The sequence below is a fragment of the Vidua macroura genome, chromosome Z (assembly GCF_024509145.1).
Source record: "Vidua macroura isolate BioBank_ID:100142 chromosome Z, ASM2450914v1, whole genome shotgun sequence".
NCBI classification, from domain to species: domain Eukaryota; kingdom Metazoa; phylum Chordata; class Aves; order Passeriformes; family Viduidae; genus Vidua; species Vidua macroura.
The window spans coordinates 32,996,815-33,057,762 of NC_071611.1; the positions used below are offsets into that span (position 1 = coordinate 32,996,815).

The 60,948-nt window shown below is 39.6% G+C and overlaps 1 protein-coding gene and 1 long non-coding RNA gene across 2 annotated transcripts; one reads left to right on the forward strand and one right to left on the reverse strand.

Moving 5' to 3' along the window:
- The first annotated feature begins 6,621 nt into the window (after positions 1 to 6,621).
- On the forward strand, positions 6,622 to 54,246 carry ANKRD55 (ankyrin repeat domain 55). Its single transcript, XM_054002563.1, has 11 exons — positions 6,622 to 7,054; positions 14,627 to 14,749; positions 16,552 to 16,682; positions 18,747 to 18,856; positions 22,128 to 22,188; positions 25,780 to 25,908; positions 38,354 to 38,538; positions 40,189 to 40,356; positions 42,193 to 42,857; positions 48,272 to 48,373; positions 53,511 to 54,246. The coding sequence occupies exons 1-11, from the start codon at positions 7,015 to 7,017 to the stop codon at positions 53,762 to 53,764; spliced, it is 1,968 nt and encodes a 655-aa protein (XP_053858538.1). The 5' UTR covers positions 6,622 to 7,014; the 3' UTR covers positions 53,765 to 54,246.
- On the reverse strand, positions 10,847 to 18,882 carry LOC128821467 (uncharacterized). The gene is made up of 3 exons (XR_008441127.1): positions 18,802 to 18,882; positions 12,355 to 12,506; positions 10,847 to 12,011 (listed from the first exon to the last, which is right to left on the reverse strand). It is a non-coding gene; the product is annotated as an uncharacterized LOC128821467 (long non-coding RNA).
- Positions 54,247 to 60,948: the final 6,702 nt, after the last annotated feature.

Sequence of the window (60,948 nt, forward strand, 5' to 3'; positions counted from 1 at the left end):
TTCTGAAAAACAACTGAAGTGGAGCAATTTTGCCAGGAAGGTCTGTACTTGTCTAGCCAATCGTGCCACAGAAAACCTGGCATGCATCACAACACTGTGCTGCCCTCCAGGCCCCGTGGCACAGCATCCTACATGGGTTCTGCATCCCTTTCAGCTGCAGCACCTCCTCTTGTCCACTCTCATGCTCCTGTTCCGGCATCACATCTATAAGTGCAATTCATTCATTACTTCTAGCCAATGTACATGGAAGTTTTTATTACATTTGTAGCAAAAAAGTTCCTCTTTGTAATTATTTTTTCCATGCATATATGTTGTATATAGTGGACAGACACACCAAGCTGAGAAATGTGAGATTGCATGAGTACAATGCTAGGCTTGAGCTAAAAAATCTGGCTTATCTTTGTGTCAGAGCACAAATCAAGGGAGTTTGTGCCTGTCCATCATATGCAGAATAAACACACACAAAGTATTCAAGTGGTCCCAAAGAGCTTTTCATTTCTTTTGCCAGGCCATGCTTTGACCCACTTAGATGGTTGTGTAATCTCTGAAAAGGTCCTCTATAGTTCAAAATTATTTAATATAAAAGCCACTTGTCAGCATTAAATATATTTTCTAAATTTCTGTTACACTGATAACACAGTGAGAAATGAGCAGACTTTACAACAGCACTCTTTCAAACACCTACGGAAGTATTTAAAACTACATCAGTTCTGTACACAAACTTTTTTTCTATTAATAACCAATGAATACTATTATAGTATTATTATTTCCAGTAAACTAAAACAACAGAGCCTGTGCAAGCAGACTGCAGCAAATCAGCACGGTCTCCCAATTTAGTATTTAACTAGTTAAGGCCACCTTGCTCCCACAGCCAGGATATCAAGTGACTGAGCACTGACCCATCATAGCCATTTGGAAGGCCTTTGCTAGTCCCAGAACTGCTAGCCAGGTGTGTGACCCTGCTATGGCCTTCCTAAAGACCTCAATATTCTACTTGACCTTGGCCACTTTTCCTAACCTTTGTACATTCTTCTCTAGGTAGACTGAAAAATCTTGGGACCTCAAGAGTTTCAGGCTGGATTTCAGTCCTACATGACACCACAGGTGCACAATGCCTGCTTGGCCCTCCCAGTACCACCATAATTTCACCGTAACTACAGAAATAATTGTGCAGGTGAAGGGTGTGTCCATAAAGAGGTCTTGTAAGTCTGAGAACTATCACAGCTGCATCAAAGCAATAATAAATGCTGCTGCAATCTGGGGTCCTGATGGGTTGCAAATCTGATGCCCCTTGGGCTGTAGTCATAGTGTGAGTCTTCTAAAGGATCAGGTTGTTTAGCCCAATGTGTTTGGATTTCTCCTGAACCTGCCTTTGCCTGTTGAGCTTCTTAACTTCAACTTCTGACAGTGAGTGCACTACATATACCAGCTTAATGTTTGCGTTTTTGTTTGAGTTTCATCGGCACATGTTTAAATTGCCACTTCTGTTTAAGTACAACAATGCCAAACCACAGACTTGCAAGCTCCATTACTGCTAATGCACTTGTCACCTGAACTAAAGCTCATAATCTTGGGTAAGATATCAATAGGAGTCCCAGGTATGCAGGGAATGCAGGACTAAATCCTTCATGTCATAATTTACAGTTTGCATGTTACAGACACCTTTTTTCTGTTTGTTTCTCATATCTGGGGCTCCAGCATACTTTGGCAGTGAAATGTAAAATATAGCAAATCAAAGACTTTAATGGACACGTACCTTTAATTATCCCAAACACAAGGAAGTAAAAACACGTTAAGCTTTTCATGTATTTTATTAGTGCAAATCTACTATCACAAAGGTTTTCAGCAAGGGTCTCAAAGCTTACCATTCATAGATGATTAGTCATGCTCTATATTGTTCTTTAATATCTGGAATGGGACTTCATTAATTTGCAGGCATTCTTAATGCACTGCATAAGGTCAGAGATTACTGGTTTCCCACAAATGAACTTTTCTTCCTCCATTTAGAAGGATTTAATGGAAAGTAATATAAATGTTTCTACTTAAGAACTGCTCCTGCTGGTTAATGGAGCCAAGTGCTGATCCCAGACCACCACCTTCTGGAACTCTGCAGAATCACAGGACCGCCTTGTAGACTCCTTTCTGCAGGAGTCTGAAAAGGACTAGAGACCAGGGGAGTGGTCAGAGGAAACGTCATTCACTGCACATTTGTCCTGCAGATTGCCAGACAACTGCTGGTGAGTGCCACTCAAACACTCGTTACCTGGCTAGGAGAACTTTTGATCTAACCTGGAACAGACACTTTTTTTTTTCCCCTTATGTTATCTTGTAGAATAAACAATAACAGAATTTCTTAAAATTAAATATAAAAGTGAGGATTTGCACAGAAATTTCTCTTTACCAGTGTAACACCACGAAAGTGTCATGCCCCACCTCCAGCTCCCTGGTGTCACAGACAGGACAGACACAGACCTGTGTACCCAGGACAGATATACCAGACATGTCGTGACTCCCCTGACTCAGCAGGTCTCCACACCTACCCCATCTGCTCCTCCACAGGCGTATCTGGCTCAAGCACTCTGACAGGCTCATCAAACCAGCCTTACACCATGCCACAACCACTGAATGCAGCTTTACACCTGGAATATCATGAGGAAGTTTTTGGAGGGTAACAAGAGAAAGCTAGAAGATGGTGATAAGCTCAGTGAGAGACTCCCCACTACTTCTGAAGCAGGCCAAACAATCAGTCTTAGAAAAAAGATTTAATTTGGTTTACTTAACTCTAATCAGATTATCCTTTGGTTAAACAATACCCATAAACCAGTAACTGTTTAACAGTCCATAGACTTTCAAGAGTATTGGCTCGTTAATAAATTTGTTTCACAGGGTGTTACTGATATCCCAATAAGTCACACTGTAAGAGATGCCCTGATCCCATCAAAGTCAAGGGCAAAAAGTCATATTGACTGAGCAGAGGACATACTTGGCCTTAAAAAACAGGGAGCAAAGTAGAGCAAGTCCTCACTCTGTCTTACATTCCATGTGAGTACCTCTAAGATACAGCTGTGACTTTATTCTCCTTTCTCTAGTTAATGTTTATCTGCTGACATTTCAAGGGAAGTTTTGTTCACTTAGAGCATCCTAGATCAGTTCCCACCAGTGGGCACAGCTGACTCCTTCTGCCTGCTTAGTGGTCTGACTTCTCCACACATCTGAGCTTAGTACTAACCTTCCAGGCAGAAGCAGATGGAGCTCAAAATCATATGATGAGTTAGTATTGTACTTTAAATAGTACATAGCATTGTATTTTAAAAGCTTAACAACCAAATTATTACTAGTCGATTTCCAATAGAAACTGGAAATTAAGATTGATGGTATCCCGCTGTTAATTTTGGCTTCTGTTCCCTGGATTGTATGCTTACCAAGCAATACTGAGGGTGTGAAAATTCAGGCTTGTGACACACCTGTGAAGAAAGCAGGGAAGCACAATTTACGGCTGGAGCTGCTGCCTCTGCAGTGCTGGTTGCTGGCAGAGCGCCTTACAGACGGGGGCACTGCTGCTCCAGGCGCTTTGCAAGGGGAGAGGCTCATCTTTCCTCCAAAGCATTGGCTGTGTCATTTCGTCAAATGGATGCAAAACCCTTGCTCACTTGCCAGTGTCCTCTGCAGGGGCAAGAGAAGAGAAGATCTCCAAGCTGAGTCTCTGCTCGTGATGGCAATGTGGGACAGAGTAGGAGCTGGCAGCAATAAGCACCCATGAGCTCTCAGCCTCTGCACTTTGAGTTTTCAGCCTTGCTCTGCACTGCAGTAAATAACATTTATATAGCACCTGAATATATGTTTCACCCACTATCTGTGGGTGCTTTCACCACAGCTTTTGCATTCACCTAATGAACAACAATCAGAAAGAATTATCTACCCTACATACAGCAAAGTGCTGACGCAAATGTGAGCAAACATGCAAAAAGAATGCCTGTCTTTCTGATACTCTGTCAGTTTTCTGGACCAGTAAAAAGCTTTCCAAAAAACCAAACTACTTCTGACAGAATAAAAAGTCAGAAATACTTTGCTTAAATTAAAGAATAGTGTAAACTAACACTAGCAAAGGTACAATCTTTATCTGCTGCCTATACTAGCCTCTAACTCTTTTGTGGCTTTGTTATCCCTAGCCAGAGCTGTTTTCATAGGCACTGCACACAGGAGGCCATGAGGAATTTTGAGACATTTATTTCTTCTAAAGAAGCAATACAGAAAGTCAGTGACTCAAGCCTCTCAAGTCTCAGCTTTTTTTTGGCAGCATCTGAGCTGTGATATATCTATCATAGTTGAGGAACAGAACTGTGTTCACCTGCTGCTCAGATCTACATGGGGAAAGGTGTTTTGCTAAAACATTGGCCTCACTTCTGATGGATGTAGAGGGGAGAAGACGCCAGCTCTCAAACACACAAGACACCATGGTTATCAGTGCATGACACCATGGCAGCCGTGGACACTAGTCTCAGAGGAGGTTCCTGGCTTTCATGTAGCTGAAGGCAAGCTAAGCCCCAGGCAAATGTACACAGTGCTGTAGGGAATATTATGACATACATGGGACACAGAAGGAATCAGCTGCCAAGTGTTTCTTCCACAAATTCCCTGACTGCATACCTGAGTGTGCCTCATTCCCAGGCTAGTGTGCTGCAAGACTGAGCCAGTAATCCCCAAAGCCACCACCTTCATCTCAGGACCAGATGAAAGGACAGGGACCCAGTAACAGCAAATGGGCAGGTAAAACTATGAGTTTGTCATTTATGAATTAGGTAGAGGAGGGTGGGGGTCCAGCAGCAGTGCCCAGGGTCAGAAATCCTGTGTACACAGAGGACAAAGGGCCTTTTGTCACACGCAGAAAGCAAAGGTCACTTTTGTGGTCTTTCAAGATCACTAGAGGTGACAATTTGCAGGTCAAAATTCCTGACCAGAGACATGTCTCCAGTGCCTCCTCCATGAAATCAGGAGCCATGGCAGCTATTTGAACAGAGTCAGGGTATTAGACTAGCCTAGACTTCACCTGCTGGTGCCACCCCTGGAGCCACCCTCCCACCAAGGAGATGCCAGTTAGGAGCTGACCATCTGCATGAGTAATATTCTGCTCCCACACTGTATAGACAGCACTTGCCATACAGTATAACAGTATCCTCAGTATAACAAGGTTGGCCTGAGACAAGGCAAACCACAAAACAATCAGTAGTAGAGAAAAGAGAAACAGCCTGTCTCTGGATCTTCTGTCCTACCACATGGCTCTTCACAGTTAATCAGATCAGCAGACCACACTGCTACATTCTGGAGAGTTTCAGCTCTGGTGCTTCATTTCAAGCTGTTGAGTCTGTGTTGTTGAGTCTGCTGTTGAGTTGCTTTCTGGACCATGCAATCCTTTCCCAAACACAAAGTCTGAATTTATGTTCAGAAGGAGGTGCTTGGGATGTGAATGAGCTCCAGACACAACTCATACTGTATCCACATGCAGGATATGTCTCTAGGATGTGCTGTAGTCATAGGAATTGGTCAAAACACGAGTGCTGGTAATCTAGTGTTCAAGGTAATTTCCAAGTCAGTACTTTTATTATTATTTCTTTCACAAAAATAATGTAGCAAAAATCAAAGCTCACTAGGGTCCCCTCCCTTAAAGTTCGTGGTCTGAGTTCTCAACTTAGGAAGGCAAAGGCCTGATCAAAAACAAAGTGTGAAGTCAGTTTGGCAGATACTGGGTTTGAAGTTATGGACCCTGGGTATGACATCCCATTACCATGGCTTAATCTAAGCCAGCCCTGTGCAGCCCACAGTGGGATGCAGGAGAGAATTGAAGGAGTAAAAGTGAATTAACTCATGGGTTGAGTTAGAGACAGTTTAATAGGGAAAGCAAAAGCTATATGCACAAGCAAAGCAAATCAGGGGATTTATTCACCACTTTCCATGGGCAGACAGGTGTGTTCAGCCATCCCCAGGACAGCACTGTGTCAGGACACAACTGTGACTTGGAAAGACAAATGCCATCACTCTGAACATGCCCTCCTTCCTCCTCCAGCTTTATATGCTGAGCATTCCACCCTATGGAATGGGACACCCCTGTGCTCATTCGTGGGCAGCTGCCCTGGCTGTGTCCCCTCCCAACTCCTTGTGACCCCTCCCAACCTCCTCACCGGTGGGACACAGAGCAGAAAAGGCCTTGACGCTGTGTGAGCACTGCTCAAGGAGAGCAAAAACATCGCTGTGTTACCAACAGTGTTCCCAGCAAATCCACACCTCATCCCCATAGCACTGCTTTGAAGAAAATGAATTCTACCCCAGCCCAAACCAGCACAGCTGTGCGCTGCGTATGCGCTGCTTTGTGCTGCTGCAGCTAACACTGTCGGCTTCGGCCGCAGCAGTTTGCTGTCAGTTATTGTCCCTCCACTGTCGCTTAACTAACTGTAACTGAGGAGTACCAAACTGAGGCAGGAAGGCCCTGTGAGCTGTGCTCTCTGCGCTGGGGCTCACTCAGGTGGCACCTGCACGCACACGGGACTGGCCGCGCTCAGGCACAGGCGGGGCGGGCAGGGCCGCTGGCCCGTGGTGGGCCGCGGGGCCCGGCGAGGCCCGGCGAGGCCCGGCGGGGCCGGGCGAGCGCCGGGCCCGCCGAGCTCTGCACATGCTCCGTGTGCCAGCCCGGGCCGCTCGCAGTGCCCTCGCTGGGCTGCGAGAGCTGCGGCACCGCCGAGCTGCTCGCAGGCTCTTCCACTCGCTGGAGACATGGCATTTTTCAGAATCTCAGATAGGCTTCCAGGGGCATCTTTTTAAGAGAGTCCATACAGAATGTAATGTTTCCATCAGGCTCTTGCCTTGGCAACAACCTGGAGCCGTAAAGCGAGTTTAATTCTCCGAGAGGAAGACTGGTGACAGCTGTCGTTTCACTGTGTACTGTAATATATGAGATTCTACCCTGAAAACCCTGGAGGTGGCATTTGTCTGGTCTGGTTGTAAATAATGAGATAGATCACAATGGATTTCAGTTCCTCATCCGTGTTTGACCAGCACAAAGGTAAGTCACGTGCTACTAATTTCAAAATCGTCTGGTCCTCCAATGTGCCCCATGCAAATGTACTAAGATTACTTGACAGAATCAATAACATGAATTTTTTTGAAAGATTAGGTTTATTTTGGTTTCATGTAAAGGAATTTCTTCCATCAGTTTTAGGCTGGATGGACATTTCAGTCTATTGCTACAGTGATTTCTAAAAATTAATTTTCAGCAGAATAGCAACAGTGTCTGGCTAGTCTTATGGTTAGCACTGAGAGATTTATATATATATATTTATCTTTATACTGTATATTGGTCTTTTTGTGGTTATAAATATTAAAAACAGTTGCAGTACTAGCAAACAGAGCTGTTTTAAATGGAGTAAAAAATTTAAGAACAGCTGGTTTTCATACGTTTATACTAAAAGGACTGGAAGCTGACAAGTGAAATACTTTTCTTTAGGAAACATATCTGTATAGGTGAGTATTGCCATAATTGCAAGTTTAAGATATCACTAAAATCCCCAACATTAAAATTTTCTACATTGTAAGGTTGCTGTGGAAATACAAATGTCTCTTTCTTGTCTATTTTGAAGTTAGATGTTAAACTTCATGTCTTTATGTGCCAATATAAGCTTTTATGTCTTACTGCTTAATCCACTACAAGTATAGCGACATTCCTTTTATGTTCCCAAAGCAGGACACTGTCATTGGTTGATCATGCCTGTTGCAACAAATTTCTCTTTTAAGTTGGCTTGCCAAACAATATGTGTGCAGTGGCCACAGTTGGCAGCGCAGACCTGCAAAATATCTGAGCTGACATGGCCATGCAGGCCACACAACAAAGGGGCTGACAGTGGAACAAAAATGAAAGCAGGAGGAAGACAAGGCACTGCCCTTTGGGAAGCTAAGTGCTACAGGTTGTACTTCTATGCTTGCCTATACTTTGGTGAACCCAAAGTGAATACAGCCCATATAAAGCGGTGGGTTTATGGCTGCCCTTCAGCCACAGTAGCACTCAAAGCCTGAGCAAGTCTTGGGAGTACTGGTCTACATCAACCCAGCTGGGACCTGCATGTAGTGCGGGATGAGTGGGAAGAAAAACTGAGTGATGAGAGAAAAATCTACTATCAACAAGTATAAAGGAGAAAGGGAAGTGCAGTGGTAAAAGGGGGAGCTGTACTGCAGAAAAAGAGACAGGTATTCCTAAGTCATGCATGAATTACCTAAGGAGCATTTTTCCCAACAGGACAGAGGTGTGGGGCTGACTGAGCTTCTGCAGCTCCAAACAGCCATTCCAACCTCTGCTTCTGCAGCACTATGAGTGTCCTCTTTGCCACATGCCAGCCCAGCAGGGCTCGGAGTGGGGAGGCAGAGGTAAAATCCTGCATGCTCAGAGCCATCGGGATGGCTGCCAGGGAGCCAATGGAAGTGGTGCCAGGAATGAGGCTGGAATATCACCAGGGTTGGGGAAGGCAAAGCCAAGTCTCCACATGACTTAGTGGCCAGAAAGCAGTGCAGGAGATGTCAGACCCAAACCAGTTTATCCAGATAGAAGGGATAGAGTTGGGAGGCAACATCTAGCTATACCTCCCTTTGCTCCTAATCTGTACCCCCTCCAGCTGCCAGGCCACTCTCCACACTGACCCATCCTAATTTCTGTCCAGCATCACCTGCTGCCTGTGTCACTCTCCACCTACATCAACTCCCCTGCCAGAAGGTCCCTTCAGTATACATTCATCACCTCTGCTTCACTGGCGCTGCAGGAATGCTTGCTCATTAGGTGCTTTGTGATTTACTGTGTGCCTTCCCTGCTAGCTGCGTGGGAGGTGGATGGGAAGCAGGAGCACAAAACACACAGTAATGAAATACGGAACTCATTGGTTACTATGCAAAGGACACGCTACTCAAAACTTACAGTGTATAGTGGATTTTGTCTAAAAACCATCTTATTGTGTTGGCACATTATTGATTTAAGCAGGCATAATTGTTTTAGCAAGGACAAGGAAAATGTCTTTCATTGCAGCAATTTAAAACAGTGGAAGAATACAAAGTATCTTTTAAACATGCTAAATTTCTCTCTGTTGATTTGAAAAAATAATGCAGATCTCCACAAAAACTCTTTTTTCTCCATCCCACACATCAGAAGACCCTCTCAACTATAAATAAAAATAAATCCCCAGCATTCCAAGTTTAAAAATCATGCTGTCTCTTTGCAACACGTCTTATGGTACTGCTCAATAATATCTCATAATACTTACAATAGTAACAGGAATGTGAGACTTACAGAAGGCAAACAGCGCCAGAAACCCCTTCCCTCCTAATATTGCTTGCTGCCATTTAAATAAATGAGTGCTGTTCCTGATTTCAAATGTTTACTAAATAAACAGAGAAGCCAGACAAAGGCCTGTACTGGTGCATGCACTGCCAGGCACACACAGGGATTATTGCTTTGTTAAGTGTTCAGTAAAAATGCAGTAGTAGAGAGTAAGTTACACTTTTAAAAAACTGCACCTCTCATTGACCCTTGACACTGACGTGCTGAAAATGAATAAACTACATAGTACTGTATCCTGAAAACAAGGTGTAGGAAATCACATATGGCCTTTGGCTAGTGGTGGGGACAAGAGGGATTATGAGAGAAAGGGTAGTAAATTGCATGCATAAATATTTCTTTTTCACAATGAGCGTGAATTATCCTATTATTCTGTCTTCAGTTTTTAATATCTTGTGGTTTAGCAAGTCCAAAATCAATCATTGTCATGTACATGTATAAGCAGGTACACCAAGCTCTAGCAAATTTATATAGAACTTAAAAATCCAATGCACTAGAAAGCATGCACTTACATACATGTAATGTGTACTCAACAGATCAGCCAAGATCACAAATCACGTAAAACATGCATTCTTCATAGTACATCAGAGGAGAATTAAGGAGGAGAATTAAGGTAATGAGAAGCACAATTTCATCAGTCTGAATCCTGTGATAATTCTCTTTTTATATACCCCTTTTTTTGATCAAAAGTAAACTACTTTGCCTTGAAGAAATTATACATTCTTAAAACACTGCAGCTTGTTTCTTAGATAGATTAGTATTTAATTTTGATTGTTTCTGAGGATTTTAGCACCATCCTGTATGTCATTTAATCTTTTCTTCCAGACCTTTCTACACCACTTTTGTCAGCCTGCAGTTTCTCTCCTGCCTTTCTCTATAAACAAGCACTTAAATGGATATTCTGCCTTTCTGAATCTGACTGACAGCTTCCTTTCACCAGTATCACAGTAATTCTCTAAAATGTAAAATGTATTTGAAATGGGACCGTACTTAGTGGCATTTCTTGAACTGCAACATAGTAATGGAGTAACTCTAACACATTAGAAGGTGAAGAGTCAGACATTTGGTTGTTCACAATCCCTTTCTGCCACATGATGCTTGTGACCCAGCCGCAGCCAAGCCCACAGCAGGGTGAGCTCACAGAGGGGTGGACACAAGCACTCAGTACTTCACTGTTGCCTTCTGCAAAATGCCCACTCTCTGAACCATTCCTCTTCTGCCCAGGAAGATGTCTTCAAAAATAAATGTTCTACTAGCTTTGTACCCATACTTCTCCATTCCTTGACAGGGTAAGCTGAGGAAAATGAAGTGGTTGTGTTGTTCACCTGGAGCCAAGTGCATCCGGCACAAATGACATCCAAGCTATGTAGGCCGCCCTGGACCGTGGTCCTGCAGGGAAGCCCACTGCTGGCCGGTCAGCAGGAGCCCAGATAACGTACTTATACAATCTACTGAAAGACGGGAGGATGCTCAGAGGGCTGCAGTTCACGTAGGTTTATTGAAGGCTCAACAAGGGATGAAGGAAGCAGGATGAGGCAGGAAAAGAGCAAGGAGACAACCTTACATAAGGGAAGCTGACTCTGAGAGCTCCTTCCAGAGGAGGGGTCGGGGATTATAACCGGGAAGGAAAGGCAGGATCAAGGTACAAAGAGACCAGTAGGGAAGAGGCTTGTGGAAGGAGCAGGGGTGAGGTAGTCTTGAACAGAACCAGTGAGGGCAAGGGGGAAGGAGTAGTTTAATGAGGAAACCAATGCGGGAACACAGAACAGTGAACTTTCCAGAGCAAAGGGTGTTACAACCAGTGATAGGCATTAACTGGGGAGGGTGCGACACTTGATGGACATACCATTATTTGCGTGGGGAAGGCGGGAATCCTAGGGCAATATTTTTCCTTACACTACTGTAGTCTCCCAGGGCATTCCTGAATGATCCTCCCCAGGGCCTCCTCCCACAAAGCTGTCCCAGCATTTTCTGCTCTCTGTCATGTGAAGCGTCAGAGGACCATTCATCTGTCTTCCTTCTCAATCCCCATCTACAATCACACAGGTCAAAACATCCTACTTGAAGTTGTGTCACCCTACAGAAATGGAATTCATGTCAGTTATCTTTATTCAGATCCCAACATGAGCACTCATCCATTCCTCCTGGCTCAGGCTCCCAGGCGGGATGATAGCCTGCTCCACCTACCTCTCCTTGCTCTGGCAGATAGGACTTGTGGGTGAGGAAGTGTGAATCTTTGTGGCTTCACACCACCATCCTTTAACAGGAATGGAGCCTGTGTTCTGCAGGAAGAGGCAGGGGCAAAACTTCATTCATTTTTCCATCCATCCATCCATCCATCCATCCATCCATCCATCCATCCATCCATCCATCCACAGTTTTACTTCCCTTCCTTTTACAAAAGGATAATTGCTCTGGGGAAAGCAGACTGAGCCCAGCAGAACCAAAGGGGAAGTGTCTTGGTTTTACCTAGAGGCAAAAGGGCAGAGATGTTCAGAGATCCACGTGAAGGAGTGTACCCTTGTCCTCATCTTCCTGCCATAGCATCCTCCAGGTAAGCAACTATTCTGCTCAGGAGATGGAGATTTCCCTTTTGTGGCTAGATTTCTCTGCTCTGACTCACAGCAGGAATACTTAACAGTACCTACAAGGCAAAAAAAGAGTACAAAATTTACATGTATAATGCATCAAAGGAGGTGAGGGTCCCTTTGATTCACTCTCTGCCTCACTGCATCTAGCATCAACTAGTGCACAGAGAAGTGCCAGCAGCATCTTCTCTGTACCACATCCACACCTGCACAGCTGTACATGAGAGGAGCCATGTCATTGCTCAGGGCTGGCACCCTCTGTGTACCTCCAGAGACTGGAGGACAAAAGGAGCAACACAAGCTATCAACCACTCAGACCTGACCTTGTCATTAACATGTTTTCTGAGTGTACCAGCTGTGAGAGGCATCTTCAGGTCTGACATTATAAGGAAATATTACCAACTGAACCAGTGGTGAAGTCACTTCTTTTTCTTCAAATACTAGTCACTGATGATGACTCTCCAGCAGCAATGACTCCTCATCTCTCTGGATCTCCAGCCCACATGACAAAGCTTCTGAGCCAAATGAACAGTTGCCTCAGCAGCAGACCCCTTAACAGAGTAAGAATAAAGTTAACATTTTTATTCACAAATTTTATGAAGTGTGTAATTTAAAATACTAGTTAGAAAAAAGAAAATAAATTAGATTCTCTTTAGGTGAGGAGAAATGGAGAGGGAATCTGTGGCAAAAACAGATTAAGATCAGCTTAACCCATTCCAGGGTAAGAGCAGCTTGTGTTTCCATGGGAGCTAAATTTTGGAATCCAGAGTACTGATTGCACCCAGTGAGAGAAGGTCATGTGCAGAATTAGGCTAGGCTGTGAAGTCCATGCAGGTTCATCTGAGACAACATCTGATCACAACATAAGTAGTGTGGCTAATACTTTACAACAATATTTATAGATACTTTATCACTCAAAAAATATAATACTAGTGTTTAAAATACCATTTCTACAAATGTATTACGAATAATGTAATATTTGATTATGATAACAGCTTTGTAATAGCTTTTCAACGCTCTTTAAACTATCTCCATTTTTCTGCACAGCTTACATAGTCATGCTGTCTCCAGAAGTTTGACAGTACAGATAAGTCACCAGTCATTTAATCTGTCTTTCCTTTGATCAACTCTCTAATGTGATTTAGGCATTTTCTCCAGCTAACAAGATAGAGGAGTGGCTGGACAAGTGATATGTTTTATAGCTCTGATCCTGTCTTGGTTTAGCCTGGAATAGAGTTAATTTTCTCCTTAGCAGCCAATACAGTGCTGTATTTTGCATTAAGTATGAGACTAATGTTGAAAACACAGTGCTATTTTAGTTGTTCACTGTTAGTGCTCACCCTAAATCCAGGACATTTCAGAGTCCTGTGCTCTGCATTGATCAGGTGCCCCAGAGGCTGGGGGAGCATGGCCAGAAGAGCTGACCCGACCTAAGGGATCTTCCATACACAGACTGACATGGCCAGGATGTGAACTGGGGGGAACTGGCTGGGAGGGGCCAGGAGCTGCTGGGGGACAGGTTGGGCATCGGTCAGCAGATGGCAAACAACTGTACAGTGCATTACTTGCCTTTCTTAGGTTTTATTAATCTCTTTCTCTCCTTTTATTACAGTTATTAGTGATGTTGTTGTTCTGGTGGTGGTGGTGATGATGATGTGTTATTTAAATTATCAAACTGTTCTTACCTTAACCCAAAAACTTTACCATTTTCTGATTCTCCTTCTCACCCCACAGGGGTCAGGGTAGTGACTGAACATTGGGGGCATCTGAGGTTAAACCCCTACAGACCCTCAGCCATTGTGAACAGTACAGCTCAATGCAGCTGTACTTCTTTTTGAGTTAATAGGGATAAGAAACATGAGACTGTTTCTGACCAACAATACATATCTAGAGCATTTTACCATTAATCAGATTTGATTAATCTGCACCCAAAAATCTACTCTTTTGACTCCTAGAGTCAAGAGGTTAATAGTCCACTTGAAGCCAAAGGAGGTGCACACATGTGGAGCATGACATGACAAGTCTGAAAGGAAGTGAAAAGGAAAGAAACAAAGAGAATCTTACTACATTAGAAAGAAGTATCTGAAGAATGTTCCAGAACAGGTCCTGCAAGGCATCTGCTTTTAATAATAACTCACACTGTAGCTGCCAAACTAAACCTCTCCTGGGTTCCAAGCAATAGTCCACTTTTCCTTTTTGCAGGAATTATCAACACAAACCATTGGTGCCAGAAGTTTACTCTCCCTAGAAGAGAATTCCCTTGGACATTGCAGGGAAGTGAAAAGCCTCAGTCTTCTGACTAGTACAAGGATAAGACTGAAATTGAAAACACCTGAGTCGTGATTTCATCCTATCTCATATTATGAGCTTGTTCAGTTATTACATTTTTTCTCAAGTCATGTTATGTTAGTATGATTTCTTACAAGAAGTGGAAACTTTCCAGAATTTTTCTCAAGTCCTTTCAGCATCTATGTTTGAAAGTTTTTGGAAGAAGTTATGATGAAAAGTAATTTTCAGATGACTAACAAAAACCACAGTGCTGTTTAGATACACTTTGTTCCACCCCAAGTTACACAGTCATTTAAGCTCAGTGAGACAAGTGTCATTATTTTGACTGTTTATCATTTGTACTTGCTCTCTGTTTGCTCATGGATGTGCTCCTTGCCTGCAGCTGATGCAGCAGAAGAGATAGACTTGGCTGTGGTTTACCAAGCGGCAGCTAATGGCGATGTGAACACCCTGACTGCAGTGATCCGAGAGGATCCTTCCATCCTGGAGTCTTGTGACAGAGAGGGTAAATGAAGGCTGAGCTTGTTCTCAGGAGATCTGTTGCTTCAGCTTGCAAATTAAACTTTCATTTTTTTTAATTCTGATTTTTGTAAATTGTATTTAGTAGCAGAATATGGGAAATTTGAGTTACTATTTGGAACATCCAATGGAAATGCACAGTTTGGATAATTCCTTCCCCCTGTAATTGTAAGTTATTTCTTTATGATTACAAATAAGCTGTTTTGCTATAATTAGACAGTACTTTACCATTTATTTAGTTTATTGTATTTAGGGGTATGCTGAGAAACTGCTGACATTTCAGGGGAGGAAAAAGAATATTTTTATCAATGCCAAATGACATACATTCTGAACATCTCTAAAACAGGGGTTCTAGTATGTGTACAGTCACAGTTTGAATGGTTTTGTCAAGTAATTTTTTTTTTGCCAAATGATACAATGTGCAATTATCTAAGTGATCTGTTTTATCTGTCAGGCTGTGCTCATTTTGTGTTTAAGTTACTATTTAATGTTATTACAAATTATTGTACATTGGCTGGGTTTTATATTTCCAAAGTGAGTAAGAACCACAGACCTCTGGAAGCTGTTCTCAAGAACAACTTTTTTTGTCAGAAGTATTTTTTTAATTGCAGTTTCTTATAAAGGGTCTATATGAACACTGTCTTTTCTAATCTTTGACAGCTTTTCCCAAGCTACCAATTTTTCATATACTTTAAACCAGGCATTCTAACTGATATCTTTAAAGCATCTACTGGTTAGTAGAGAAAATTTACTCAAGAAAAAATGATCCCTATCTACTCGTTAATGGGAGAAAGACTAGGTATGAATGGTGGGTGGAGTAGGAGGAGATGGACTGGCCAGGAGTACTTCAGCTCTGGAACTAACTTGTCTCCTAGGTTGTCCATGTAACTAAAGAGCAGTGTTCCAGCACAAAACATACTGCTCATATCCTGCACATTTTTCAGGCTCTACATGACCTCAGGTTGAGTAGCACATTTCCTCAGCAATCTCATTGAGTCCAGTAAGAATAATTATTCTTCAACAATAGATGAAGTTTCTAGTAGTCTTATAGTTTCTAATACTCATGTTTATTCCCAGCCTAGGAATTTTAAAATGCTTTGTCAGATTCTGCAGGAAAATCTCTTGCTGTTTTTCAACAGTTAACAGAATGGAAGGAAGAGGAAGCAATTAAATGGTACAATACTTCACAAAGAAATTTGAGTATTAGGTTTAAATGGAAATTTCAGGGTTTTTTTCAAAACAGAAAATTTTTTAAGTTATTCAAAAAGTTCTTATAAAAACAGGAAATAAAATATCCTAGAGCAAATCCAGACTTCAAATTAAGTTGTTCTCTGCATAAAGGGTCAACTCACACTTACATAACCTTTGCAAGGATCAGAGCTTGATTTTGTAAGTCTTATGAATATACAGACATAATGAAGCTGGGGTTTGAGAAAATTAGACAAGCACCATCTGGCTACTAGTCATTCTGAAGGATATCAGCCTCCAAAATGGTGTACAAATCCAAAAGTTCATTTTGGGAACTTATCAACAGAAGAGCACTTTTCCCTCCAGAAGCAGAGTTAATGAGTCAAAGCTTTTGCTAATGTAGTCACGCTCTTTTTAAAATCAGTGGTCAGTGACTGTCATAGAAGTTACTTCCTGACTAAAAAAGGCTGAGTACAGCTATTGGACAGCTGTCAGAGAAAGGATTTGTTAGCTTGCCTGTGTTAACATTAGAAAATAAGAAACTATATCTTATAGACATGACACAACATATGGTAAAATAAATTTGGTTTTCTTCCCCAGGTTGCACACCTCTGATGCATGCTGTGTCAGGACGCCAGGTTGACACAGTGAAGCTTCTGTTGAAGATGGGAGCTAATATTAATACTCAAGATGCTTGTGGACGTACCAGTTTATCTCTGGCAACTTATTTGGTACCAAGACTTGGGGGACAAGGATGGAGTGAAGGGAGTAAATGAGCAGACCAAACAAGATTTCTGCTTATACTACAGGAAGAAAAAAAAAAAAAAGCACAAAACATTTGGTTCTAGACAACAGTGGAATTGGTTTTGAAACTTTACTACAATGCAAAGATGAGCAATGATTATTATAAGAGCATCAGGACTCCTGTCAGACACCCCTGTCAAAGTGGCCTTTCTCTTTTGGCTTATAACATCAGTGCATGATAGGAGGATCTCACAAGAAAATAACTTTTTTTGTATACTGAAAGTGCCCTTTTGTTTTTAATATGAAGATTAAGACTTTGACTTCTCCCCCTTGCATAGCCAGCATTAGATATTTATGCTGTAGTGAGGGCTTTTGTATCTGAAATTCTGGTGATCAGCAGGCATGTGTTCCTGCACACCACATGAACCAGGGTTTTGCTTATTTTCACTGTGGTGCTGGACTTCGGATGGCCAGGTTGAGGACTGAAGTTCTAGGTGCTGCAGGTGCTGGTGCACTTGGTCAGATTATAAACAATCCAGTCCCCTGATCAACCTAGGAAAGGAATTGTACTTTAGAATCTGTCTGAAGCAACAGGATAGTCCTCTTCTCCTTAGTCTTCTACTCCTTGCAGGAGGTAATTCAGGTTTCAGAGAGAAAATGGGGTCCAAGTTAACCAAGCAGACTGCGCTTCCATTATTAATTGGACAGAAAGGAAGAAGGAGTGTGCAGCCATGGCTGCACAGTATGAGTTAAGCTGGATGACTGCCAGCTCATTTAAACAGACACTGTGGCAGCCTAATTAAATGACATCCCTTGCACATAGTTTCTTCCTGAAAATTCAGGACAAAAACAATGTTCCTGCTTAGCTATGCAATTCAGCCAGAAAATAAGTGTAGAAAATAACAAAACAGGCAGTCTCATCCAGTACAAGGAGCATGTCCCACTTAATTGACAACAAACATTTCCTCTGCAAGATATTTTTTAAAAAATCCCATAATAAGTGTCACGCTTCTTTTTTCCTTCCTCTTTTCCCAGAGGGGAAAAATATTCTTTGGAAAAAAAGAAATTACTGGAAAAGAATTAAACCACCAAAGCCTCTAAGTTTCCATTTCTGTTTCTGTGAGGGATATAACAAGAGGTCCAGAAAGAATTCTGCTGTGATGTTTGTCCAGACAAATGAATTCAGGAGAGTTGCATAGTCAAGACTGCATGTGGCATTTGGTGGTCGTGGCATTTGGTGGTCCTATACTTCCACCAAGAGCTCCAACAGGGGTGTTCTGATTCCACCATTCCACACATTTTCCCCAGAAATGCTCATAATGCCAATCCAAAATAGCTCATGTGAGAGGGAATGGTCTTTGTCAATTGTCTGATGAAGTTTTAACAAAACACTTAAACTCATGCTTGATTTTCTTCAGACTTCAGTATATGCTGAAAAATTTATGCAGTCACAACCAGACTGTTTACTTGCTTTTATGTAGAGGTGATCAATAGAAGGTTTTAGTCCAAGAACTGATTCATTCCATCTGTTTTGGTGCTATTTTCAGTCTAATACTGCCACTAGTACAAAATTCTGCAACAACATTTACAAGACCACACTCTGAGGCTTTTTACCATTGATTTGCCATCCTTGCTAAAATCTCACAAACGAAATCAGATTGAGCGCTCATGTTCTTAATCTAGCATGACTGAATTCACGTGCAAGAATATGTGTAGCATCTGCTAGTGATGCAGGAATTAGCAGGTTTTTAATCACTGTTAGTGCTTGCCACAGATACAGGGGGAAAACAAATGAACAAAACAAAAACAAACAAAAAATACAATGTAAATTAAATGCCTCTTCAGAGAAATGAACAACTGAGGTAGTTTGAGACCCAGACTCCAATGGGGAACTACTCTCAGTGCTGAGAAACCTCTACTGAGGAAAAAATTCCAGTTTCTCTGCTGACAGGAATGGCTAACAGTCACACGTGAATGCCAGCACCAACAAGAAACGATCTGGCCTTATACTTTTCACTTTTGTCTTTGATGTGCTCCAATTTCTTTTTTAGGGCTGGCTGGAAGGCTGTGTCAGCCTGCTCAGGAATGGTGCTAAGCAGAACATACCTGACAAGAACGGGAGGTTGCCACTACATGCTGCCACCGCAGAGCCTGATGTGAGGTATGTGCCTGGCTCCCACAGCTTTTGCTGGTTGAATCTTTCAACCCAGGGAGAGCCCACAGCAGGAATAATAGTTGTGACAGCTACACTGGTGACCTGTGTCTTTGTTTAGTGGTTACCGTAAAGGGGGTATAGAGGAGGAAAATCATTGTGCAATACTTGTGTACCAGAGATCAATGGCCGGGTAAACAGAGGAGCCTGTTTTAACATCGCAATAGCTGGAGAAGGGAAAATAACTATAAGAGAGATTGAAACCCTACTTTTCCCCTGCCCGACTACCTTTCTGTCCTACCATATGAAATATTACAAGACTCCTTCTCTGGGCTAGCATGGGAAATGTGAGAAAAGTTTTCCACAAGATCACCTCTCTGAAAATCCCCAACCATAAAGGGGAAGTTAAGGACTGGTGGTCTGGCTCATTTTTAACTACTTTTAGTGAAGGTAGAGTAGAAGCTACAGAGTGTCTTCACAAGAACTCTTAAGAAGGATTCTCTTTTTCTGATTCCAGCCTATGACAATAGCAAGGATTAATAAATTTTGATTTGTATATCTGAATCAATTCAGATAAAATCAATTCAAAAAACTGCCCTGAGTAAATCACGAAGGAATAGAAAGACATTAGAATCAGGTAAAACATTCAGTACATGCAGTATATTCACGTGACTTAATCACTGAGTCCATGATTTTGTTGCTGTAACCATATCAGACCAGGCTAGACATCTGGCCATTTCTGCTGATGTTGTTCTCCAGGCTTTTTGAACAGCTTTATTAATTTTCCACATTATCTTTGCTTTTCATGCATCACTTGGAGAGAGAATTTTCATGCATCACTTGGAGAGAGAATTTTCATGCATCACTTGGAGAGAATAATTTGAGATTTCTGCAGGAAAAAAGTCCCTATCATTAAACAAAGCCAGCACAAGAAAGAAGACAATGTTTGTACAACACCACACATGTTGCTACTTGAAAGGGAACACTAATCTCCTCTACCAGAAGCACGCTGGGTCCCCTGAATGTTTTTCACGTTCTCCAATGACACTTCTTTGCTCTGCAGAGTTTTCCTTTTCCTCTGTCTTCCCACTGGGTTTGCCCCATGCCCAGACACAGGCCTGGAGCACTGAGGAGCGGTTTTTACATCCTGGTCATTGTCAGTCCATTGAATCTTATGTCACTGCCAAAAGAGAATATGCAGTTGTGAAATGCTTTTGTAGCTAAATTTGAAAGCTAGCAGTCCACTGCTACAACCTCACATGCTGGAGGCAGCATGGAAAGAATGAGACAGTTGATGTATTGATTTGATAATTGGTTTATGTGCTCCAGCGCATTCCACAGAGCCTAACAGGCAAGGTGGAAAGAGAATTCATTCCTGAACTGTGTCTTTAAGAGTAGATAGCAGAGAAACCTCAGCTGCTTGGTTGGGTATCTACATATTTAAATGGTAGCACTTATGTTGCCATAATGGCCTAATGGTATAACTGAGTCAAAGTTTATTAATGATAAACATTCTAGTCAAATAATTAGATTTCTTTCACATACAGTGGTGTCATTGATGATATCAGGCTCTGAACCACAGAACCCTATATCAGATACTAAAACTATGTGATAAATGTGTTTTATAAGCATACTATGGTTATCTCACTTTGGTTTTCCTCACTAGTTGATATTTACCAAGACATGTTTTCAGACACTGAATTTCTGAGATTCTGAGTCATTTTGCTAAATAACAGAATCTTTCTTCACTATTGCAAACTTCTACCAAACCAATTACAACAATCATAGTGTCATCCTTTTCAGATTTCCTACAGTATGACTCCATTTAGAAAATGAGGTGTGACACCTCTTTTCTACAATAATTTCTATCCATATGTAAATGGATTTGAAGTCAAAGCAAAATCCCTATGCTGGGGTCTGCCCAATCATCACTCTTTAGGGACTCTACTTTAAAAAAATCCTAAATTTGGACTTTCAACACCTGAGGAAGATGTTACCTATAGATAAGATTTTCACCTGCAGAATTGTCAAAACCATCCCTAAGCAAATATCTTCTTTTGAATAATTTACACAACTAGTTCTTTATTACCAGTAGCGAAGAAGAAATTTGACATGAAATGTTAATCTGATGCATACACCTGAGGACAGTTCAATCCAGAAGATACACTAGAAGTGTATGAAGATAAAAAGGAGCAAAAGATTTTTATTCAGTCTCCTCTGCATGGGAATAAATGCAGGATTTTATATATTTGTTTCTGTGATATCTTTACATTTATCTAATTTCCTTCCTTTGTACTTCATTATTTTTTACTTTCCTTGCTAAACAGTATGTCTTCTTCATGTCCATGTTCTGAAGGTCTTTAGCAAATTCACACCTTCAGATGAGCCACAGGTTTGCACAATGATCCACTGAGGATACATCCTTCTTTTTGCTATGATCCTAAGAACTGTACATTCGTATTATATTAGAATTGTCTTTGCTACAGCATGTGAATGGACGGTGTTTTTCATTTTCATGGTCCAGCCACGTACATGATCCAAACAATTATCATCCTGCTATAAAGCACAACCATCTTGGCTAAACCTATAGTGATTTCAGAACATCTTCACAAGATAGCAAAAGAAAAAGGAGATTTAAAAATATTATTGTACTTGAATAATATTTCATGTAACTACTTTCTTTTTCCCTCCACCAGACAGGAGTGCTTGTAGTCCAGTATTCTATAAAATGTGAACCTATGCATTGCTATGTTTTATGCCATAATAATGGCCCTATTCCAGCAGACATTTTGTATAGCCTTGTAAAATATTGGGATTTATGTGTATAAACATACAGCAAGCATGCATATACACACATATGCACACAAATGTGTGCACTACATCACATTACTCCAAGAGTTAAATAGAGTGTTAAATCCTTACAGAAGCTGGCATCTCTGTTACTTTAGGACATTATAAAATATGTTTGGAGCAAATTTCTAAGCTACCAAAAACTGCACACAGGTACAGTATTGTACATTCTGATTCTAGCCCAGCAGTCAGCATAAGAATTATTCTGAGTAGATCTTCTTTTTTCCAAGCTCTAAACTTCTGTTGTTACCATAAGCCATAAAGTCCTATTTGTTTTGCTCACATGACAAAGCTCAGACCTAAGATTCTGACCTGTGCCCATCACTAATACTGATTTTTCATGAAATTGCACGTTTTGTTTTTAAAAAACTGTTGGTTTTTCAAATTTAGTCAGGAGTTCAGCACACTGATTATATCATTGCTTCCACAGGCTTCTGAGCTTGCTTCTGCAGCAGTCAAATCTTAGTGAAATTAATCACCAGGACAATGAGGTGAGTGACCTTGTGCTACAAGTCACAGTCCCTGGCACTGGAGGCATAGAAGCCGTTCAATTTTACAATAAGGCTAAGTCAAAAACTTCTATAATGCTTGTGCTAAACTCTGCAAAGTATTATCTCATTTTTCCTTCTGTATACTATGCACCTGTATGCCAATAAAGCTTCTCTCTATTGAGCCAGCTATGAGGTACATTGAATCTGTCTCTTAAATCATTTGTCAAGACAAGAATTGCCCTTGATTCTTCTGAAGTTAGACACTGGACCAAGTACTTCACCTTTCCCAATCATAAGTGTTCAAGGCCAGGCTGGATGGAGCTCTGAGCAACCTGGTCTAGTGGAAGGTGTCTCTGTCCATGGCAGGCAGGCTGGGACCAGATAATTTTAAGATCCCTTCCAACCCAAGCCATTCTATGATTCAATGATTCCTTGATCTCACCATTCAACTCCTGTTCTCAGGAGAAGTATCAGAAAGCTGGCATTACACAGAACAGTCATGGAAGCACAAAAATTTGTGCTAATGTCTTCCATGTGGAATTGTGTCCTGCGTGTATATATATTGTACATAAGAAAGAGTTAACTTCCCACATGTTTTTCTCCAAATAGATAAACCAAGATACAAGAGAGATTCTGAGTGTCTTTTCATATGTTTCTTTTCATTTTAACAGTTACTCAAGGATATGTCTCTTTTCCACAGTGTCAGAATGGCTAGAGGGCTGTATATTTTTCCTCTTTCTTACCCACTGAAAGGTTTGCAGAGTCTGCTCACAACACTCTAAACCAGACATATGCATTGTCTTGGTGTAGAACTGTGTTACTAATGAATTGCATGGAATGGTGGACCATTTCAAGCCATAATATTTTGCTGTCATGCACTGCTACATGCAATTTGGAACTTTTAGTCCATCTCACTGTCATTTGGCACTAACAATATATTTGTTCAAGTGTCAGTACTAAGCCCTAAAGAAATGTTTTCTGAAAAATGTGAATCCTCATGAATGATTACAGCTAACAGAGCTGTTCTTTTGGCATAAGTAAAACACTTCAGTTTTCCCATTTGATGCTTGAGAAAATCACCTTGATGAATGCATGAACACAGAGTAAAAATTAATCTGGAGGTTTCATAGCTTCCATAACCATGTCTTTCTCTGGGTTTATTAATGAAGCCTGTGAGATGAAGAAGCATTCCCTATAAAAGCCTTGAATCTGAGTAAAACAAGTGTCACCCTGTATTTCTCACAGCCATTTCTTGAGGTTTGCCCTTTTATGTCCCATACTGCTCCTTATTTTTACGAATGTGCAATTGTTTGTCCGTCTCACATCTAAGATTGTTTTCTGCTGGACCTTCAGCTTTGGCAGTTCTGATACCACTCTCATGTGTGCACTCAAGAACAGCAGTCTGTTTACCTACAGATGCCACGCACAAAGCAGAAATGGTGTGGGCAGCCGTTGCCGGCTACAGAAAGCCCACATGAGTGAGCTGCTGCCACAAACAGCTCAATGCTCTTTGCTCAGCTGGGCACTCCAAAAGGACACATAGAATGTACAAAACATTAGAAAGGAAATGGAGAAGAAAACAGGAAGCTCTGTTTGAATCCTTTGTACAGCCACATGGTTACAAGAGTAAACTGAAAAAAGATACACAAAAAAAGGAACAGAAAAAGGACTACAAAAATGATAACAGTTACAGAGCAGCTTCCTTAGGTGGGCAGGCTAACTAGAGCAAACCACCTATAACAGGACTTTCAGCTTGGCAACTACATCAGAGGGATGATATAAACCTATGGTATCATAAATGGCATGGAAATGAGAAGAGAATTATTATTAATTGGTCTGGGATTCTTGCATATAAAAATATGGGACTTCTACAAAAATTATCGGGCAATAGTTTCAAAGAAAATGAAATAAACACTTTTTTAGAAAGTGCATCATTACCCTTTAGAGGGCTGGATGTCATATGAAGTCTTTAATCTGATTATCAAAATATTAGGTGGCAGTATATTGTCAAGCCTTGTTTCTTATCTTTTTGCACTAAGCATCTGCTCCTGAGTTCTCTGAGTTTTGTCATTGTACTATAGAGATTTTTGAAAACCATCCACAGTTTTATATTCTTACGTTAAAGCTGATTCTGCTGGCTATCACGGTAGAAACAGAGAAAGTTGATTTTTCAATGATTTTTTTTGGCCATAATAACACACTGAAAGAGGATGACAGAAAGACAGCTCACTGGTACACTGTGGTTTCTCCTTCTTTGGTGATTTTCATGCTCTCCAGGACCAGTGACGCATACTCATTTTCCAGCTGGAAATCACTTCACTGACACTTCACAGATAATGTGTGTCCATCAACAGTACTAGATCCCTCATGTCTACTGACATAAATGGCAGAGCTCCCATTAATTTCAGTTGGTGCAGGAGTTCACCCTCAGTTTTGGTTTTACAAAACCTAAACCCCCATGATTAAGCTTTTCAAACCCTAAGTGAAACCCAAACTGCTCTCATTCAACTGCTCTGTTTTGTTATCACCCATACTTAAGCCACATGGGAACTTAAAAGTCTTAGAACATATGTGATGAGTGAGAGAAATTAATGCTAAGGCGTTCAGGCTTTTAGTCAGAAAATCACTGCAAACAGCTTCCACTTTAATGCACTGATAAGCTGTCTGCATCAATATAGCTCATACTTTACCTGGGTTGTTATCAACTGGCTTTATTGGGGTTCTGTTTGAAGTTTTAATTGCTTTTCCACACAACTTTTTATTTTTTTTTTTTTATGCTTTTTATCCTTTCGGAAATCAGGCAAGACCCTTGTAATGCATTTTTTTCTGGTAAGAGAGAAAAAAGCACCTGCCCAAAGGAAAATGTTACCACACCTGAAAAGCACTAGCAATTTGTTAGAAAAATAATAAATTAGTCGATTTATACAGAAAATCTTAATTATTATGGATATAGAGTAAAATATAGGTGAGTGTAACAATGCTGAAGGTACAAATATAGGCCATGAATTCTCTGACCTACTAAGACTGACTGGATGTAGCTAAGATGGAACGAAAATGCAGCTGAATACCTTACCATTTACTTTGTTTTCTCCCTGAAGAGTAAATATAAAATGTTCGTATTGTGACTTTTTTGTGGGCATCACTCTGTCAGTTCTTTAGCTGCCAGCTGCAGTAATAGCTTGTAATATTTATTTTGGATCAAAGATAATACCAAGCACTGACATCATGTTGTGTAATGGCCAAAGCACCCGTCTAAACCAGGCTTTTCTTGCAGGATTCAAGCTGAGCAGTGAGGAACTGTCCCCCCAGCCATCATGGCCCTGACCACATGTTATTTATAACAGGCTATAGGCACATATGGAGGAAGCATTTGTATTTGTATCCATTTTCTGTAATAATTCCAATAAGTTAATGCTTGGTTTGCCCTTGTGACTCCACTAATTCAGAAGCTACTACTATTTCAAATCAAGGTGAAGAGGGAAGAATTTGTCCACCCTGGATGGTTTCAGGGCTGTCTAGCTTATCTACATAGACTTGAGGGGTGCTCCTGTGAGTGACAATAATTTTCCGTGTGGGGTTTGTGGCTTGCAGGGAATGACTTCACTCCACTGGGCTGCATTCCACAACAGACCCCAGCACACCCAGACTCTGCTGCACAAGGGAGCAGACCCAACTCTGGTGGACAAGGACTTCAAAACAGCTCTGCACTGGGCAGTACAGGTGAGCCACAACACAGCCCCAGTGGGATGTTTATTGAACTGAGTTGTCTATTGTGGTGTCCTAAATACTTCTAAGGAAGTAGTTTGGGCTGTGGAACAAGAAGTTGGATGCTAAAAATACCCACTAAGCCCCAGCATTTTGCCAGTGGGTATAGATCAAGGATCTAGCATCTTCTTTGGAGACCAGTGCATACATAATAGAGGCTTAGCCCTCTTGCCCCAAAGTTTTTGTTTATCTCAGTGGGACTATGTGCTTCATGTTGAACTTGTGCCTGTTTTTTTTTTTTCACTAAATCAGGGTTGCAGAAACTAGCAGCTTACTTGCCAAAGGCCTTTGGGAATAAAATAGCATAAACACAAGTTAAAACACATTTAAAAAGCTACAGCTATAAAAGAATTATCTGAAGCATTGAGACCCTACTTCTCTGGAGACTGGAGAAGACATGGAGCTAAACACATTTCCTGTTGAGCTGTATGTTTTTTTCTCATATGCAAAAGAAGTGTCAAATACTCAGGCCATCATTAGAGAAACAAACCATACAGGTTTAATATGACATTAAAAACTGTATTATGTAATTATGTTAGTAAGTGATATCAAATACAGCATAATTCACTGGTTTTCCAAGTTTACTGCAGAAAATTGCCCAGATGAAACTGTATGCTTTCACATGCTTTCTTACCATAGCAGTTCCAGTATCTATGTTCAAAACATGTGCACAACAGGTAAGCCAAAATAGAATTCACACAAAAATCCAGCAACATTTTCATACAATCACCAAATATTTGCATCCTCATCTTTTGGTCTAAGTTTGCTCTTCTTAAAAGAAGTGTCAACAAGGAAATTTAAAATTCTGAACTGCCATATACTTCATTTGTTGTGGGGTAAGGACATCTGAACAAATAATATCTTTTCTTCAACCACAGCTTTACAAATATGATTAACATATAACAGGCCTAACTTTTTTTTTTTCTGAAGTAGAGGTATATTTTGATCTCTGCAACTGGTATTATTTCAAAAGTTTTGTTATTTGCCTTAGGAGATTAAAGGTATCTACTCTATTTCCTGTTGTGCATTTTTACCAGGCTTATTCCAGTTCTGGTTGCTTCCTGTGGGAAACATCTGAATCTCATGCAAACTTCTGCATGATAGCCAGTGGTCTATATCATAGCTCTGGGGACAAACTGTCTGACAAACAGAAAAACAAAAGTGAATCCACTTTATAACCTTCAGAATTCCTCTCCTTCTTTAAGCTTTCCTTGATTCTGTATTTTGTATGTTTTATTATTTAATTCCACTGTTAACTCTCACCTCCACCCTTCTCTCACAAATGTGCAGAAAAAGTCTTGAGAAATGGGGAATCAGAAACTGCACAAAACACACTTGCCCTCAGGTGGAAGAAAGTCACAAATGCCCTCTTTTCCTTTAAGCTGCTCCCAGAAATCAAGACGAAGTGTGCAGAATAACACACACACACACCCCTTTTTCCCTTATTGTGGGATTTCTGCCATGAAACCTTATAAATTGCTTCTTCCATCCACATACTTCTCCACATTCTAGGTCCAGAAGTGTCATTTGAAATACCAGAGCGTGAAATAGATCTGTTCACATTTCTCTTACGCAAATAAGAAAACTCTTGTCCAAGAAATCAGCAACTTGCAGCCAGTGCTCTCTGCTGCCCATTTAGGCCCAGGAGATTTGGATACTGTGGACAGGCACAACTTTCTCTGCTGTGACAGAGAACAGAACAACAGCTCTGCTGGATGGGATCATCGCTATGTCTAATAGCCTCCTCTCTGACTGCTGGAAAGGAGATATTTTTCCTTTAAGAATTGTATAAATATCTTCAGAGAACAAGAGACTCACAGAGCTCAGGCAGTACAGCTGCAGGGGTTATTTTTGGCTGAATAGGGCCCTCTGTTTAATTTCTCTTTTTTTTACATGCAGTGAGGGGAAGACCAGACATGGCACAGAAACTTGTGTCAGAAGTTACAGGAAAGAGGCAGCTTGTTCGCACGGGGCTGAAAGGACCATATGAAAATCATTACCCACCATTCAAACCCAAATTCATGGGCAAGGGGCATATTTCACATGAAATCATTGTTCTGTGCTGACTCCTTCAAAGACTGTATGTTTGTGGCTTTGTCTTCCATCAGGCATCAGGGGATGATCAATCTCATCCATGTAACCAGGCAGACCTTGCCCACACCAGGGTCTGATCTTTCGAGAAGCTCTAATCTCCTGCCATTCAAGTTCACATCTTAAGCGCAAGTGTATCAGTGTCAAAAAAACTGATCATTACTGTTTGGTGTGAGAGTATCTCATGCCACATTTTTTACACATGCAGTATTTTTATATGCTGGTGCAGATAGACCTATTAAAAGTGTCTCAGGAGGTATTTCTCTCCTTTCACTTCAGCCAGCATTAATTACTGTAGTGAAAAGGAAACACACCTTTAAAATACAAAACTGTTAACTGATACAGGGACAAAGGGTAAAGCCATTCTAACAATTCTACATAATGGTATTATTGAAATCCTGGTAAAATATAATATATACCATACAGCACGCACTATCATGTTACACAGTACTATATTATAAGAATATTAGTAATACTTGGAAACAGCCTGGGAAGATTTGGAATCCTGCTACATTGCCTTGCCAGTTGTCATCATTTTTACCAGAATTTTCTTTGTCTCATTCTCAAAGTCTCTGGCTCCCAAAGTCATATGATTATGTGAAAATATCAGCTTTCCACTAAAGGATAAACAAAAAAACAGATTTTTTTTTAAGTGAAGAAGTACAAACCTGTAGGAATAGAAAAGAATGCAACTAGAAAGAAGCTGTTAAAAATAATATTCTGCCATGGGGAGATGTGCTTATGATTTTTTAATAGGCTGGTTTGGAGTGCAAATTTTTAAAAACTTAGAAGCCAGCATATTTGTTCCATAGCAGCAATGCAGTTATTTCATTCCTCTGTTTCCAGAGAAGAGGGTGAAATACCTGTATATATAAAACACACTGTAAAAGAAATGCATAAGTATTAATTTGTGTTTGGCTGACTGAGCATTGCGGTTTCTCTGTGACTGGTTGGAAGGTGAAAGCACACTTAAATGCCTGGATCTCTAGGAAAGAATGTCTCTGTTGCTGCAGGAAATCTCAAGGACACAGTTGGCTATCCAGCCAGAGCAGAGGAAGGGGCCAGAGAAGTCAGTGGTGGCTCAGAATCTCTCCCAAGGGATCACTTCTCTCCTTCTCTCTGCCCAGCATCCCATTTTTTCATGTGGGCTACATACAGTGGAAGAATTCAGAGAGACTTCCAAAGACATCTAAAAACCCAGTGAGTGTTTCTCTACTCCAGATATGTCTGTTGTTGGACTGACCAGAAAAGGTGCATTTGCTGGACATGGTTCACTGTCTAGTTGGTTTCAGGCAGGTTTCTTTCCCTCCAAGTTGTCCTTCATTTCTCCTTGTTTAATGCAGTTTTCTAAAGATGGCTTGAAAGGAAGAACATGAAGAAGGTGATATCCTTTTTTATGTCACTAAGCTTTAAAGACAATTTTGACTGTTAACAAGTCAAAAATATATTTTCATTTTTTAAATACATGGTTTTAAAATCACTTTCTTTTGTAAATGTTGTCATTCCAGCAATGGTACAACTCTTGCTTGTGGAGCCTGGAACATTACATAGCAGCAGGGATCTACAGAGTGAGCTGTCAAGTTGCAAAACAAGATGGAAGAGAATTTGCAAATAGTTTTGAGTAAGAAATAAACTTGCTACCAGCAGAAGCTTTTTCCATAAAGTGCCCTAAATATTTGTGCCACTGTCTGCAACAGTGAATTTAATGTGTTTTGAGTCTTGGCTCTGGTACTGAGGCAAACTTTCATAGGACAACCTGTGTCCCTACTGCTATATTCTCTTACCCAAACAGGATGGTTGTACACAGACCACCTACTGGGAATGATCTGGCACCAATATTAGCTCCAGGAACTGGTAGGGAAAGTATTAATTGACCCAGGCCTAAACCATGACAGGAAAGATTTTAAGACTTATTTAGTACAGACACATAAATTCCTGTGATGAAGGATGTTCCTGGGTACTGCTTCATATTTTTTATATAGCTCCAACCTATTTCTTCACTTTAAGTTGTCACAGAATAAGCTAAGTTGGAAAAGACTCACAAGGATCATTGAGTCCAACTCCTGGCCCTGCACAGGTCACCCCAAGAGTCACATCATGTGCCTGAGAGCATTGTCCAAACTCTTCTTGAACTCTGTCTGGCTTCGTGCTGTGACCACTTCCTTGGGGAGCCTATTCCAGTGCTCAAAAACCTACTGGGTGAAGAAACTTTCCTGATGTCCAACCTAACCTCCCAACACAGCTTCAGGCCATTTCCTTGGGTCCTATCACTGGTCACCACAGAGAAGAGAAGTCTGTCTGCCCCTCCTCTTCCCCTCATAAGGAACTTGTAACTGCAATGAGGTCTCCCCTCAGTCTCCTCCTGGCTGAACAAACCAGGTGACCTCAGCTGCTCCTTATATGGCTTCCTTGCAGTCTATTCACCGTCTTCATTTTTTACCCTCCTTCGGATGCTCACTAATAGTTTAATAACTTGATTATACTGTGGCACCCAAAAGTGCCCCAGCACTCCAGGTGAGGCTGCCCCAGTGCAGAGCAGAGCAGGACAGTCCCCTCCCTTGCCTGGCTGTGATGCTGTCCCTGATGCCCCCAAGACACCCTTGGCCCTCCTGGCTGCCAGAGCACTGCTGGCTCATGTTCAGCTTGCCATGGACCAGAACCCCAGGGCCCTTTCCATGGCACTGCTCTCCAGCCTCTCATTCCCCACTCTGTCTGTACATCCAGGGCTGCCCCATCCCAGGTGCAGAATTCAGCGCTTTGCTTTGTTGTCATCTGTATGGCTGATGATTGCCTATCTCTCTAATTTATCAAGGTCTTTCTGCAGGGCCTCCCTGCCCTGGAGGTTGCCAACAGCTCCTCCCAGTTTTGTATCATCTGCAAACTTGCAGTATTGATATAAAAACTCACCAGTACAGCCAGATCATCAGAAAAACTTTTACAGAAATAATAAACTGTTAAAAAGTAAGCCCTTCAAGTGTGTACATGCCATAGACATGTACAATGTAATTGTTCACATCAGTCAAATGTCTGATGTAATCAATTGCAGAATTCCCACTGAGCTTAGAAGGAATTTGTCTTGGGCAAATCCTGTAGGTAAGTACAGAATAATTGCCAGACCTCTTCCCAGCACACAATCTATGTGTAACTCCAGCGTGGATGCCAGAATATGAGTAATGTACGTGCAACACACTTCTTGCATATCTATACATGTCCTGATCTCCTATGCCTGACAAAAGGCACTTGAAGACAAATGCTTCCATTTCTCTGATAGAATAAATCCTTATTCTTCTGCAGATTTTAAAAATTACCTCTTTTCCAAAGCATGTAAACAGCTCATTTGGAGAAATCAGTCCTTAACACAATGCAATAGCAGGGGAAAGTTGCCGAGTGATTTTAGTCATAGTCATAGTCATTTACACAGTAAATCATATGCACTTAGACGCCAAAGAAAAGTAAATTCTCAGAGACTTGGCTAGTGTTTCATGCAGTGAGGGTTAGAGAGGCAGGGACATATGATAGCCAGAATCACGCCTCCATGACTGCCTTTGTCATTTGGTACCTTTTTCCAACACACATGAAGGCTGCTAAAAGGAAAAATACTTTAAAAACATCATGTGCCCTAGCTGTACTAGAGGCAGCAATGCTTTGAGGACCACAGGACCAACTTTCCTGTACAACAACACATTCTCTTTCCCACAGTACCACAAAGTCAAGCCAAGCTGGGTTGCTCTGACTCTGCAGAGATGCTGTCGCAGTGGGTGTGTAAAGCTTCAGCGCTTGGGTTAGGAGAAGACGAATGAGCTTCTCTGTGAGCTGACTGAATCTCACCAATGTATCTACAATGGCATCAGAGGAGTTGTTGTTAATTTGTGTTGGTTTGCCATCAGAAACACACCCTGTGAAGTGCCTGGGCTGCATTTGGGGAATTTCTGGCACAGTTTCCCATGGCAGGAGGAAAGGTGAAGATGGTATTATGACTTGCTTCTTTCCTCATCACAGAGACCAGTTTTCTGTGTCCTCTCAGGGTAGAGAAACCACAGGGTGCTCTGAATTTAGCTCACTTCTCCACTGGCAAGTTCAGCCATCTAGCAGTCAGGATATGACAGCAGTCAAGGTAGAGTGAAGGTGTTTCCATTCCTTAGCTTTGTCTAGTCTTGGGTGCAGAAGTGGGAGGTGCTGGAAATCCTTGATATATGGCAGAAAGCACCAATGTGTGCAAAAAACTCTTTCAGCGAGCCACACAGTCCAATATAAGGACACTTCCCACTGCACTGTTTGCTCCATCCTTAAAAAGCAGACACTGAACCTACCACAAGGTAGGAATATGTTTTTCTGCCTTAATATCTGATTCCAACCTGACTTATCCTCACAGCTGATGCAACATTTGTCTTGCTCTGATTCTAGGATGAAGTTCAAAATCATATTACAGTGAAAGTAATGATGTGATACTTTGCTCCAGTGCTCTGCATGTGAATATGAGGAAAATGGCACTTCAGTGAAATTAATCACATAAGGGAAAAGAATGTATTGGAAGAATAGTTGAGTTTTGCCAGTATAGCTGTAACTAAACATACAATTTCTGCCAGAATAGCCTTGAGTTAAAGATCGAGGCTTTTCAAGATCCAGTCGAGATCCATGTGGAATGGCTTTTGCTTTTGGTAAATACTGAATTTCAGAATAGGGAAAAAGGTTAAAACAGTATTTGAAGGGAAAGATGTATTTACCAGCACAATAGCTTCATCTGGAGTTATAAAGGAAGAAGTCCACAGACAAGTTATTTGTTCGAATTTTGCTATGGGTTGCTCAAAAAATACTTTAGATGGCTCATGTTTCTTTATTTCAGCAAAGGAGAAAAAGATTCTTGTTTCGTTGGGCTGGTTTATTTTCCAATGGTCCTGCTGGTGTTACAGTTAATTTCAGATTAAAGTATTCTATGTGTGTCTGTCTGTTTGTGAAGGATAAGAGGAAAGACAAAAGGGCTTGGATTCTCTAACATAAAATTCAAACAGCACCCAGTGGTGCACATAGATGGTTTCCAGGAAGAAGCTGGAAGTACTTATGTAAATAAGTACATAATTGCATTATGTAAATGTAATTAATTTTGCTTTTTTTTATAAAAGTGAGTTACCTCCCAGAGTAGTGCAATCGTGATAGTATTTGTTTGTTGCTGCAGAAAGAAGTGAAATAATGCTTAAAATCTCAAGCCACTCATGGGTGGCTTTGGGTTCATAATTGAGGAGTCAAAAAAATGACAGAATGAAAAAGAGGAAAACACAGACAGACCTAAAGTTCAATGCTAATGATAAGGACCAACATCAAGAACTTCTAGTGAGGATTTTCCACCTGGCAAATATGGCTATAGATATAAGAAAGCTTTAACTGCATGCTGATACAAACAAACAGGAAATGTAGGAAAACTAATAACGACCTAACCATATAATCTCCAGAGGCATTTACTTGGGAGAAGAATATTTTAAAAGTATTTTATCTGGGTTTCATGAGACCAGTTAAGTGGTCCATAGCTTGTTCCTCTACTCATCCCACCATTACTGGTAGAAGGCTTAGACTCCTTTCATATGACTCCTTCATATGACATCCCATTATCTAGTTTACTAGAATATTCTGAAGAGGGGAAAAAAAATAGCTGTCTATACAGTACAGTAGGAACAAAAAACAAACATCTCAGTGTTTATGACTGAAGACCTGGCAGAATAAAATGCAATGTTATGGTAAAATATTATGTAAGTGACAAGAAACATTCTAAGTAAAATTACTGTTCTGCTTATGAGTTGGACATAGAAAGAGCGAAGTATAAGAACCATGGCTGCAGTAACAATGAGGATAAATTGAGTAGACGTAGCTGAAAGAAGTGCCGAAACTAGAAAAGTGTCCCAGAGGTTCAGGATTATCCTCAGGTACTTGATTAGATAGATACTTCCTGAATAATTATTTTCTTATTTGGAAAGCACTGAGAGATGCAACTCTCAGAAGTCTGACTTTCATCAACCAACTTATAGAAACCGGAGTTGTAATCAAGTGTCAGAGCAAAATATCTGTTAGTGATTTGGCTGTTTGCCACTGTCTGGAGATGATAGAAATCTCAGACAAAAATTTGCATAAAGCACAGTTTTTCTTACATGAGCTCATGGATCCAGGCTTTAGGACATGTCTTCTTCATAAATATCCTGGTTTGGGACAAGTAAAGTCACCCTAGAACAATAAAGTATGTTTAATTGAGATAAGGGATCTGAGGAAGAACATTTCACTGAGGAGAATTGATAATGGTTGGAAGCAGATAAAAGTGTGAGATGGGACAAAGGTGTAACAAAGCCTGGGGGAGGGGCAGGGGAGGGGTGGGGAGAAGTCCTGCAGAACTATTTAGAAGCACATAGCAAAAATTACTGATAATCTCTGAGAACATTTGAATCTCTGCTGTAAAGAATTTGAATACAAAAAGGGAAGATGAAAATTAGTGATGCGTACAGTAAGGTTACAAAACCACATAATTTTCCTATGGTAAATTTACCAGAGAACATCCTGGTCTAACAATAGTACTGTAGTAAATTTACCACAGGAGCACTACATTTTTGGTGACCACAGCTCAAAGCTATCAATCTAAGAATAAGGGCACTCTAAGCATTTTAGGAGAATTTTGAGTGCAATTTAGAAGAGCCAAGTGGAATTTAAAAATAAGAAGGCATTCCTAAGACGAGAGAGCTGTAAACCCACTGAGCAGTTGCCCAGAAATCTCATACAGCGGAAGGTTAAAATATTAGGAAATATTCTTTGATTACTTAGAAAATGGAAGTAACAATTTTTTTTTTAATTGCTGAAACAAGGCAGAGTTTTCGTAGCCATCTTCAAAGCAATTACTGCTTCCTCAGATAAGAAGCTGTTAGGTATAGTTTGTTTGAGTGTCAATTAATCAGTTTAATCCCATTTAATAAAACACAAAAATTCTGGAAAAGTGGCAAGATAAAGTTCATCACATGGCACAGAAGCCTTGCTAAGCATGTGGCAAATACAGTGGTCATTAAAAGTCTAATTCTTTGTTCCTTTCACATTTGAGCAGTACATGCAAGTTTAATCACATGGAATAGCACAATTTTTATAAGCACAACCTGCTATAATAGACACAGAATTCTTTCCAAGATGTCCCACAGGGGAAGAAGAAGGAGTGATGCCATCAAAATCAACCAGAGACTTGTGTCACACATCATATATTCTCTATCAGCCACATTCAAGACAATTCAAATAATCTTTGGAGGTGAATATCTCCTAGACTGTCCAACCAGGGATGTATCATGAGAATGTTTTTATTTGTTCCATAATGAGGTGTTGAAATACAGAACACACATCTAATCCACAGTGAAAATCAAATTACAGGGATATCAAGTACTTCATGGGTGAGGATGAAATTCAGAATTATTTTGAGAAATTGTAGGAATTAACTGAAGTTAATAAAATAACCCTGTATACAGAATTGGGAAAAAGTTAAAGATTTTTGTGCAAAATTAAGACTAGCAGATTACAAAAGTGAGAAGCAGTTTAAGTTATGGTGTTGATCTAAATCAAACAATCATCATTCTGGGAAATATTAACAAGAAGTATGGTAAATGTGAGCTACAGGAAGTAATTTGCAATGTCAGGAGAGAAGCCTCTGCTGGATAATTGTGTTGTTTGGAGTGCCATGGTTGAAAAAAACTGTAGACAAACTGGAAACAGGCCAAAAGCAAGCACCAAGTATAATAAGTGAGTTGGAAAAGTGACTTGCACAGGGAGATTGAAATTATCTGTTTAGTCTAGAAAGCAGAAGATTGGTGGAAGACAGAACAGTCTGTAAAAGTATAAAATGCCAGTCAGAACAGTGGGAAATTTCTTACGTGAATGCTAAGAGTTGTACAAGAACATGGAGGGACTGAAACTGCAGCTGCAGGGTGTGAAATTTGGACTTAGCAAGATAGTGTAAAACTGGAGGAATAGTAGAGTCACTAGAACATGAATACATAAGTAGTAAAGTATTAATGTAAATTATTTTTCGTATCAAAACTGACTTAGAGAAGGATGATAACAGATAGATATTTATTGTGGTAGTACTAGAAGTATGTAATAGACTTCTAGATTTTGTTAGCCCTGAATGTGACTAGGGATTTCACTGATGCTAATGATGAAAATACGTAACTGGGAATTATACTACTATGGAGGATATTGGCATCTGGCATAAGGACTGGACAATAAAAACAACAGTTATTCATAGAATCTCAGTATTCCTGAACATGAGGATCAACACTCCTCTTTTCATTAGATATTCAGACAACTATAACTTAATAACAATTTGAACATCGTTAATTAGGATGTTACAAAATGCTAGTCATAGAAAATAAGCTTGGATTACATGATCAAGATTAGACTCTAAATTAAGCAAAGTACATGGAAAACAAAATTCCTGATTTCAGGGGGACATGTTTTGATAAGTTAAGGAAATTCTCAGCTGGACTGAGTAGTTGTGAGATCAGAATATTCCAGGGACCTGGAATGTATCCTCTCAATCATGCAAAATTTGGCAGGAAGCTGAATCTCAAGAGCAAAGACAAAAAGTGTATAGTGGAGGCATGCGATAATGGATGTCTACCCATCCTTAAAAGATATATTTAGAATAAATATCCATCTTACAAAATAAGATACAAAAGTACATAAAAGCAAAAGAAATTGTGTCTTAAAATCCAGAAAACAAGAGTATGATTAAATGTTGAATAGAGGCTGGAAGGAAATTACTTTCAGGGATAAGACTTCATATTACTCTTGTTTAATATTTTCATCATAACTTGACACATAATACTGGAGCTTTCTGATAAAATCTACCAATAATAAAAAACTGAAAGACAATAACAGGAAGGAATGGGGGATATCATACAGGAATATGGATCACCTTTAAATCTTGAGCAATGCAAATGGGACAAAATTGAAGAGGATTAAATGTATAAATCAGGCACTTTGGTGCTAGTAACAGAAGGTTCTCCCCAAAACTAAAAACTCTATGCTTGGAAAAAAACTAAGGAAGGACTGAGGTGTAAAGGGTCATTCCAGAATGACTGGGAGCTTCTAATGGGACACAGCTGTGAATGAGGCAAATGCTGTGCTATGACATACCAAAAGAGGTATTTCTAACACAAATAAGGAAGAGCAGTGTCACTGTATAAGATCTGGCAAAAACATGTTTGTATGACTAGTACAATTTTAATCATGCCTCTTCAAGGAAACACAACTAAAACACAATAGGAAATGGGTTACTAGGTAAATGAGAGAAACAGAAAGCATATTTTTTTAAAAAAACCGTTAAAAGACCATGATTGGTTAGAGCAGCAAGAGAACAATTCAAAAGAGATGTGGTGATTGCCTATAAATACATCTGAAGAGCAAGTACCAGTAAGAGGAAATGAGTATTTAACCTAAATAATAATTCTGGAACAGAAACAAAAGGATATAATTGGCCCTGAGTATGAATAGAATTTAGAGATATAAATCTTAAAAACAAAGAAGTTCTTGAACTGTGTTCCTTTGAGAGAAATGGGGCAAAAAGAACCTAATTGCCTTTAATGGACAAAGTTTATGAGAGTGATGAGGTAACGTGGCTTCAAGTGATTGCAGAGATTGAATTTGATGATACAGAAAGACCTTTGCTACCTTGTGTTTCTGTTGTTATAAAAAAGTAATTAATTCTTTTGCTCTGTTTCCACTAAGGTAGGATATAAAATGTTCAATTTCATTTGCAGGTTAGAGAACAATGTCGACTTTCTATTAAGACACCAGACACTGCAGCAAACTAGCTAAGGAAGTTTTCAAGAAGCACTTGAACAAATATTTGATATGGCTTTCCTAAGTGTACTGAGACAGACTTACAGATACGGGTTGATTTTCTGAGGTTCTTTTCAGCTCTAAATTTCTGTTGGAAAATATAAGCTTGTGTTTCTGGACTCTGGCTTAGCAAAACAGCAAAAACGACAAGTAATTTCTATTTACACTGTACAGCTTCTGGAGATATTTGCAGTGGTTCATTATTTATTATTTTTCCAGTGTTCAGACTGTTTTAGAAAATTAATAAAGAAAGCACAATCCCCAGCTGAAGATTGGAAGATTTTGGCTTTCATATCTGGAGATTCTGGTATACACACAGAAGAATACCTGTAGAATTACTGAATACCTGTAGAATACCTGAAGAATTACTGTATTTAGCATTCTCTAGCAGAGAAGATACAGCCTGGTGTGAGCTCCATTGTAAAACACTTTCCTTCTCTTAACTTCCTTGCAGAGTGGCAACAGGATTCTGTGTTCCATCATTCTGGACCACTGGCAGGGACCATCAATAATAAATTATGATGATGAGAATGGTAAAACATGCATGCACATTGCTGCTGCTGCAGGCTACAGCGATATCATCAGTGAGCTTGCTAAAGTCCCAAAGTGCAACCTGCAGGCCCTTGATGTGGATGACAGGTAACCATGGAAACTCTGAAATTGCTGCTTCCTTTCTAATAACTTGAGACCAGCTCTGTTTGTTATGTAATCATGTTTCCTGTTACATAGGCCATGGCCTAGTAATGCCCTGCACTCCACAGAGATTTGTGCTTGCCCAGAAAGACTGCAAACCAGTCCAGCTCACATGTATTTACTTAGTATGATAACTGACTAGAACTGACTAACAACTAGTTTTCTGTTGTGCTAGAAAAAGAGAAGATTATTTGTGTAAGTACTCACCTAAGTTTCTTTCAATCAAAAGTGAACATTCTTTTAAAAGAATACAACAGGATCCTGCAACTTGAAGCCAGGATCCTGCTGTTATTTGTATTTAAGATATGGTAGTGTTCTCTTGTTGTATTTAAGATGAAAATACCATACTCCTATAGGACCAGAGGACCCTCACCTTCCATTCTGAAAAGACCTGTGATTTCTTCTGTGATTAAATCTCTATTTCATAAGTACAGAAGACTCATCTTTCCTCTTTTTCACCCCACAAGAACCTTCCTTAGAACTTTGCTCATAAATTTATTTAATGCAAAGACAACCTGCTGGCTGTTCATATCGATTATTCTGCTCAGTGAAGCAAGAGCCAAGGTTTTCTTGGCTTAGGCCTTTAGATACTTAAAATAATATCATTCTTCATGGAAAAGTGCAATAAAATGGAACAGAAATAAAATGAACAGGGTTCTGGAGCAGTTTCTAATCATCATTAAATTGTAGCTGAGCAGACTGTGTTTCTGTGGAAAGAAGAGCAAAGGGAGGAGATTGCCTACACTTCAAAGTTCATTAAGACATGGCCACCTATTCCACATGCTCAGATATTTCCACAGAATATATTATACTTGGAGAGGGAAAAGGTAAGCTTTTCGCTACAAACACATCTATAAGATTTTCATTCTATTGTGTTTCTGGTTGCACTCACTCTGAAATCACTGAGACTGAAAAGGAATAGAGAGAAAAATGTCAATTTTTTTTTTTTTTTTTTTATTCTTAAACCCTTTTCTTGTGGTGTTGTCTGTGCTTTCATGTTTTTCACAAGAGCAATTTGGAAACTGGACAAAAGTTTCCAAATACAAGATGCAAATTTTACGCCAAGAACAATATCAGTTTGATTCTCCTGCAGAGATTCAAAACAATTTTATGTGCTCTGGTCTGTGCCTATCATAGAACTCAGAAACTGGCAAAGTGGCAGTTTGGTCGATGTGTTCAGTCCTTGTCATTCATCTGGAGAGGCTTCTCTTATTACGTTCACAGAGAGTCCTCTGCCAACCATGGCTAATTGTGGTTGGTGTAAAGATGAGAAGAGTTTGTCCCTATGAAGTGGACACTGTGAAGGTTTTTTTGAAATTCTGCTCTGAAAACTTCAGGCACTTCTACTCTACAATTCCAGCTGTGGAAGAGGTCCTGCTATATAAGGTATAGGCATTCTGCAGCCCATATTCTACTTTATCTGCACCTAAATAAGTGCAGCTACAACAGTGTGGAATAAGTCGGCTGGAGGATTTCTTAAAATGTATATTATGAATCTGGACAAGTAGTATATCCTGTGCACACCTCACTATGTCATTAATAGCTTTGATTGCAAATCTGTTCATCTCTTTTAATGATACTCCCCCTTTCCTGTAGGACTCCATTGCACTGGGCTGCAGCAGCAGGGAAAGCTGACTGTGTGCAGACACTGCTAGAACTAGGGATAGACAGCAGCCCTCGAGACATCAATGAAAACACTCCTCTGGCATACGCAATATACTGTGGGCACACAGCATGCATCAAGCTACTGACTCAGGAGAGCAGGTAAGAGTAAAGTTCACATCTTCCTCACGTGTTGCCACAGACTAGAAAACAAATTTATTGCTTTTTGAATGCTACTGAAAAATTTGAGCCCTCAGTGTGTTTCCTTGATTCATAGGCAATACTCGTTTCATTTTCCACCAATGTTGAAATAATACAATCAGTTCTCTTTACAAAGACTCTTCACTGAGGTTGAATACTACTCTACCAAGCAGCAGAGGCCTCTGAAGAAGATGTGTGTATAACTCTTGCTCAGTCACCTTCATGTAGAAAATTTGTATAATAGAATAATTTCAGCCGTCAAATATATGTAACTTCCACTTCTTTGAAATCTCTTTGCACTATCTATGTGCTCATGTAATCAGACAGACAGATACACTGAACACGAAAGCAGCTTTGACAGAAAATAAAATAAATCTCAAGTTTTCATCCTCAGAATAAAGGTTTGGTAGTATTATCCTAGTGTTCTTTCTTTCTCTATCTTGATGTGTTTTTTTATTCTGAGTTCTTGTCTGTTAAAAAATATAACAAAAGACTTATTGGTTACAATCTTCCTTTCTTTGCATTCTTCCTTTTTCAGCAGCTGTTATCTAATTAGTTTCCGTTCTTCTACTTCAAGTATGGGCTTACATTTATCTCGCCATTACTTTGTGCTTTCTCCTCCTTTCCAGTCAGAAGTTAGTATTTTGTGAGACACAGGTAATACTACGTCTCCCCTTTCTCCTGCACTCTTGTCTATTAGAGAAGGTCAGAGATTAAACAAAAAGTTACATCTCAAAAACACTACAGCAATACTGATACCATTTTCAGTTTTGCCTTTTTCTCTTTTATATGTTCTCTGTATTCTTTGCACATATATTTGTAGCTCTGTAGCCTGTTGTACTTGTGGTTAGTTTTCCCAGTAATTTTCCATGGCCTTTCCCTAGGCAAAAAGATAAAACAAATTCTAGAGCTCCAAGTCCCAGGGGAGACAAAGCGCCATGCTGTCTTGGTTCTTCCTGGAAACCCTGGGAACTCTGCGAGATACATTCTCATGGACAAAGGACAACTAGTACCAAGGGAGGGGCTCCAGAGAAAGGGCTTGACCTTGGGGGGGAATTGCATCACAACTTTTCCTCCTAATTGCTGTTTTTTATCAATTATACTAATTTCCTAAAACCTATAAGAAAGTACTCACTCTTGTGGGGGTGGGCTTTTGTGGACATCTTTCCATAGCTGCCCTTGAAGGCATATAAATAATAAAGGTTCACTTTTATATTACCTCCCATACTGAAATTAACTTGAATTTCATTTCTAGTTTGGAAGAGGCAACACCGCCAGTATAGGTAATTATCTTGACCAGTCTGAAACTGTGCTCACCTCTTTAGCACAAGCAAGGCAAGAAAGGGCAAATGGGAAAGAGGAAAAAGGAAAAGGGAAAGGGACAGTAGGAATGGGAATGGTGAACTAGTGCCCTTTTATACAGTGCTTGCAAAGAACAGAAATATCTGTTTCCAAATATGACATAATACAAAGACCACCTGATTTAGAAGATCTTCTTTTCATTATCATTAGATCTTCACATCTGGTAGATGCTGAAGGCAGAAAAATGTAGGGGCTTTTTCCCAAATAGCTGTGCTAAGTTACATTAAGATGATTGTAAGACAATTCATCTATAAGAAAGAGTGAATTAACACAGTAGCATTTTCAATCTGTTAATTACAAATTTGGGTCCTAATTTTCTTGAACCACCCATGCAGATGTATCTGGACAGATTATTGCTTCTTTAATGGAGTAACACAATTGGTATTTTCTCATTGTTTGGTAATATTGACATCACATTTTGTTTTGTATTTCCAGTAGATCTGAGTCAGTTCAGCAGTTTCACTCCCAGCACAACAGACTTATAAAGAAAGAAGGACGATTCAGTATGCTGAACCAGATCTTCTCTTGCAAAAATAAGAAAGATTATCAGAAAACTAGTCAGAAGGACAGAAGCAGAGATCAAGATCCTGGAGAAGAGACCTCAGAAGTAGATGATATCATCACCCGTTTTGATTGCATTATGAATAAAAATTGTAAAGGCATTCCAGATGAGTGTAAGACCACCCCTGACTTTAAAAGAAAGAGCACAGACACTAAGTACCTCATAGCAGAAAAGAAGCAATCAGTATGTCAGGGTCTCCCATCCATCACCACCCAGAGCTTCCCCCCAATCACTGCAGGCAATTCCTTCCTAACTGCTTCCCAGAATAAAATGTCAAGCTTCTCCTCCAGCTCCAGTACCCACCATTTTCCACCCAAATCTCCAAAGAATAGAAGTGAGCACAACTTGCTGGACAACACAGACAGCTGCCAGGCTTTGCTGGAGGATCCCTGGAACACAGACTCTAACCAAAGGCTTTCTTACAAAGTTTATACTAGGACTTCTTCAGACAAACTGATGAATGGCTTAAACTCTGATAGATCTCACCATGTGCTTTTGTGCCCTCCCTGCCTTCCCTCACTTCCCAGTTCTCCATCAGGTAATTTTTTCCTTCGCTATATCCTAAATCCTGTAATATCTACTGACGTGGCAGGCTGAGTTAGAAAAAAGTAGGGACCAATAACATTTCTTTTTTTTTTTTTTTCAGTTTCTCCTTTATATGGCCATCACAGATAGCATGTGGGTGGGACATGAGTTGAAAGCTGAAGAGAAATAGGAGAAATGGGAGATTTAAGTAGGTCTGATGAGCAAGCAAAAATGCAGGTATCTAGGAAGTATATAAGACACCTGAGCAATAAGTGCCTCCAGGTAATATATATGTGCTTTGTGAATTGCACATTAACACCCACTACCACATTAACACCCACTGCCTTGTGTCCACATCTAGTCCTGGATGTAGATGTGCAAGGGAACAATCTTGCCCTCAAATCTGTAACTGTACTGAGAGCTGCTTCTAGCTCCAGCCAGGTCCAGTGCCATGCTGGACAGCTTTATGCCATGCCACTTTACTCATACAGTTATATTATGACTCCAGGCTTCAGTGGTACCCCTTCCCACCCTGAGTGCCAGTTCTATTTGGTCTGATGAGCTGTTCTTACGGTTTTTCCAAAGCTGAATTCAGGTTGCTAAATTTACAGAGATGGAACAAATGCTTTTATAATGTGGTTTGGAAATTGTAATGCAACAGTAATGAAGCAGAGCATTAGAATTCTAAGGTGAACTTGATACCCAAGTTTGGCTGGATATGGGATCTATTATTTTGTTTGACTCACGTCCATGTTTAAATGAATCTGCCTGGCTGGCCTGCATTCTGGAGTTTACTTTAATATATCAGTGTCTCCAAATTCATCTCCTTTGGGGTTAGTCTCATGCCAAAATTAAACACATCTAGCATGCCTTCCAACCACTGCAATATCTAACTGAAAATGAAGCAAGCAGAAGCAAACCCCAAACTTTCCAGTATACCATTAAAAGGAGTACAAATTTCAATAAGTTAATCTACACTTATCCCAAGAAACACGAGCCTTTACCCTTCAGTGGAAAGAAGAGTGAACAGAAACTCTAAGAAGAGCCCCCAGTTAGCTGCATTATAGTGCAAACTGTTCTGAAATCTAAGTGAAGTGAAGTGAACTACAAAAAAGCAAGTCTTTGCACATGTCTGGCAACTAGAGCAGAGACAGCAATTTCAGAATGACATTGACATACATTGTGCAAATAAAGGCTAGAAATAGCTTTTTTGTGTAAAAAGGACTATTTTAAAAGTGGCCTGAATGCCAGGCCACATTCCTGAAAGCTTAATAGAACTGCTCCATAGGTGCCACTACTTTTTTACTATGCACTCTTCAGCTACTCATTCAACCATACCAGCCCCAGACTCCACATGCCCAGCAATGATTGCTTCTGCACGACTCCTTCTACACTAAATTCTGCAAGGTTCAACTCACATATGGAGCACAAGAATGCCTGCAGGGCTACTTTACTCCACTTTACCTCACTATAACAGGGTACAGTGAGGCTAAGATATTTGAGATCATTGAACTTGACAGCAGTAGCAGGAATGAGTTCAAGCTGGATAAACCAAACTGGAGGAATTTCTGGGAAAATTTCCTGTTTGAATTTGCTAGACGATTAATACATTTGATATGGAAGTAACTACCATGTTATTTAAAATGTGATTACAGATTTTTCTTAATATTGTAGTATACTACAGTGCTAAGAAAATGGTTAAATCCTTGTCTGCTCTGGACAGAAGGATAGGTGGTTTTCCTAGAAAAAATGTTTCTTGAACATCCTATGACAAAAATCTTGTTGTTATAATGGGAGCCATCTTTGCATGCCCAAAGGAAAGGTAAGTAATCTTATTTCTGACAGGTTATTATTTCTCTCAGAAAATAAAAAGCCTGAGTCTTCTTTAAGTCCAGTTTTCTTTGTAACAACTCCATTTATCATTTTCCAACAATAAAATTATTCCTGTAGCTGGCAAAAAGGACCTTCCTCTGAAACATGTGAATTAATATCCTCTGAGGAGGAAGAGAGTGTCTGACAGGAATGCATTGCACAACACAGATATTGTCTCACATTTCTTCATGATAGAAAGATCTGCTTATCCCTCTTCATGCCTATGTGTGTGGTTTAAATCTGTCTGCCCCTGTAATTAAAGCCACCTGACTTTCTGTGAGTTAGAACTGCCTTTACTGTATGAGCTTCAGGGCTTCCAGGTCTCCAGTGTGCTGTGCCTGCAGGACTTAGAGGAATGAGAAGCAAAGTCTGGCTCCAGCCCAGCCAGCAAGGCTGTACAGGCAGCTCTCTCCCTGAGGAAAAATATATTTTGTTGGTTTTTGTTGGAGTTGGTGGGGTTTTTTTTGGTGGGTTTTTTTGGGGTTTTTTTTTTGGGTTTGGTTTTTTTTTTTTGGGGGGGGGGTTTTTTTTTTTTTGGTTGGTTGGTTTGGGGGTTTTTGGTTGGTTTTTGGTGTTCTTTGTTTCTTGTGGGTTTTTTGTTGTTTATTTGGTTGGGTTTTTTTAATTAATTTCTCTTTCTTTCTGCAGGAGACTTAGCTGAGGGGGGAAAAAACAAGATCTGGTTTTTAAAGACACTGAAGTGTTAATGCTTCTTTTTTCAATTCATGACTGGGGGGACTACATGTAATTTCCTAATCACTGAATACCTAAGCCAGGATTATGGGTATCAATAATCAAAGAAAACTCAATTTTAAAATTATTTTCTCTGTTGACACACAGTGTTGATTGTCTTGTATGAACATGTCTATTGTCAAAGTCAAAGCTAAATTTTGTGTTCACTTGCTACAAAGGCAGCTGGCACATATATATGTCAAAGCCTTTGGAGATTTTTGTTCTATTATCTGTGCTCCCAGGAATGAAAGATGAGTCAATTTACTAGCTGAGCATTAACACTTACACAAAGGGGAGAGGTTGCTGTGTATAGCAATGAGAATTCTTAGTACTATGCCATTGGTTTCTCTCAGAATTACTGCCCTCCACTGAGAAGAGTAAAGACAGTCTATACTAAGAACTGTCAAAATTTCATGAAAGTTTTCCAGCCACAGTACTGAGCTAGCATCAAAAAGTCTGAAGCATTTACTTAAGAGCTTTGCAATCATCTCTTTTTGCAAAATGTACTGCTGTCTACGTTCTACAGGGAAAAATAGTGGAAGTAGAGAAATTCCAAGGTAACAGAAGTCTGTCTCAAGTATAAGACAGCTCTGAGATGCCTATCACCCACTCATCTTTTGGGTTACTAAATTGCCAGATGTAAGATGATACTGTATTACAGGTTTTATTACAGTACCTTCTGTTTGCTTGAGTAGGTGAAAAACAGGCTATTATTAAGTGTGTGATGGTATAAGCAGTATGGTATAGTTCAATAGGAAGCATTTTTTGGCTAGGAAAGCAGAACAAAGCTGATCAGTGTGGCTGTCGCTTTCTCAAATTTAAGAACCAATTTACTTTGAGATAGTCAGCATAACATTAACAACTTTTACACAAAATTCACTACTATGTGGTTCACCTTCCTAAATGCAAGGGAAAATAAAAAAAAAAAAAAAACAACCAGTCCTGCATTTTATAAGAATGAAATTGCTTTCTTTCCATTTATTCAAAAATAATGGCAATCATAAAAGTGCTTTTGGGGATAGCAAAGATGATGTCTCAAAGAGAGAAAAACTATTTTTCCAGATGTTATGTGAAAGAGATAGAAAGGAAAAGTAGAAGAAAAGTTCCACTTGATGCCAGAACTTGACAAGGATTCTTTTCCAAGCATTCATATCATCCTTGTAAATATGATTATGTTTTATACCATTTGTACCATTTATGAACCATTGTACCATTATTTGTACCATTTGTCATCAAAGCCATAAATGGTACATACACAATAAGTCGTTAGTTCTCAGCATAAGCATCACAGAAACCAATATAACCAATATAACTTGAATTGCTTTAATGAGAGCAACAAACGATTCTCTGCTATATTGGAATTGATATATTTAGTCCTTTGTGCAAAGTGGATGCAAGGTCTATTGAAGAAATTTACCAACTAGACACTAGAGATATTAAAGAGTAAAACACAGGAAAACCAAACTGAACTCTGTTTCTGTTAAGCAGAGCTCACCCATAGAAGATTCTTCATGCTTTAGCTCAAACACATCAGCTTAACCACAGGATCCAGCAGACTGACCCAATGTCTATCGACTGTTGAGGCTTTTAGACAGAACCTTGCTACATGCTGAGCTGAAGGCTGCACTGTAACATGGTGGTTTGCCTGACCAACACAGTAGCTCCTTTCACACAGAATCTGTTTAGTCAGCAACATAGTTACAGCTAGCCGTGACAGTTACTTCTGTACACCTTTAGAAAACTTCTAGAAAAGTATTGTTCTACAGCTTTATCTTGCACAGCCCAACAACACATAGGTATTTTCAAGTACCAGCTGCAAAGCCACAAAGGCAATTAATATCATTCCATCTCTTCCTCCTGCTTAGGATGTCCTGCTACATCCACCCCATGTCTCCCCTTGTCTCTGTGTGCTGACAGAGCATATGCCTGCTCTTCAATGAGCTATGTTGCAAAGCCATGCTGGATGAGCAGCTGCTTGTCAAGACATCTCATTTACATGGCTCATCACAGATTTCGTGATAACAAGAAAAATAATTTGAGGGACTCAAGCATCACAGAATATGATCAGCTCAGGAAAAAGATGTGGTGCAAATGTTGAGTTGGTGCTTGAGTTTCTACTTTTTTCAGTATTAGACGTGTCCTTTATGTGATGAAATGCATTACATCATCTAACATACTGTCTTTTTTAATAGTATTAGACCTAAGTTAAATTTAACCTTAACCAGTGACATGCCAGAATTAACCAATTAACCTTTCCTTTTTCAGTGTATACTATTCTTGGTGAAAATGCTATAAACATAGTTTAATAAGGATCAGTATAGCCTTCTATCAGTGATATGCTTTCATCTGCAACAATACCCTCTCAAAGCTCATCTTTACTGCTAATAGTTTTCAATGTCCTTTTCCAACCAGCAGTTGAACTCTGTTTTTGTTTTAATACTTACAAAGGCTGAGACCCTACTAGGATATTTTGCAAACTAAAGTTTCAATTTTGAAATCAAATCATTTGAATAATTTTTACAGATTTAGAGTCCAAAGATTCTTACAGAGACCTAGCTAATAAACTGTGCCCATTTTAAGACCTAAAGCTATATTATACAAAAGGAAGCAATAAGGGTATATGTGAAGGTTGTACTAAATCAATCAGTCCTTTTTATAGTGTAAAGTGAACTAAGCAACACCTTTTTTTTCAGTCAGTGGTTTCTTGTTATTACGTATTTCTGAGAAATACTAAGTAAGTTTTCTTTTCTTTTCTGGAAGCCAGAAATGCACAGTGCACCACACTAGTTATGATTATTTCCATAATAATTTTTTCTTTCACAGGTAGAAGTTTTCGACAGATGTCCATAGACCAACACAAAATGAAAAATGTTATTCCTGTACAGAACAGCCTAGCTCCAATACCCAACCACAGAGCTCACAAAAGTAAGTACAGACAAGTGTCAGTTACTGTATCATATTGCGTGCCTCCATCCCTAGCATCTGACAGCTTGAGAGAGGTTTCATGTTTGTTTTCCACAGCATCATAGAATGGCTGCGGTAGGAAGACACCTTTGGAGACTGTCTGTCCACCCTCATGTTCACAGAGAAGTCACCTATAGCACATTGCCTAGGATTACACCAGTTTTGTTTTAAATATCTCTGTGAATGGAGAAATGGAAAGAAAATACTATCTCTGGGCCATCTTTTTCAGTGTTTGACTACCCTCAGAGGAAAAAGTTTCTTAGTATTTATTTGTGGCTATTGATTCTTTTCCCTCTGCAGGACTCCACTGTGAAGAGTCCGTCTCCTTCTCCATTACTCCTCAAACATTTATACATATTGACAACTTCCTTTGAGCTGCCTTCTCTTCTTGAGGCTGAACAGTCCCAGCACTGTCAGTCTCCCCTTTAAGGCTGATACTCCATGAGTCATCTCCATTGCCCTCCATTGGATTTGTTTCAGTATATCCTCCTCCCTTTTGTACCAGGAGCCTCAGAACTGGACTGAGAACTCCAGATGTGTCTCACCCAAGCTGAATAGATGGGAAGAATCACCTGTCACAATCTGCTGGCAATGCTCTTCCTGGTGCAACCCCGGATGCTGTTTGCTGTATTTCTGCATGGGCACATTGCTGGCTCATGTTCAGCTTGGGGAAGCAGTGGTCCCAAAGAGCCAGAGAGCTTCACCCCACTCCCAGAGTCCCAGCAGAGTGTCAAGACTGTGATTGTTCCAGGCTGGATCAAGCCAGCAACTGGAGTTTTCTTCATACACAGACATCAGCCCTACTCTCAGCAGTGTCCCCATTTTTGTGCTCCACAAAGCACAAATCTCCATTGTATACTGGATGAGGATTTACAGTTTACTGACTGTCATCTGCAGATCAGCCAGGTCCAAAAGCATTCAGACCTAAATTTAAGATTCCCTGCCACTTATAATCTGAACGTCAGAAGTAATTCTGCAGTGATGACAATATTACTAAAAATGAGGCAGAGGCAGCCTTAGAGGGACCATCAGATTGGGCGGGGATATACAGAATCCTGCGCTGCTGCTGTTTTCTACATGAGACAGGAAGAAGAAAAGGTGTTTGAATTACTGAGGTGGTATCTTCTGTCTGCTCAGAAGGAAGAAAATAATTTCATTGCTTTTAATTGCTTTTAAAACCCTAGGTCCAAGTGTTCTATTTTTTAAGCTTTCTACTCATGTTCTTTGTGTCTTCTAGTTAAATCATAGTTGTAAGCAAAATTCATAAAAAATTCTTTCATAATAGTTGTTGTTCTCACATTAATTCATACAAATGGTCAAGAATTTAATTCTAGTATCATGCCAAAAACTGTTTTACAAATAAGATAGAATTGTCACAATTAAGAATCATGGTTTAATTAACCAACACAGCACATTTATCCAGGTGCCATTACTGCTTGAACATTAGTTCAAGCCAGTAAGAGAAAAGCAAAATTATTTGCAAAATAGACTGTATTTTTTGTTAACACAAATGACATATCTGCTCCTGAAGCTTTCTAAATAACTGTTTCAGAGTCCCATCTCAGTATGAGATTTCACTCATCCTCCATCCAGCCCTCATCCTCCATCCAGCCCTAAAAGTATTACCCTTTTGAAAATAGCCTTTGTCCAGGCAAAGTGCTCCAGCAACAAAGATTGAGTATAAATATTTGTGTTTTCTCTAATATTTTTAATACACAAGATGTATGTTAAAAATGCGCTAAGGAAAAAAGAAAAAAAAACCAAAACACTACCAAGAAGCTGGAACAATAAGCAAAAACTAGAATGAGAACTGAAACTACTCAGAGATTGACAAAAAGAAGAAGTATCTCCTCCAAAAAAGGAAGGGCAATGAAAAAAAGAAGGAAGAAATTATTAAATCTCTTGGTAAAAATGTTTTAAAATACACATTAGAAAGAGGAAAATAGGAATGAAACATAAGCCTGGTAAGAGTACTTGAGTGATTTTAAACAATAAATTCTCACACTTCAGATATTCCCAGGGCCAGAGATCCCTCACATGACTTCTTGAGTAGCCTCAGCACAGCCTTATGCATCTCCTATTCTGCATGCTGCTGTTTCATCACCCATGCACTCTTTCTATCTCATCATGCAATGCTTCCAACAACCCCTGGAAAACAGACTGTCACACTCCTCACAAAATGCCAGAATAATTTTTCAAACAAATATGGGACTTCTAGAGAACTCTCTGCTGCTCTCACTTCTTCATGTAGTTAAGAAGGTTTCTGATGTTTCTAGAAACAGAGGAGACAAAATGTCTCTGATGCACAAAAAGGTGACATTTTTAATTGCTGGAAAAAAAAACCGCAACAACAAATTTTTTACAAATCTTAGAATCTATTTCTACAGGTCATTTAACAATATTTTCTGGACATCTGTGGTTGTTTTTTGCCATTATTCATCATGATTTGACATATCTTCTTACCCAAGTTAACAACAAAGCATTCCACAAAGCACCCACATCACTGCAGAAGGCCACTGTGGTCCACTGCTTGCAAAGAGTCCCATTCTTCTGCTGGACTCCATACTTCTTGGGCAATGCCTTTCTGACAGCCTTATTTTTGCCTCTGCAGTTTGTAATAGCAGCCACTCCAGAGTTTCTACTGAGTGGAAAAGGTTTCCTGAACCAGTAGCTCTACTGTTCAGGTCTTTGGTGGCTGACTCTGCCCTCTGTGTATGAATCATTAAGGGTGCTTTTGTTGTATGTAGCTCCCCGGGGCCTTAAGGGCTCTGCCTCCCACAGATCCCAGTTCTGGGTCCAGGCTCATGTGTTTCAATGCATGTACCAATACTAGTCATTATATGCATTGTTTCAGAGCCATCCATGTACCAGTCCTGAAACTCTGAATTGAATATCCTAAACTGAGCACAATATGTGGGACAATGTGGAAAGCACTGATGTTTGGATTCTTTGAATAAGCATGAGTTTGTGATGGCTGCTTTGTTGTGGGGGTGAAGTTAAGCTACAGTGGTTTTGGCCTACTTAAGTCCATAATTTAAGGCTATTAATGATGTAAATAAAGTACATAAAGCTTTATGTACTTTACTTTCAAAGATGTTTACTTTCAAAGATGTGAACTTTGAATATATTAACATATGACTGTGTTCCAAAGAGGGACAGAAGTGAGCCTCTCAACATTTGCTGGATGCACACCAAAATTTCAGTGAACTCAAAGCATTCTACCATGTGCCAGAAAACAAATGGGCTCATTTATTGTATATAGCCCTCCCAGATTCACACAAATTCAGCACCAAGTAAAGCAAAGTATTAATGGTTTCAGTGCTTTTCATGGAAAGGAGGAGTGATTTACTGAATTTCTAAACATGAATGAATCTTAAATATGACCCATGAATTACAGTACACTGCCAGAGGCCAGGCAGTTGTAGTAAACACTTCTGCTCAGGTAATCACAACTTGCATAGTAATTGAAATTAGCTTAAAAATAAATGAATCTACCAAGTTTCTAAATCCTTTTTATAAAGAACCTGCTTTGCCCTAAATCCATACCTGGTAAGCTTTAGAAAAGTACTGCTCCTGAAAAAAAAAATCAATTATTAAATTAGTATAAGGTACATGCTACAGGGGATTATGACAAGAACTTTAGCCTCTTTTGCACCATGTGTATAGTTAAAATAGATAGATACAGACATAGACATAGACATAGACATAGACATAGACATAGACATAGACATAGACATAGACATAGACATAGACATAGATGGATATGGATATGGATATGGATATGGATATGGATATGGATATGGATATGGATATGATATGGATATGGATATGGATAGATAGATTATATAGATATGAATAGATAGACAAATGATATGCAGTGAGGGCCCACTGCAGACATTAGAGAGGTAACATCTGTTTTCAATGGGGCAAATGAAATGAAGCACAAAATTTCCAGCTAGAACACTTGAGAGGAAAGTGTTAATAGCCTCTCAGATAATTCATCACAAATATTCAGATGGAAGGAAATCACAAATGCAATGAGAACACAACCAAGAAAAAAAGTGAATGTAAAAAATTGCAAGAAGATCCTGTAGCCAAAACAGAGATGCTGTTACTCCAGAAAGAACTCTTCGTATGCTTAAACTATAAGAAACAAAACTGTTTGTATACAAAGAGCTTGTTAATAAAATGGAGATAAAACGAAAAGAAGCTAATGCAATTCACAATAAATTGACAGCACAGAAAAGTAGGTCTAAAATTACGGTTTTCAATTCTCCTTTTAAAAAATCAGGAAATTAGTGAATCAGTCTAAATGAAGGAGCCCAAGGATTTCAATTTAAAGAAAATACAGAACTGTATTCATTTTAAAGCACAAACAGTGTTACACTGATGTGTGAGTTGGAAATTAAGGATTATCTAAATCCACAGTTTCTTACAACAACAGAGATACATAAGAGGTGTGCCCCTCAGATGTTTTGGTGTGTCTTGGTGTGCTGCAGGGTAATGGGCTACTTTTGTGGCCTGTGAATAGCAGAGTGTGTGTGGACCTGACTTTATGATTGACTGTGCCTTGAGAAACCCAGACATGACATCCCATAGTCTTCCAATTCATCTTCCTCAGATTTTGATCAGCATTTACTTTCAGTGATAAAGCATTTTTGTTAGAAATAATATATTCCCATGGAACACTTTGTTACACTCAGCCTGTGATTTCTAATTAAAAAAAATATATTGTGAAAATTTCTCAAACAGACCAAGTCTTCTCCAGACAAATGGTGGGTTCTCTGCTTATCAAAAGTAGATCTTTGAACTTTTCAAGACTTACTGATCACTAAATCAAAAGTAAATCACTTAACACTGGAGTTGTTTCCTTCAGATAAAGATAAGTCTTGCCAGGCTTATTTTCATCTGAATACAAAAAAACAATTTTATTAATATTTTATTAATATTTTTATTAATATTTTGATCACATTTTTCAAGTACAGGCTTGAGTACACACATTAAGAGACAACAGTTCAAAGGAAGTTGCAAAGTCATTTGTAAAAATGCCATGCTTTTCACCTTCTGTGCACTTTCTCTTTTTTTCTATTTCCTCTAGTTCAGCTACCATCTCAGGATGCTAAGAAGTTTAAGTCCCTACGGACCAGTGCAGTTATTCTCCCATCAGCTCTAATCTCCAGATCTCCAAAACCAGGACATTCTCAGAGTCAGATCCTCTATTCTCTCTTGCCTGGTCTGTCAGGAGAGCGTCTAAAACCAAGCTGTGTCCTACCTGCTATCCCAAACCAGAAGAAATCTAATGCTGAAGGGGAGCTTGAGAAATCACTCACCAAATCAGATGCTGAAAATTAATTCATTACAGTGGCCTAAATTAGTTGAAATATGTCTAAGTGGTTGTTAAAAGATAACTTTACAGTTAAATCTCATTAATTTGCACTAACGATACTGTTGTGATCTGGAGCATAACATAAACCAAGATTAGATAGCACATAACAAAAGCTGCACTGTGTTTGTATATATATATATATATATATGCATTTGCGTTATAGTTTTTATTTATGATGAAATTACTAAATCAGCATTTAATGTGCAGTAAATTTATTCTGTGAATGGAACCCTCATAATGTGATTTTGTTGCAGCAATGTGCTGTTAAGCCCTTCATAGAAAAAAGGAACAAAGAGGGAGGTTTTCTCCATGATTTTAAAGTTGGAACTAGGGAAACAAACTGACAGGGCTTCTCTGTAGTTTGTAAATGCAAAGGTGCTGATTCTGATGCTGTGTGCCATTAAAAAATCTTTTTAAGACTGAGAAAATAAACTCAAAAGGCAGTTGAGGTCTTTTGTCTCTTTGTTCTTCACACATTTTCTAAATTGTAAGTTTGTGGGTTTTGTGAATTCAACAAGTTTAAAAAGTACAGTGAAACACTAATTCTCATGGAACAGACAGACCTTTAGCACGCACTCTTCAAAACTGTTCATTTCACAGACAGATTTATGTCTTATTTAATTCTTCATACTCCTCAGTGACAAAAATGCAATTGTGTACTGTTATCTTCATAAAACAAGGATTGCATAGTCCTGAGCTTTTAGGCATTCTTTCACTTTGATCACTGAACTGGAGGAAATTTAACTAGACTGCTGTTCAGTCAAGAACCTTTATGAGTGGTATAAGCCTTTAACTAAATATTGCACAAGACTGTCCTTTCCTAAAGGCTAACAAAGACGCCAGCCTTTGCTTGCTTCAGGGTTCTTATCTAAATCTTGCTGCAATTGCTTTAGAGGCTTCTCCACTTCTGATTTTAGAGGGGCTGTGGGCTGGGGGAGGTTGTCCCCTTTTGTCACACTTCTCTATCACCACTTCTAGTAAGCCAGTCCAAAATTAGCTCTACATCAGCAGCTCAATCAACAAGGACATGGCGCTTCTGCTTATCTCTAGATAAATGTCTTATTAGCTGTACAAACATTTATTTTGCTGTGTCACAGTAAAAGACAAACCTGACATGAAGAAGAAGGTAATCATGTTCCAGTATCTGCAGTTTCCAATTTCCTTCCACTAACGACTGTAAATAGGATGGCTGGTGGCTGTCACAGACAGTCCCAGAAATAAAAAAGCAGTAACAGCTGCTCTGATGCAATACAGGGAAGAGGGAACTTCTGCATGCAAATAAAAAAAATGTTTTATTTTTAAACATCTCACACGAATGTCAGGGTATAAAGCTCAAATTCAACAAGTCATATAAACATCTAGCTTCTTGATGAAAAACATAAGACTAAAAAGCTCATGTACTTGGACCTTCCAGACAATCTACTCCCTGAAGCTAGATGCAAAAAACACTGTATGACAGATGTGTGCACTTTTAAAGGAAAAATCAATTCTGGCATGCTCTGTCTTTGAACCTGACCAGTCCTGTTCAAGCCAGCCTCACTGAAAAGTCCAGAATTTCTCCTGCAGTATAGCAGACTGGTATTTGCTCCATGAGGTCACTTGCTGAGCTGCTCTCTCTGCTCTACAGAGCCTCTGAGCTTCTCTGCTTGAAACTCCACCTATTGCAAGTCCCAAAACCTCTGTCCTGACTTATGCCACTTTGTACCTGTCTGTGTGGCTTCATACAATAAACAAATGGTTCATAAGTAATTTCCTAGAAGCATTAAAGCTTTGGTGCAGACTTTATGCCACTACCACTTGGTACAAAGAAAATGGTTTTGGTGCAGATTGCACAGAAGGAAAGGGAAATCTAATTCCTTCAGCTCTAGCAATAACAAGAATGAGGTTTGTCTTCACAGAATGAAAGCCTAAAGTAACCATTCTGGCGGAGATTAATATCTTTAGTTCAACAAACTGCTTAGGAATGGCTGCAGCATGTGGAAGTGAGGGAAGACCAAATGGCACAACAAGGAAATCCTAGTGAGGTAAAACATTTGTAGCTCCTTTGCCACATTAGCCCTTTTCAGTGGGTATGGAAACCATGCCTTTAGCTATCTACTGGGATGCCTCAGAAGAGGCTGAAGACATGATGCAACTCCAGATTTTCCTGAATAGAAGGGGATCTTCATTGCTACTGCTGGATTTGAGAGAGGAGGTGGATCTCTCTCATTTCTTGCATTACCTGCATGCCCAGGAGTCCTGGGCTGCTTAATGGCAACCATGAAAGCTGTGGTAGGACTCATTTGTTTGCCAGTTGCTGTTCTGTGCTGGAGAGGAAGATAGAGCAGTCTGTGTTGGCTTCCCATAGAAGCTTGAACAAATTTAAAATGTTTCCAGTGTTACAGCAAGAAAGAAAGGGAGAGAAATTCCCCCATGCCTTAGGCTAGAGACTTCCATTCCCAGAAAACAAGCAATCGGATTTCTGGTTTTCCTGTTCAGCAGTGTTTTGTTAAGGCAGCATGGGTGAACAAAGCTGAATAATGAACAATTTCTTATCAAAGATAACACTGTCTTTCAAATTAAATTCCTTTTAAAAATGTAGAATTTCAGGTGCAGTGACTTGTTACCATGCATGTTACCACTGTCTACACAATATATTTGTGTGACAGAAGGCAGGTGCTAGGTGAATTTTTCCTATCATTTACCCCTTTTTTCCTCATCTTTTTCTCAGAATTAATGTTTTTTTTCTGGGGTTCTGCCACCCATGAAATTTTTTTTCAGGAAAGGAATGCAAATCCAACTGCCTGTTCAAAGGTAAGCATAGAATACAGTTCTTACCTGAATAGAGGCAGTCTTAGGAGCTGGTAATCTGAGTTGAGATCCAGGCCACTTTTCTAATGTGTTTTTTCTGTAGACTGCCAATAAGGAAGGAGTTTGTGATTTACTGAATATAAATACTTCAAAAATTAATGCTCATAGAAAGCATTAAAAATTATTCTCAGAAACATTTCCTCCAGAAAGTATTAGCTTTTGAATTTGGTTGCCAAATTCTACAATAAAGGAACATGACAAATTAAGGTGAAGTATTTCACCTTCAATGGAGAGCAGACTGTTGACTGCAGTATACTGCATGAAAGATAATAAATGAACCAATACCCACTTAAGCTACTCTGACCTCTTGCTCAGACCTTTCCTGGAAGATAATGGCAGGAGAGACAATAAAAGGCTAACATTGTTGATTAGCAGTTGCCAAGAAATGTCTGGTCAGTAGGTCATGGCAGAGATTTTTTTCCCCTCTGTCTAATGATTAAATAATCCTGGCACATTCTTCTCTGACACTAGCTGAGTATTTATTGACAGAGTGTGAAGTATTCAGGTGTCTGTGGAGTTCAGCTTGGCACAGGGAGCTAAGAAAATATATATGCAAAAAAGGATATATTTTCTGAACAAAACATAATGTATCTCCTCACTAGCTCAAAATTCCTTATACCATTCCTATGAACATAATTTCAAAATGCTTTTAAAAGCAGCCTTTATTGCAGTGGACCATTTGCATTTCATACTGAATGGACTGGTCCACTCTACTAGTAAACGGTGCAGGTGATAAGCCTTAGGCCATTATTTAAATCAGAGAAAAACATTCACATGTATAACAAAGGGCCACTCACTATTTTGATGATCTTTCAAAGGCTGTTCTATTGCTGAGCAAAATATCTGATGAGCAGGCTAATTTTCTTGTATAAATACCTACAGAGGAAGCTATATCCTCTAAAATTCACTCCTAATAAAGCATTTGAAATACCTCTACCACTGGCAAAGGTGGAGATCTCTGTTCCCTCACCATTTAACAGACTTCATTCTGCTACCATCACCAAAGGACTGTCTGCACAATCCATGTATTTTTCCACTGCAAAACACCAGAAGCATCATAGCTACCACTTTAGAACATAAAAGCGTATCAACTTTTCAAACAATTATACGAGGGCTTAAAGAGCTTATGTGGTCATACTGTCAGCATGGCTCATCACACCTCTTCCTCTGCATCAGCATCTTCATAATGATTTAGGAGAAATATTGCAAGTATACATTATTTACCTTTGTATTTTAAAGGTGGAATTTTTTTTCTCATTATTTTCATAGGGTTTTCTGAGGATTCAAGAGAATCATAGGAAATTCCTTAGATTCTGAGATTTTTCTGTGCTGGCCCTATTTATGCAAAAGCTCACTATTATAACGGAGGCAGTTTAGACCAGTTTGTCCAGCGTCCAGCCTCGGAGCCACCTCAGACCAAGGGCACAGATGAGTACTTGATGTAAAGAGGTTGACGAGGAGACAAAAATTAACCCCATGCCTGTCAGGACTCTAAAGTCCAACTTTTCCTCACAGACAGCCAACATTGACAAGGGCCTGCCTGATGCAGCTGCTACTGAGCTTGGTAAGGTCATACAATCACAGAATTGCTGAATGGTCAGGTTGGAAGGGACAACACTGGGTCATCTGATCCAGCATCTCTGCTCACTTACATTGTACAGCCTTCTGTAGTTAAGTTTCCATTCCCATCTCACTGATTGTCATGCTTTAGGGACTTGGCATCACAGTTTGACTTTCTGTGGCTCTGCAAACACTAGAAGAACCTGCAGTCAGGGCTATGTTCATGCCTGTCTAAGAGTATTATTTAACTCTACACAAATGTGCCTTCCTGCATCTCTGCGCAGGTTTCTATGCTCAGCATGTGGAATTCCATCCTTTGGAAGAAGAATGTGGTAGAGTTCCTTGTATCACACAGAAGCAGACTGAAACAGTCTGAATACACCAATGCACTAAGAAAAGGCTTGGTCCAGCTCTCCCAGTGTATCTCTAGCCATCATCGCCACTACAAAAGACCCCACAGTCATAGCCTTTCCTTTCAAGATTACATCAGGAAGATTAGTTGGTAAGAGTAGAACAGGCAGGAGAAGCAGATCCCCTTCTCACATACAGTGCCACAAACTTCAGCTATACTTTCAGCTTGCCAGCTGAGCTGAAAGTAGCTTTGCATTCACACTGAAGGCTGTGAAGGAAGACAAGGGAGACCTTCCTACAGTGCATGAATGTTGGCTCCACTTAAATAATTGTATCTTATATGAAAGATACAACTATAGTTGTATCCTTCACAGAAAAAGTTGAGAGTAAATATAATCTGAGGAAGGAAAAAATGTAAGGTTTGGCCAGAAACAGTGGTTATATAATGCAGTTGTAAAGACTGCATATTTGATTTCTAAAATTCACCAATCTTGTAGTATTTCTGAAGCAGTTCTTGCAGTAGACTCTTAGAAGTAACCAGAGATTTATTAGCAAGAACATATAAACCAAATTGTTAAATAATTCTGTGAATCCAGAGAGAGGCTCTGCTACCTCTTCTGTCCAATCCTAGCACCCAAGAGATGTAAGTTTTTCAGATCTAGAGGTCTGGAGTTTCTTAAAGATTCATTCACTCTTGAGCAATTGATCCAAGAGACATCCTGTGTAGGAAGTTTATCAGAAAGGAGTTGGATGATTTTGTAAATTCTAATATTTGAAACTCTAAAATATTTTTTGTGCTATGACCTGGCCTCTTACAGTGTCTAGTGTATTTTCCACAGTTCATTATGTTGTGATCTTATAAAGATTTTCCGCCCATTGTTAATTGGAGCCATTTTTCCATAATGTCCTAGAAACTACAGACAGAAACCACTTGAAGTTTGTTATTGCCTCTGTGGTTTTTCTCTCTCAGCTAAATATTTTGAAAAGACTTTTCTTCCTGTAAATAAATTTGCCACCTTTTTTTTTGGTAGATTTTAAGACATGTCTTGGGAAAACTGCTTCTGTCAGTTTGTCACTGCTTAGGTTTCTTCATGAAGCACAAAATCATGTCCAATAAGAGGGTTCATTATAATTAGTACACATGGTAATTTCCATGTAATGACTTCTCAGTGGCATATGCCAAGAAGAGCAATTTGTGGCCTTATTGTCCTTCTATGACATTCTGTTCTGTTGGGGTTCTGTTCTTTTTTATGCCAGATAAATTTACTTTAGGATTTTATTGTTTTCACTACTGCATACATACCTACTGTACAGTTAATCAAATGCTGCATTTATAGGCACTTTAAAAGCACAGCTAAAGCTTCTCCTATAATGTTCCTGAGATGCAGACCTCATACTACTTAGCTTCAGAAATGCAAAAATCAATGTGTAAGGACTTTCAGCAATATTACTCCTTTACTGGACTAGTTCTTCTTAATTCAGACAGCACCTTCTTAACTGAGGCAATTGTTACACACAATAGAAATAAATACTTTTCCAAATTCTTTTTCACAAATAAAATGTAGTTTTACTGTCAGATTATTACATTGAAAACATTAGTTTTCAATGTTATTTTTGTAAATGTAAAATCAGCATATGTCAGACAAAGGTAAAAATAACACTATAAAACTAGCAAGAATCAGGATAAGTTCTTTATGCCAATTTAAAAAAAAAGCAAGTACTAGTTTTTGCATGCTTCTGGTGTTTTCTGGTAAGGTGGCAGACAGGAAGATAGTCTGATTTCATAGTTTTACTTTCCTCTCAGCTTTTATATGATGATAGAAACTGGTTACTAAAAGCCATAGAGATCTCATAGCCAACTGGAGGATATATTTATATGTTCTAATGAAATTAAGCATTTAACAAAAAGTAATCATTCCATTTCTGCAAACTTCCCTACAGATTAGTAAGTAGTATTAGCTCAATGTCACATACAAAGAAACTAAGGCAGAAAGATTAGACAATATATTTCCAATAGTGGCTTCTTAGAACTGTGGCTGGTGGGAGCTAACTTTAGTGCTCTGTGTTAAAGCTCCAAAATGTGGCTTATATAGTCCCTCCTTACAGGAACTTGCTTTAAGTGTTCTGTATTTATGACAATCAGGTGGAGGAATGCAAGAAGCGATTTAAGGGCTGAAACATAAAGATGATAAATGATCAGGGTACAGTGCAGAGAGTCAGAGTCTGACAGCAGAGCCTGACCACTGGCTATGCTTATTCTTGATCAAAAGCCACCTTGGCCAGCTCAGCTGCAAGGCTTCCACTGGGGAAATGCCTTAGTAGTCACAGTGCTGTCACTGGCAGACTGGAAAGCAACATTACCCATGGCTATGGACAGTTCACTCAGGAC

Bases quoted from the DNA above. Each gene is read 5' to 3' on its own strand.
- ANKRD55 (XM_054002563.1), top strand. From the start codon at position 7,015: ATGGATTTCAGTTCCTCATCCGTGTTTGACCAGCACAAAG. The intron at 18,857-22,127 runs GTATGTGCCTGG...TTGCTTCCACAG, and splicing joins ACCGCAGAGCCTGATGTGAG to GCTTCTGAGCTTGCTTCTGC. The intron at 48,374-53,510 runs GTAAGTACAGAC...TATTTCCTCTAG, and splicing joins CAACCACAGAGCTCACAAAA to TTCAGCTACCATCTCAGGAT.